This window comes from Bos mutus, chromosome 27 (assembly GCF_027580195.1).
Source record: "Bos mutus isolate GX-2022 chromosome 27, NWIPB_WYAK_1.1, whole genome shotgun sequence".
Taxonomy (NCBI): Eukaryota; Metazoa; Chordata; class Mammalia; order Artiodactyla; family Bovidae; genus Bos; species Bos mutus.
In genome coordinates, this window is record NC_091643.1 from 29,188,333 (window position 1) to 29,240,871 (window position 52,539).

General features: G+C 40.7%; 2 protein-coding genes across 4 annotated transcripts; both read right to left on the reverse strand.

Moving 5' to 3' along the window:
• Positions 1 to 6,977: 6,977 nt before the first annotated feature.
• F11 (coagulation factor XI) lies at positions 6,978 to 27,781 on the reverse strand. 3 transcript variants are annotated; one of them, XM_070364232.1, is made up of 16 exons: positions 27,524 to 27,781; positions 26,170 to 26,844; positions 25,257 to 25,312; positions 22,616 to 22,778; positions 21,230 to 21,336; positions 20,174 to 20,333; positions 18,440 to 18,549; positions 17,572 to 17,731; positions 15,202 to 15,311; positions 14,946 to 15,108; positions 14,750 to 14,856; positions 11,570 to 11,738; positions 10,311 to 10,486; positions 9,418 to 9,513; positions 8,732 to 8,866; positions 6,978 to 8,167 (listed from the first exon to the last, which is right to left on the reverse strand). In XM_070364232.1, exons 3-16 carry the CDS (start codon positions 25,309 to 25,311, stop codon positions 8,139 to 8,141), a joined length of 1,740 nt encoding a protein of 579 aa, XP_070220333.1. In that variant the 5' UTR covers position 25,312; positions 26,170 to 26,844; positions 27,524 to 27,781; the 3' UTR covers positions 6,978 to 8,138. The 3 variants fall into 3 exon arrangements, with proteins under 3 accessions (XP_070220333.1, XP_070220332.1, XP_005899069.1); XM_070364231.1 differs by having other exon boundaries at positions 6,982 to 8,167; positions 8,727 to 8,866; positions 22,670 to 22,778; XM_005899007.2 differs by having other exon boundaries at positions 6,984 to 8,167; positions 8,727 to 8,866.
• Positions 27,782 to 30,712: 2,931 nt separating this feature from the next.
• Positions 30,713 to 51,116, reverse strand: KLKB1 (kallikrein B1). Its single transcript, XM_070364136.1, has 15 exons — positions 51,044 to 51,116; positions 50,388 to 50,446; positions 48,257 to 48,419; positions 46,418 to 46,524; positions 45,621 to 45,780; positions 44,007 to 44,116; positions 38,369 to 38,528; positions 37,217 to 37,326; positions 36,912 to 37,080; positions 36,705 to 36,817; positions 36,384 to 36,549; positions 34,489 to 34,664; positions 33,497 to 33,592; positions 31,610 to 31,749; positions 30,713 to 31,112 (listed from the first exon to the last, which is right to left on the reverse strand). Exons 2-15 carry the CDS (start codon positions 50,443 to 50,445, stop codon positions 30,930 to 30,932), a joined length of 1,911 nt encoding a protein of 636 aa, XP_070220237.1. The 5' UTR covers position 50,446; positions 51,044 to 51,116; the 3' UTR covers positions 30,713 to 30,929.
• Positions 51,117 to 52,539: the final 1,423 nt, after the last annotated feature.

Sequence of the window (52,539 nt, forward strand, 5' to 3'; positions counted from 1 at the left end):
TCCCGACCCAGAGATAGAACCCTGGTCTCCTGCATTGCAGGCAGATTGTTTACTGACTAAGCTACAAGGGAAGTCAAATGCAAAGATGTAACCTCTGCACAGAAATTTCCTCCTGTGCTTCTCTGACAACCTCACCGGAGTTGGATAACCTTTTCTTTTTTCCCAATAGAAAAGAATCAAGTTTTATTCCATTATGAATAGTATTGAGAATCTTCTCTAGTGTTCTGTTTTTGATGAACCAAAAGTAAGGCTGTGGGGAGAGGAGTTTTGGCTCCAGAAGGTGAGCTCTCGGGGATCTGCAGGTGCTGGCAGTTTTCTGCGGTGGCAGGTGGAGGCTAGAACGCAGCGAGGATGAAGCAGCTGAATTCCTAGGCCAGGCTCTTGCCAGCAGAGAGGCAATGTCCCACACAGAGTCTGTGGCTCTAAATAAAGCCTTGAATTATTCAGCTCATATCATTTTTTCATTTTTCAGCAAAGTCTAGTCAAAGCTGGTTTCAAATTGGATTTTTTAATTTCCTTCATCGGGATGGGAATTCACGGCATCATCTCATTCTGATCAGGGCATCGGCACTGCCAAAAACCAGCCTCGCTCTCTGGAAATCGGCCTCTTCTGCTCACAGTGTGGATCATTATATCATCCTTAGCAGCCAAAGGAAAACAGCCTGTCTCTCGTGAGAAGCGGGGGCTTCCCTGATAGCTCAGTTGGTAAAGAATCCGCCTGCAATGCAGGAAGCCCCAGTTCGATTCCTGGTTCAGGAAGATCCACTGGAGAAGGGATAGGCTACCCACTCCAGTGTTCTTGAGCTTCCCTGGTGGCTCAGCTGGTAAAGAATCCGCCTGCAGTGTGGGAGACCTGGGTTCCATCTCTGGGATGGGAAGATCCCCTGGAGAAGGGAAAGGCTACCCACTCCAGTATTCTGGCCTGGAGAATTCCATGGCCTGTATAGTCCATGGGGTTGCAAAGAGTCGGACACGACTAAGCAACTTTCACTTCACTTCTCTTTCTATGAGAAGCATCTACTGCTTCTACGGACATTCCTTGTATGTTCTAATGATCAAAGAGGCAAGTGGTACCCAAATGAGGCCCCAAACGAGAGAACAGCAGAACAATGGTAGTGACTCATCCCTATGATCAAAAGTGGAATAAATCTAAAATACAACTAATGCATGAACTTTAGAATAATGTCAATTTCTTTAAAAAATTTTTTTGATGTATGTCTAAAAATGTGGTTATTTTACTATCCGTGGATCCAGTCATATAAAATGCCCATTAGATACTTCATTATGTGTTTCAGTGCTAAAAGCTTTCTGTTCTTAACTGGGGGAAGCTTTGGCTTCTGTTCATGTTCAAATGATCAAGAATAAAAATTTAACAGTCTTAAATATTTAGGAATTTTAATGGTATTTTCTGAATATAAATATAAGACATATTTCTTGAGGAAACTTGTAAAATACATCAAAATACAGAGATAGATGAATAAAAATCCCCTCCACAATCCCAATGCACTGCTCATATTCTGACTTAATTCTTTCCAGTCATCTTTATATTTCTAGAACCCAATTAACATAGCTTAAAAGGGAAACTTCAGAGCAATGTCAAATTTGAAAACAGATGGGAAAATTTGACATGAAACACAAGCACATGGAATCCAGATTTGGATTAAAAATTGCGATAAATCATACTGTTAGATGTAAATGTCAGGTTCTTTTGATAAACAGTCCAACCAAGTTCCGTGTAGTCGAAGCTGCGGTTTTTCCAGGAGTCATGTATGGATGTGAGAGACCGTAAAGAAGGCTGAGCACCAAAGAATCTACGGCTTCAAATTGTGGTGTTGGATAAGACTCTTGAGAGTCCCTTGGACAGCAAGGAGATCAAAGTCGTCAGTCCTAAAGGAAATAAGCCTGAATATTCATTGGAAGGACTGGTTCTGAAGCTGAAGCTTCAATACTTTGACCACCTGATGCAAAGAGCCAACTCACTGGAAAAGACCCGGATGCTAGGAAAGCTTGAGGGCGAAAGGAGAAGGGGGTGGCAGAGGCTGAGATGGTTAGGTAGCTGACTCAGCGGACATGAATTTAACAAACACTGAGAGATAGTGGAGGACAGACGAGCCTGGTGTGCTGCAGTCCATGGGGTTGCAAAGAGTCATACATGATGTAGCAACTGAACAACAATCCTCATAGCTTGCTTTATGCTCACTGTTCCCACTAGCTCCCAATAAGATGGCATGAAAAAGTGAATCTCAGGCCAAATTATGCCAAATAAACAATTTAATGGCTTATGTTGGAATAAATAATGACTTCTGGAGGCCTTATTTTCCCCCCAGAGTGTGGGCACTGAAATATCTGATGAACAGGCCCCTCTTATCAGGGGTCGGTCATCTGAACTCAATTTCTAAAAGGCCCTATTTTTTTTTTCCTTCCACAGAAGGCGATTCTAGTTTAGTGATATAGTGGCTGAACTGGGGAGGTGTTTTGGGTCCATTCCTGCGATGTTCAGACACATCTTGGGGGACAGAAGTTTCTAAAGAGCTTGGTGGCAGCCAGAGACAGATTTGTGGGAGCCAAAAAAAGCCCAGAAGGTACTACCTGTAACTGTTCAGGGGCTCTGCACAACGTGCCCTCCACAGCACCTAAGTATCTCTGATTAGTAGGAATTGCGATTTTGTTATGGGATGCCCACGCTAAGACTGGACTCCAGTAATTTTTTGAAAACTTGAGCCCTACAAATTGAAGACAGGCTAAGGTAGAGCTGAGAGGGGAGTGGCAGGAGGCTTCAAAAATGTCTCAGTTCTGGATTCTGAATTCTAGATTAGTCTTCTGTTCACAGAATAACTGCGCCCTCTGGTGGGCACACCTGGAAGCTCTGACGGTTTCACACTGCCCTTTGGGAGACTTGTGCCTACTTCCCTAGACTTTCTTCCCACCGGTTTTTAAAAATTTTTCAAGTCCCTAAGTCAGCTGGCAGGCTTGTTAAATACTGTCCATGACTCAGGGCAGGTTTGTACCCCAGGCCATCTCTCTGTCCCATGTAGTGGACAAACCCAGATGCTAAGACTCCCTAAGAGGTTTGTTTCGTCAAAGCTACAAAACAGTATGAGCTTCGGCCCCAAGGTCACTGGTCTCTGCAAGCTGGGGGTCTGGGAGACACACAGCCAGTAGGGAAACCTCAGTGGAACAATTGGACTCACGGAGTCTTGGAGTAACTGTATCCTTCAGTTCAGCTCAGTTTAGTCGCTCAGTCCTGTCCAACTCTTTGCGACCCATGGACTGCAGCATGCCAGGCCTCCTTCTCCATCACCAACTCCTGGAGTTTACTCAAACTCATGTCTATTGAGTCGGTGATGCCATCCAATCATCTCATCCTCTGTCATTCCCTTCTCCTTCTGCCTTCAATCTTTCCCAGCATCAGGGTCTTTTCAAATGAGTCAGTTCTTCGCCTCAGGTGGCCAAAGGATTGGAGTTTCAGTTTCAATATCAGTCCTTCCAGTGAACACCCAGGACTGATCTCCTTTAGGATGGACTGGTTGGATGTCCTTGCAGTTCAAGGGATTCTCAAGAGTCTTCTCCAACACCACGGTTCAAAAGCATCAATTCTTCAGCGCTCAGCTTTCTTTATAGTCCAACTCTCACATCCATACATGACCACTGGAAAAACCATAGCCTTGACTAGATGGACCTTTGTTGGCAAAGTAATGTCTCTGCTTTTTAATATGCTGACTAGGTTGGTCATAACTTTCCTTCCAAGGAGCAAGCGTCTTTTAATTTCATGGCTGCAGTCACCATCTTCAGTGATTTTGGAGCCCCCCAAAATAAAGTCTGTCACTGTTTCCACTGTTTACTTCCAAATGTGGGGTGTGCGTATGTGTGTGTGTGTATTTTGAGGGGAGGTATATTTTTGTTTTCTTTTTTAAATCTCACCAAGCCTTCAGAATTCAAAGGTTTCTGCTTGTTTGTTTGTTTCAATATTGCAGTGTGATCTTTTAAATACTCTGAATAATCAAGGGAGGGGGATTGTGTTCACATATGGACCAAGCCAGGCTGGGGGAAAGGGGGACGCATAGACAGCTGAGGGTTGGGAGAAAGGATTGCAACAGCTTAAAGGAAATCACAGAGAGACGGAAAGAAGAAGTCCCGAGGGACATACGTGGTGGTCCAGTGGCTAAGACTCCATACTCCCAATGCAGGGTGCCTGGGTTCGATCCCTGGTCAGGGATCTAGGTCCCAAATGCTGCAACTAAGAGTTCGCATGCCACAGCTAAAGATCCCGCCTACCACAGCTAAGACCCAGTGCAGCCAAATAAATACATAAATATTGTTTAAAAAAGAAGTCCCAAGCCATGGGATTCAACCAGATGGCAAGTGACAGGGGATGACTTTTTAGAAGACAAAGCACTCGGTCTGCAGCACTAGAAGTCTGTGGGAGCACACCTTGGTACCCAGGCCCAGGGTCGCCCACTGCTGGGGGCTCCTGTAGTTGGTCACTTAGGGGAAGTGAAGTCCCCAAAGCTGGGGGACTCTGGAGCTGTGGTTTAAAGGACAAGCTACTGTCTAGGAACTAGATATTTACAACCATTATATTTGAAAAGTCATGTGAATTTGAATTGAAGCAGTTGATTTGATTTAGTGTTTCCAGATATATATCAATACACAGAATTTGTTTACGTACATCATAAATTAAGTGCCTTCTGTCAGATCCTAGGGTTTAAAATGAGGCCAAAGGAGGTACCAAAGTGCCATCTAGAGGGGAAGTGGAGAATGAGAGGAAAATACTTGCAAGGTATTTTGTCTTTTTTTTTTCCCCTGTAAAAGCATCAACATGTTATTATGCTATAATGGGGATAATAATACCTTGTCTTGGACGATGGTGACGAGGAGTACAGAGTATAACAAGACGTAAAGCCCACAGCAGGCATTCCGCAAGATGGACAGATTGTAATATTCTTAGTTGCGTTCTTTTCTTCTCTTGTTGAGCTTCCCTGGTATCTCAGATGGTAGAGACTCTGCCTGCAAATGCAGGAGACCCGTGTTTGATCTCTGGGTTGGGACGATTCCCTGGAGAAGACAATGGAAACCCACTCCAGTATTCTTGCCTGGAGAATTCCATGGACAGAGAAGCCTGGCAGGCTTCCGTGGGGTCTCAAAGAGCCAGACACGACTGAGCGACTAACACTTTCCCTTACTCTTGTTAGCCAAAAATGATGCTCCTATTATTATTAACAACACTAATCGCTGACTGGTTGGCCGACTAAATTTTAAGCCTAGGATATCCACTTAACAACCTGTTAACTCTAGGATGTCCATTTTAACTCATTTGGATCGAATGAAATGATAGAAATGATATCCTTAAAGGATTGCTTAAATGGCTGCTCCAGAAGCTCCTAATTGAAGAATCCCGGGTGGGGCAGTGGTCAGGACCCTGCTTTCACATCTGAGTGCCCTGGGGAATCTAAGTGAAAGTGAAAGTCGCTCAGTCGTCTTCGACTGTTTGCGACCCCATGGATCATACATGGAATTCTCCAGGCCAGAATACTGGAGTGGGTAGCCTTTCCCTTTTCCAAGGAATCTTCCCAACGCAGGGATCGATCCTAGGTCTCCCACGTTGCAGGCGGATTCTTTACCATCTGAGCCACAAGGGAAGCCCAAGAACATCAGAGTGGGTAGCCTATCCCTTCTCCAGTGGATCTTCCCGACCCAGGAATTGGACTGGGGTCTCCTGCATTGCAGGTGAATTCTTTACCAACTGAGCTATCAGGGAAGCTCCCCAGAGATCTAAGAAGGCCATAATTTAAAATTTAGAGACCAGAAAAGACCTACCCCTGGGGGCCTTGGAGGAAGCATGACCCTGCTGAACCTTGATTTCAGGTTTCCAGCCTTTAGAATTGTGAGAGAAAGAGTTTCTGTTGTTTTAAAGCGTTCAGTTTGTGGCAATGTGTTACCCAAGCCCTAGGAGACTAAATCTGTATCTGAAGATGAGGGATCATCAAGACCCAGACAAGCAGTGAAGCTGAGTGAGTGTTAAGTGTTGTGGTTATCAGAAATATTCCTTTTCATTCATTCCCACCCCCCACCCCAGGCATGAGCGTGCGTGCACACACGCAGAGGCACACTCCTAGTTGAAAAATTGCTTAGAAGAGTTAGTTTCAGTCTGTAGATGGCCTTGGGAAGGACAGAAGGAAAGAGAAGCTTGCCTGCTCTGATGGATGAACACTGCATACACACTCCTGGAGGGAAATGGGATGGATGTCGGGAGAGGCCCCCAGAAGCGCGCCCCACCCCCTACCCCCCCAGGGTACCAGGCAGCTTCAGGCCATCTGGGGGAGGGGCGGGCTGAGAGGGGAAACCTCTGCCACAGCACGGCACCTCCCTTCATGGCTGCTGGAGCTTAGGGCAGTAGTGAAGTCTCTACATGTGAACTCTGAAGACCTTAACCAGAATGTGGGAAAGTCTCTTGCACAAGGACAGGGACAGGCCCGTTCTGCCCCAGTCTGATGTAGGCCGTGGGGAAAGCCCGTAAGAGCAGAAGATGAGAGGATGAGGAGGACCCAGGGGGTGAAGGGAGGATCAGCTGGGACAAGCCTCTTCGTCAAAATGGAGCAAAGTTTCTCTGAGTCTTTAATGAGGCAGGACAGTAGCCAAGGTTTTAAAGCCATTCTGGTCTTTTTTGATTTTTTTTTTTTTTTTTTTACTTTTGCTTTTACTGTGTCTTCCTCGGAAAATTCCTTTTTATCCCAATCTTTGAACCTGCTCCAAATTCTCTTTTCCCTTCCCTTCTCGTAGAACCCTATGCTGCCTCCTCATTTCCATTTAAAACTCTGTATTTTATACACGTGTAATTAGTTTCCTTTTGTGGCTCCTGCTAACCAGACTGGAAGCTTCATGAAGGTAGAGATATATTGAGTGGCTTACCACGCATTCCCCCCAGTTCAGTCTGCTCAATCAATACTGTGCATATTAGATAGAATCTTGACACAGGTTGTTGGCATGGATTGAAAACGGGTGGAGATAGTGCAAAATTTATATTATTAGACCATATCTAAAACAATACCCATGTAAATATTTGCATCACAGGGAACATCCCAGTACTGAGAATACAGGTGGTGCCTTGAAAATGCTGAAGACACTGCTGTGCCCCCCATCCATGTGTTCCCAAATCATTTTCACCTGTAGGATTGGTGTATGTTACGTTGATTTCTGTCCAATACATTTATTGTCTATAAATGTAGATTTGTGAACCCACACTCACAGAGGCAGGTTGTCTTAGTCTTTAGCTTACCCCCTTCATCTTCACCAGCCCTCCTGTACCCAAAACTATGCCAAATGCATATGAAACCCATGCACAAACAGAGGACCCACTTCCAGGTGGATAGCTGCTTTTAATCCTTTCCCTTACAGAAATTCTGGAGTCCACATTCACACTCACTTATTCATAGCTTGTCTCTACCCAAACCCATTTAAAAATTAACAACAAGAATTCTTGATTATTCTGAAACCTGCCATCAAATTCAGTTAAGTTCTTTCTTCCCAAAAGAGTTCCCTGTACGCAGAGCACAGAATCTTGCGATTGGATGCTGACTGTCCCGGTTCCTATCTTCTCCGCTTCCCATGTTTCATTCACCACACCTTTTACAGTGGTTTCTTTGAGCAGTTCTACCTGATCCTTTGGTGCCGCCACTTGATTCTTTTCTGGTTTATCTGGCTGTGCTTTCATCTTTAAATATCTTAATCTTGATTGTATATCCTTGGTTTAGGAGAGGTATAGCCAACAAAACAGAGCCTGGATACTCAAGTCAGACTCGGATCATCACGGAACCCTGGGAGCTTGGGGAGCATGACAGTTTGCTTTTTCTTACTAATACCCAACCCCTCCAGTCTGTTACAGGCTCAGAATTGTAGCCTGTGGAGGAAAATGAAGGTGCAGTGTCTTCTTCAGTGAAATCCAAGCCCTTTTCAGGGAGTGATCTGATTTACCCTTCAGGAAGTCGAGCGGTCTCTGAGGACCCTTTCAAGGGCCTTGCGTTTTCTCCAGAATCCAGTCCAAGTACTCGACCACGTTGCTGTAAACACCTGGCCGCTCCCTTTGGCCGCAGCCTTCACCCCAGCTCGTGATGCCTACCAGGTGCCACACCTCGTTGTGCTTACAGGACAGGGGCCCCCCCGAATCCCCCTGTGACAAACAGAGAAAAGAAAAGGGCACGCAGATCAGTTTAGACTTCACTTCTTAAATACCTTGCCCCGGGAATGATTTCACCTGAAATTCTGTCTTGGCCCTTTAATAAACTTCAAAGACGCAGATTACCTGTCCCGCACACCAATCTATCCACGTCAGATTCTAGGGTAAGGAAAAAACAAACCCACTGTGTTCCCTGCTCATTGGCAGAAGACTGTTTTTCAAAAAATACACCAAACAGAGGACTTCCCTGGTGGCCCAGTGATTTAAGAATCCACCTGCCGATGCAGAGGTGGGGGCGGGGGTGGGTTCGATCCCTGGTCTGGGAACTAAGATCCCACATACTGTGAAGCCACTGAGCCCATGTGTCACATTACTGAGCCTGAGCAACTCGGGAGTAGTCCCCGGGCCCTGCAACTAGAGAAACCCCTGTGCAGCAGCAAAGACCCAATGCAGCCAAATATAAATAAATTAGTGAAAAAATTTAAATTAAAAAAAGTTTAATGCACTAAACATTCTAATTGGAGTTTATTCAATTGGCTGAAGACAGGGTTACCTTACAGGCATCCTTCCCTCCTTCTCTGTAGCCTGCACAGACCATCTTGCTGGTTATTCTGTGCTCTCTGTAACCTGCCTGGCATTCTTCATTTGTCATCAAGGGTACCTTGGCTTTCTGGAGAGTATTCTGTATTTTGTCTAAAACAAAATTTTGGTTTATAAATGGAATAACCGCATACATATAATATAAATTTAAATATAAGTACATATATTTAAAATAAAAATTGCACCTATTTTAAAAATCTAGAAGGAAAAACAATCAGGTTTAGTTCACAGACTTTTTGTAATTACAGCATGTAGAGAAGATGTTATCTCATTATTGTACCATTTTTTTCATGTTAATTTAGCTCAAAATTAATTATGGCTTTAACTGGAATTACTTCCCAGAGAAAATAATTGGATAACAGGCTAAGACATTTACTGAAAAGTGCTAGGTTTTGAATTAAACTTCATTAAAAGTAATGAGTCTTTAAAGAGATTGTCGTATTTAAAATTCCCAAATAGGTGAGGTATCATCTTCCTTTGGGTGATTTTTGCCTTTCCATCTTTATGAATACACTTTCTGCAATTGAATAATGTTATTATTTTACTCTCATTTTAGCTGTGTGACTTGAGGTAGCAGAAAATGTTGTGATTAAACTGTGCTCTGTATCTTCCGCTGTAGCAGACAGAGAAATGTGGTTTCTTACCTCTTAATTTTCTGTATCCCCATCCGGTCACCCAGCATTCAGTATACATCACATTTCTATCTCCTTTGGAAGGTAGGCATATGGGCCATTGAGAGTCTAAATTTTAAAAATCACAGTTTAGTTATCAGAAACAGAATACATCACATTTCCCGGGAAAACTCTCTTCCTTCACTTTCTATGATTAGGGTGTGTTCTCAGTTTATTATATTCGGGTTTTTTTTTTTTCCCCCTCTTTGTCATACATTTTCATTCCTCATGTTCAGAGTTATCTATCACACATCAAGGAGGAGGGAACAAGAGACAGCCTCCTCCACTAACTGTCACTCTCACGAGGTCTGTGATGCTATAGAAACTGCTTCCTCATTCTGACTTGCCATCCTTTCTTCCTTAAAAAGGAGATATAAGCCATCTTTAACATTCCAATATATTATGAAGTCATGTCATTCTGTGAATCTGAAGAAAACTTGCCATTTTAACCCCTCCCCACAAAAAAATAGATTCAATCATCAGGACAGCATGTCAGTCTTTTATATGAATATATATATATATTTTAATATGAACCATTTTTAAAGCCTTTATTGAGTTTGTTACAATATTGCTTCTGTTGTTTATGCTCTAATTTATTTTGCCTGTGGGATGTGGCATGTGGGATCTTAACTCCCAGACCGAGGATCAAACCTGCACCCCCTGTATTGAAAGGCAAAATCTCAACCGCTGGACCACCAGGGAAGATCCCAGCACTCAGTCTTAATGGACTGAAAGGGGAGCTTTGCAGCCCTTCTCCCTTTTTAATGACAGTAATACATGGAGGGACTGCCAGGGTCAGGCCAGGAACCTGGGAGTGTGAAGCCCGGCATCACTGTAGACAACGTTCTGTTTAAAATTTTCCATACCTGTGTAATTCATTGTCGTTTCTAGTTTCAACAAGGCAATGTCATATCCACTTTCTGCCTTTTCATATTGATCATGAATTATTATTTCTTGAACCCCAAAGAAAGATGTATCCTCTTTTATTTCTGATTGATTCAAAATGCCACTATAGACACGCAACACATTAGGTGACTCGACCCTAAGGAGTAAGCAAGAGAGGAAAAGAGAATTCCCGTTAGCAAGTAATTCCCAACCTTTTGAGATACAGTGCTATTTAACTAACGATTCCTAGCCAGTGGGGGGCTTTTAGGTGGAAAGAAGTGATTTTCTGCTAAGATTTTTCAGTCACATAGTCCTCTTTTATGGAAGGTCCTGGGCTATCATTTACCTTATATTAAACACAAAAACATCAATGAATACTTTTTCCACCCTTCAACACACACACACACACACACACATACACATTTCTGGGTTTTACTTTCAGTGCTGCCGTTGATTGGCTGTGACCCTGAGAAATTCACTCATACTTTCTGGCACCCCACTGTCCCATATGTTAAAGCTAAAAGAGACTATTGACCTCAAATCTTTGAGTTATGAGTAAGCTGCATAATGATAAAAATAAACCGACAAAACCACAAATCTGAGTCTAAAAACAACCCAGAAGATACTGCATTGCAAAGAGGAAATCTGGTCAACTAAAATTCCCTGGGATACACACAGTCTGTATGCTCTTGATGGAGCTTTTATATCTGGCCGGTAATGAAAATGACTGAAGTAGGGAATCCAATATGATGATGTATAATAAACACTTCTTTCTGTGTCTGGAAATAAGAGTGAGGGGTGGGGAGAGAGGAAGGGAGAGAGAGAGAGAAGGAGGAGGAGGAGGAGGAGACAGAGTCAGAGGGGAGAGGGAGAATAAGTGGGAAATTACATTCAGGAAGCAGGAAATTCTCTTTGAGTTTAGTCCTAAACCCAAAGCCCAGGACAGTGCACAGAAGGTGATATACTCAACAGGAGGTAAGCAGAAGTCCCCTGGGGATGTGTATACATTTAACCAGAAAAGTGGAATATTATGGAGTCAAACAGCCATGTTCCCGCACCTCTTCTGATGCTGGTATAGAATATGAACAGCTCTTCCTTTTTGCTTTTTCCCCCACTAAAGACAGAAAATTAATTTAGCAAATAGGAAAACTGACATCTTTGAGATAAAATACTAGAGTAGATTTAATATTAATATATGCATGAGCATGGTGAACGAGTAAAACCAGCAATGGTACTGAACTCGTTGAAACAGTGAGCAGCTGTTAATATCCACTGGTTTCCGATGATGGCGCCTCCACACAGGTGTCTCTGGGTGGGTGATGTCACGTGCAGAGTTATCTGCCACGGCCACTCTCCGTGAACAGAGCGGGTTCCTCCTACAATTCTGGTCTTGATTTTGGTTGTACACACTACGACAGAAGGATTGCAGTGAGTAGCTTCCTAAATCTTCATTTTCCATCAGTAGTTACATTCCTTCAGGCACACAGGGAAGAACGCCCTGCCCTGGGTTCAATAATGTACCGTGACCTTCACTTGAAGATACTTTAGACTCAAGTTGGCAAAGCATAATATGAACATAAAACCTGAATGAGTGGGTCACCTTGTAATTGCACATTCCCAAATAATGCCCCAAATAATAGAGAAGGACAGGGCAGCCTGGCATGCTGTAGTCCATGGGGTCCCAAACAGTTGGACATGACCAAGCCATTGAACAACAACAATAAAATAATGTCTCATGTGGGACTTCGAGGCTTACCTTCCCTCAAATGACAACCGCAGCGGTTCTTTTAAAGCAATGGTTGTCAAGTGTGGCCCCCAGACGGACCTCCCAGGCATGACCTGGGAATTTGTGAGAGATGATCATTCATGGGCCCCACCTTAGACGTCGTGAATCAGAAACTCTAACAGTGGACCCTGACCGCCTGAGTTTTGATCAGCCTCACTGACGTTTGAGAACTCTGGTTAGAGGTGAACACCTTGAACTCCATTTGCAGCCTTTGTCCAGTTCCTCCCACTGCCCTCCCACCCCAGCTGCCCTTTGGCCCGCTCAGTCACTCCAGCTCCACCCACACCCCAACCCGGCCTCTCTTCTGTTTGTGAACTGCTTCTGCCCTTTGGTCTTGTTGACAGATTGGGGTTTTATGCTCAACCCTTGATATTTCCGAGGACTTTGATTCAAACTCACCCCTCAGTTCTTTCTTGACTTGGAAAATTAATATGTCAGCAGTAACTAAAATACATTAAGAACATGTAAATAAAGACCTTGTTAAGATGAGTTCTATCTAGATCTCGGTGTTCGTTTCTCAGTTCAAACAAAGTGCTGAAAATACCCATGCTTGGCCTTGCATTTTGAACTAATAGATGTTTCTTTGGATGGCAGTTGCTCTGTGTCTTCAGAAAGTTAAGTTATAGTATAAACCAATGACAGTGAAAGGTATAAACATCTCAGTCAGATGTTCCCTTGCATATTAGCACATTTTTAATCTAATGCAGCAAAGCCTAATCAACTCATTTCACTTCTATCAGAAGGTGCATTAAAGACATAAGATTTTAGTTTCCTTTATCTTATAGTTTCTGTTTAGCTGTCAGTCTACACCTGATATAATCTGCAACCTTTAGAGACCAGAGTCCATAGATTCATTAGAAAGGAACATAAGGAGGAACATTAGAAACATAAGAAGCATTAGAAAGGAAGGAGGGTGAGAATGGATTCTGCAATTTAAGGTGTAAGTGGTGGCTCCCCTTTTAAAATGATGTCACCATTGCTGGCGATAAAATCGGCTGCATCCTTTCTATTGCTTGGTAGCACCAGCACAATGGAAAGATCGTAAATACTCCTTTTTGTCTTAGGTAAATTTATTGCAAGAAAAACAGAGAAGGTATGAGATACAACTCAACTGACTGTCTTTGTAAAGAAGCTAGAACCATCCAGAGTCCCATCTGCTGCTGCTAAGTCACTTCAGTCGTGTCCGACTCTGTGCGACCCCATAGACGGCAGCCCACTAGGCTCCCCGCCCCTGGGATTCTCCAGGCAAGAACGCTGGAGTGGGTCGCCATTTCCTTCTCCAATGCAGGAAAGTGAAAAGTGAAAGTGAAGTCGCTCAGTCTTGTCCGACTCTAGCAACCCCATGGACTGCAGCCTACCAGGCTCCTCCATCCATGGGATTTTCTAGGCAAAAGTGGCAGAATTTCCCAGCTAGGAGGGTAATATTGGACACAATGTAACATTGTGTGTTCTACAAAACAAGTTTTCAGAACCTCAGGATTTATTTCTTCATCTCTCAGTAGAGCCAGTATTTCTGACAGATTTTCATATTTTGAAATCTACTACAAAGCATAATTATCACTTCCATTTCACTCATTAAATCTCAGCTGCAACTTAATTTATATTGCATTGTAATATTGGGCAGTAAGCAATAAAAGTCTAGAAACATGCAGTGTATGTAAATCAATGAACACTAATGTCGTCGTAGGTTATTACGATAATTTAGGGAGGAATGCGTGTAGGGAGAATGTTCCTATTCTTTCCCTTACTGTTGTTTGGCTACAAACCATCTTTTGTTACTAGGCTCAGAAATTGGCCACTGGAATGGAAGTACTGCTGATATGGTATTATCATTTTTATATTATTATAGGTTGTGCTTAATATAGATAATCTTTTTATTTCCACTCTCTCATACTCATTGTTACAAGTTAATAAGGTTTTACTGTAACTTTTGCTAATATTCATAAATACTCCAAACACTCGCAGGAAATCTGAAGGCCCTGGAGAAGGAGTTACTGAATATTTCTTGTATATATAACATAGTTTTCCCAACATAAGATGATTATTTATATTTCAATTAAAGATCAAGTAACAACCAGTAGAAAGAAGATGACTAATTAAGATGCTGGTTGATATTTCTATTATAAAGGATAATAAGAAAGATCATTTGACCGTGATATCAACAAACAGACATAAAAATGTTGACTAAACCTGAGCCTCAGCAGGCAATACTAGTTATATAAATGTATCAAATTATAAAATGTTTAAGCAAAAAATGTTAGCTGCTCAGTGGTGTCTGACTCTTAGCAAACCCATGGACTATAGCCCACCAGGCTCCTCTGTCTATGGGATTCTCTAGGTGAGAATACTGGGGTGGGTTGCCATTCCCTTCTCCAGGGGATCTTCTTGACTCAGGGATTATAACATATATTTAATTAATGCCAGGCAATGCAGAGTTTAGTTAAAGCCCAATATTTACCTTTAAAACAGGTCAGCCTGATTGACAGCAGTGAAAATAACAGAAAATTGCAACTGCATTCATTGTTGTACTAATTTTCTCCCCTCTGTGGCTATTACTGATTCTCTTAGTCACGACATACTCAGTATAAAAAACTCCTTCAGGCTATTACTTTTTTCAAGTGACGTTAAACTCACCATTATCCATTTTACATAACCTTAACGTGTATCCAGAGATGCTTCCTGTCCCATGAAGTATTTTAGTTGGAGATCCATTTGCAGAAAGTTTTAAGTAGCATTTACCCCTGCAGGTTGGAAGCAAAATGGTATAAACATAACTCATCTCTCAACAAGCTGGGACAGAAGCATCTATGGGACTTGACACATGTCTTACTTCCCTCCGTTGCACGATTCTTGAGATGGAGAATAGGTAAAGAACTGGCAGCGGATGCTGTTGGTACACGTTTTCTGGCAGGCTTCGTGGCTGTCCGCGTCTACGATGTCCAGTTCTTCTCCCAAGAAATCAGTGTTGCGATAGAATGAAGAATGGCAGAACACTGCACAGCAGAAGCACATATTGAGATGTGAAAGGCAAAACCCTCCCGCCCATTTGTTGACCTTGATCAGAAGAAAGGGCTTGCACTGATTACCTGGGACACTGTGTTGGCAGTGTTGTAGACTAAAACCAGAAAAAGCTCTGTTCTTTCTAAAGCGTGCGCTTGGCAATCCACTTGAAGATGTTTTAAGGAGACACAGATTTCTAAGAGTGAAAAAGAAACGTCAAGAGGCACCATGTAAACCATATCAAAGAAGAAGACATTTTCATAGCGCATATAGAAATCAGTTCCTGTTGGTATTTAATAGGGAAGGAGTTCCCATTTTGAAAGTACACTGAGTCAGACTCTAGGTTGCATAGGTTGCAGACAAATTTTCCAAACTGCCTCTAAATCTTCTGAGCTTGCTCTGTTCAACATCACTGTTCCTAGCACCTTCCTTTTTCATTTCCTTTCTCTCAACTTTCCTAGACTATCTCAACCATCCAGGAATGTTCATGCTGCCTAGAAATCTGCTGTAGGCTTAGACAGAGATAAATGCAGGCTCCACACCCAGGTGGCATTTCTCTGGGAGGAAGTAACCTTTCCTAACTAGTACAAAATCACAATCCAGGGCAGTGATGTCCAACAGTTTTTTGCAATGACGTAAACACTCTGCATCTATGCTAGTCACTACAACAGCCACTGCTGCTGCTGCTAAGTCGCTTCAGTCGTGTCCGACTCTGTGTGACCCCATAGATGGCAGCCCACCAGGCTCCCCCGTCCCTGGGATTCTCCAGGCAAGAACACTGGAGTGGGTTGCCATTTCCTTCTCCTAGCCAGCCATATATGATGAGTACTTGAAATGTGGCTAATACAGCTGAGGAAATGAAGATTTAATTTTATTTAATATTCATTAATTCAAATTTAAGAGGCCAAGCCTTGGCTTGTAGCACCCAGGTTCTTCTCTCACCCTGTAATGATGATCAAATACTTCCTCTTATAGGTATTGACTGGGAATTTTACAAATGGAATATGAAAGAAAGAGAACCGTGATTAAGACAAAATAACACCTTACAAAGACATCTAAGTTCTGAAATTTTTAGTGCCTTAAGGTTCAGTCTTTGCCCTCCTTCTCTCTGTTCAATTTTTGATGATCTCATCAGTTTCAGCAGCATTAATTACCAGCTGGGGATACCTAATCACTGCCTTAAATCTCTCTTTTTAACTGCCAATTCGATATTTCTTTCTCATTGACTACCAGACACCTCTTCCCTCTTGAAATCAACTCTATACGAAATCCTCCCTCATTTCTTCATTGGTGTTTCCAACCTTGCAACTTTCTTGAGCCAAAAAATTTTGCAGCCATCACTGACTTTTTCCTTCATGTTGGTATTCAATCCATCAGCAAATCTTACTGGCTCTACATTAACAATATATCCCAATCTGATCACTTCTGTTTTACTTCCACTCTGGCCCAAGTAGTACAGGGTTTTAATCTATCGAGTATACTTATCGCATCCCCATGTTTAGAACCATATTGAGAAAATGAAAGTAACATATTCTCATGTGACACAGCTAGTATTGATACTTCTGTAGTTATATCCTCCCCGATAAAAAACCAGTCTTGCTTGATGGACAGGAGTTCAAGGGCTTATTTTGGCTGAATTCCTCTGGGGGACACTCCCCGCAGGAATGAACAGCCGTGTCGAGCAAATGCCAAGGACTCTTAAGAATTCAGAATCTAGATTTTTAAGCAAATAGTCTTAAGATGACTTCTCCTTTTTTTTTAGTGAATTTTGTTAATGGGGACAACAAACATCCTTTTGATGATCATAGCAATTTCCTGTGCTTTTATTACAGTTTCCTGTGTTAATATGCATCAGTAGGGAAATGGCCTAAATTCTCAAAGCGTCCTCCACCATTATCCCCAATTCTTTTGATGAAGGCCACTGTTTCTCCCCCTCTCCACTTTGAATTTGACAGGTCACTGCTATTTCCAGCTCTTTGTACTCCTGGATCAATGATCTTAAACCAGGCATTGGGCTACGATAGTGAGTGACTATCATTATTTTCTTCCTTCTATTCAGAACTAGCAACTCTCTCGTTGTCATTGTTCAGTCACCAAGTTGTGTCCGACTCTTTGGGACCCCATGGACTGCAGCACACCAGGCTTCCCTGTCCTTCACTATCTCCCGGAATTTGTTCAAATTCATGCCCGTTGAGTCGCTGATAGTATCTAATCATCTCATCCTCTGTTGCTCTCCTTTTGCTGAAGGCAAAGACCTCCCTAACCTAAAGAAAAGCAAAAGTCCTGCGGTCAGTAAGTGGGAAATGGAAAGAGAGGAGCTAGGATTCTTCCTTGCAGTTTTTATCTATTCTAGAGAGACATTCAGATAAAATTTGTAGTTGCTCAGAATTTTCAAGGGTGGGTTTTGATCAACTGTTTTAAAAGATAACACATGACCCTTAATCTTAACTCTTTACCTTTCAGATGCTGTTGGCCATTCTTCAGACAAGAAGGTAAAAAACAGACAACTGGGATGGTGAGTACAGATGCTGCGACAGACAAAGGGATCTGGGGCCACGACAGTGTCAATGGTGATGTCCACAAACGCGGTTCTGGGGAAAATGTCCCTAATACAAGCTGCACAGCAGAAGACATCATATTCAGAGGGTCAGTTCATTGGTAGCGTCGGTAAAAGTAAAACCCCACTCACGGTACTTGTAAATTCCATATAAAAAATTGGTTGGGCGATGAGGGAGGGATGAACAGGCAGAGCACAGAGAAATTTTAAGGCAGTGAAAATATTCTGAATGGTACTCTGATGATGGAAACATGCCTCTATGTACTTGTTCAGACCCATACAAAGTATGACTCCAAGAGTGGCTCGTAATGTCAACTGTGAACTTCGGGTGATTATGATGTGATTATGATGTTGGCTCATCAGTTGTAACAAATGCACCATCTGGTGAGGGATGCTGGTAATAGGGGAGGCTGACTACATGTCTGGGCAGGAGGTAAAGGGAAATCTTTATCCTTTGCTCTCAATTTTGCTGCGAACCTAAAACAACTCTAAAGAAACAAGGTCTTACTAGTAACTTTAGAAGATTTGTTTATCCCAAGATCTTTTACACTTTTAAAATTAGGATAACTGAAGTGATTGCTGTAAGCTTTAAATTCCAATATAAACTTTAGTCATACAGACCATTATGGATTTTTTCTCATGAGGAAAATAAAAGGTCAATGGGTCCATTTCATTAGTGAGCACAAATTGGTATCCTAAGTGAGGCCCATTGTACATATCATTAGCACTGAATGGCTAAACTACCTCATTAAGAAAATAATAGTTACCCAGGTTAGAAAGGCCACAGGACTTCAAAGAAAATCCAGATACCACTTCGTGGAGCTTCGTTATGCTGGTTGGTGTCCCCGTTTGGGTGTTCTTCAACAGACAAGTGTTACTAAATGAAGACCAAAATGGAAAATTATTTTATCCCTCCAAACGCAAGTAAGGAAAAATATAAGATGATAAAAAATTCACATTTAGAGATGGCCTGGGCATGGAAGCTAAAGAATTGCTCTGAAAACTTTGATCTGAGAGACTAGACAGCTGCTCTTGAGTCCCATCTCTGCTGGGAGTTGGTGGTTCTGTGAACTTTGTCAGTTTTATTTTTTCATCAGTAAAATGACAGCTTTAGATGGGTAGTAACATGAAGAGTGGAGACGTAGGAATTAAAGACTTCTCAAGCTCGTCTCAATTTTACCATTTTAACTTTTCAAATAATACCTAGCAACTCCTGAGGTCCTGGCTTGCTGTTCACTTTGCATTGAATCTTACACATAAAATATGTAGAAAGGTGGATTTGAGCTGAGCTAAAGATAAACCACAAAACCTTAATTATTGATTTAAGAACTTCATCTTGTGTTATCATTCATTGCTTTTCTTCAAGTAAATCTTTGACACTTTATTTCCGCTCATCTCCTTTTTGTGAATGTGTAGACCAGAATGTTAAAATCCAAATACTAGTCATTTTGAGTTCTTCTTTTATCGTTGGATTTCAGATAAGTATAGCACGTGTGTGTGCTAAGTCGCTTTGGTCATGTCCGACTCTCTGTGAACCCATGGACTGTAGCCTGCCAGGCTCCTCTGTCCATGGAATCTCCCAGGAAAGAATACTGGAAAGGTTTGCCCCTTCCTTCTTCAGGGGCTCTTCCCAACCCAGGGACTGAACTCACACCTCCCATGGCTCCTGCATTGCAGGCAGATTCTTTACCCCTGAATCACCAGGGAAGCTCCAGATAATTGCAGCTCCCTATACAAATCCAAAATATCTCAAATATTTCTAAATTTAAAAGTTAACGATATTTTCCCTAAAAATATTTAAGAGAAAAGAAGTTAATAAATTGCAAATCAGATCCTTTTATATTTTTACAGAATATATTTACCCCTGGAATATTTCAAAATCTAGTAGCGGGACAAGTTTTAAAGTATTTCACACAGGTTTCCGTTACTTTGTCTCAGGTGGGGAACTGTTATTTGGGAGGATATCTGAGTAGGTTTTTCTTTTTGATTCTACAAGTTCAGGCTATAGCATCCTTTAGGCTGAGAAGGGGACTGACTGACCATTACAACTGTTTTAAAATCGCCAATTAAGAAATGTAGCACTCTATAAATTAGCAGCAGACACCGGTTCAGTCCCTGGGTCAGGAAGATCCCCTGGAGAAGGAAATGGCAACCCACTCCAGTATTCTTGCCTGGGAAATCCCGTGGACAGAGGAGCCTCGCAGACTATAGTCCATGGGGTCACAAAAGAGTTGGACATAACTTAAGAGCCTAAACAGCAACAACAATAAATTAGCTAGGAGGTGGATTTAACATTTTTGATAAGTGTCACTGAAAGACAGATTCTGTATTATAAAAGGAAGTGCATCCACGTTGGACTTTAAATACATTTTTCACCAAAAAATCTATAGTATTAGTATTTTTAGAATTGTCTTGCATGGGTTGAAAATAAAATTTGACATCAAGTTGATAGGGAAAAAAAGAATTCCGTTTTGTTTTCCATCAGCCCACAGCTCGCTCACCGATCCTTTATGCTTGGAAAGTGCCTTGTGGCGAATGTAAAAAAATGGCAGTGCGTGTCGTCTGTACACCTCTGTTGGCATTCCCGAGCGCTCTGGGCAAGGGAGCTGTTATAGTTCATCCCCTTCATGTTTAGGTCCACATACATGTCTTTGCTGCAAGCTGGAAGTGAAATCAGAATATATGGTTATTTTCCAGTCTCTGGGGTCAAGTCTGATAATTCAATCTCAGCCACTGTTCCTCCAGACTTACTCTTTCACTGACTTTTTCTCAGAAATCCTCTAGTTCTGTTTTAATCTGCTTAATTCCTACTCTTCCATGGAAACAGTAAGAGGATGCCAGTGTCCTTCTTACACTGCAGCAACATGAGACTTGTACATTTCTGCTTCAGCTTTATGAACTGGCCTCTCGTCTCCTTCACTCCACTAATGCACTGATTCACTCATTAACCTATACTAGTATCTATTTCACTATTAAGGCAAGTGTCATCTCAACCTTTAGAGCTGCTTTCCTTGATGTGAATTAATATATTTAATAAGGACTTTCATATAACACTTTAAGCTGGAAAGGAGAGGGGGGAAAAATGAATGATGACCCGATGTAGTTGGATGTGTCCGATGAGATAAATATTAATGGACTGTAATACGGTGGGGCTTCCCAGGTGGCATTAGTGGTAAAGAATCTACCTGCCAAGGCAGGAGACACAAGAGACAGGGGTTCTATCCCTGGGTGGGAAAAATCATGTGGAGGAGGAAATGGCACCCTCCTCCAATATTCTTGCCTGGAAAATTCCATGGACAGAGGAGCGTGGCGGGCTATGTCCATGGGGCCACAAAATGTCAGACGCAACTGAGTGGTTAAGCACAAGCACAACATATGGAGTGGTGGGGGGAGACACGCGTGTGTGCTAGTGTTTACTCTATGTGACGAGTACTTCACTGAGAGGGTTTGTTTCCATATCACAGGATTTTATTTTATATCCAGAAAACCATAGCTGGTGTAACTACATGTATACATCACAGTAACTAATGAATATCAATTCTAGCAAGACGTCTTACCACTTATGTGGTGCAAGCATTGCTTGGAAGAATATCCAGAAATTGCTCCTGTCATATTCACCATTGGCAGTGTTTCTGTAACACTGTCTTTCAGGATGCAAGTATACCTGTTTTTTTTAAAGAAATACCATTACTGGGTAAAAATGTATATTTTAAAATAACGGATCTTAAAAGTCAGCCCACAGAGAGTCAAAGAGAAGGAAACAAGTTCCTCTATCTCATGCCAAAACAAATATTTTCTTAAGAGACTGTGAATTTGGTTTTCATTCCAACATCCTGACATTGAAAAGAGGACATAAAATGTTCCTTCCAAACACAAAATAGGAGTGGGTGAACTGTGGACTTTTGGTTAAATGCAGCTCTCTGCCTGTTTTAGTATATAGTTCATGAGCTGAGAATGGTTTCTGCAGTTTTCAATGATTATATTTTGAATCATTATATAAGTAGTTATATAATATCTTTGATTTTGCTATTGGATCCACAAAGCCTAAGATATTTACTTTCTGCCTATTAAGAAAAACTTTGCCAACCTCAGAGGTAAATTCTAGAATACTAAATTTTTTAAGTTCAGGGAACTATGTAAATACTCTGAATGCAGCAATAGTGCATAAAGATGTTGATGATGTCATTCTGCAGTAAAGCTTTATTATTAAATGTTAAACTCAATATGAAAACAAAAATGGTAAGTGGAATGTCCCAAGATTTTTAAGAATATGACTATAGAGACAAAACCACCAAATGTAATTTGTGAACCTTGATAAGATTCTGGTTAATTGCTGTAAATTACATTGGAAGGACAACTGAGATGATATAAAGGGATTCTTGTTAATTTTTAATGTCTTTTGTGTGCGATAATGTATGCTGAAATATTTAAGGGTGAAATATTACGATGGCTTCAAATTATTTCACATGGTTCGACATCTACACATACATAATAGAGAAGACAAAAATGGCAAAAAGTCTTGGGATGATATGAAATCATTGTACTATTCTTTCAAATTAGCTTTACAAACAATGAAATTTTTTTCTAATAACATCATTGAGGGAAATGTTCTAATTTGAATAATATAAAATATAAATAATCAATTGAAAGGCAAAGAACAAAATGAGGAACTGGCTTTAAAGTAGGAAAAAATCAGACAGAGAGTATCACTAATATTGAGACCACCAGAGAAGTTGGAAAGTCCACACTGAGGGGCACATCTGTTCCTCCTGAACTGCCTAAATGCTGCTCTTTCTTCTGTAAATATTTAATATTTCAGTTGAAGGAAGATACATCTTCCAATGTTAACATTAAGTTTTATAAAATGGTAGATGACAGTTCATTGCTGGTAACTGTCTGTCATATACAATCTATTTCCTCTACATAGAAAAGCGAACATTTACCACTTGGTAGGATCTTCTGATGATGATTCAGTCATAAAAGTGAAGAGCAAGCACCTTGGGTGGTGGGTGCAGATGATTTGGCAGTGCTTGGCATTTGGCGCGAAAGCCACAGTGATGTCTCCTCCTTTAAAGCAGGCATCTTGGAACAGCGTGGTCACACACTCTAGGTTGTAATACATGACGCATGTGATTTTGGATTTCATGGGGCACATGTCCAATCAGGTAATAATCTCACAAAAGCAAGTGAAATAGGTCTACTTAACGGGAAATGTGCCAGAACTTAGAAACCAGGTCCATCAACACTTTTAGTTTATTGGATGAGCAGCCATAGATAGAAAAGAAAATTATAAAACGGCATGTGTGTCTCAATAGAACGGCGCTTCTGAGTGATTGGAGATGTGGGTGCTTTGCGAGTAATTGATTTGTTTCTCAGATCTTTGCTGGCAAAAATGCCTTCTAGGACCCCATCCAGGTCTAGAATGGCCTCTGCTTTTCCTTTCCCCATCGCTTCTCTATGTCTAAACACCATGCTTGTGTGAAACAAAGGCTCCGTGTAGCCTTTGGGTAGCCACCCAACTTTGGGTACCTACTGCTTTGGGTAGCGTTTGATGGCTGTTGATGGGCTAAGGTATCATATCACTTCAGTCTTTTAAATGGACCAGTTCAATTGACCTACAACACTATGGTAGTTCCTGTTGCACAACACAGTGATTGGATATTTCTGTACATTTCAGTTTATCATCATGACAAATCTAGTTACCATCGGTCACCATACAAAGATAGTACATAATTATTGACTATGTTCCCCACACTGTACAGTCTGTTACTATGAATCATTTATTTTGCAGCTGGAAGTCTGCACCTCTTAATCACCCTCACCTATTTCTCTCTTCACCTTACCACCTCCTCTCTGGCAAACACCTGTTGGTTCTGTGTTTCTATGACTCTATTTCTGTTTCATTATGTTCGTTCATTTGTTTTGTTTTTAGGAATTAACATAGCATCGTGCATCAATTATATTTTTAAAATAAACATTTTTTTAAAAGAGATCAGATTTGTGTATACCAGAGACAGTCATTGGAGGAAAAGGGTATTGGATATGGATAGTCAAAAGGGGGATTTCCTGGCAGTCCAGTGGTTAAGACTTTGTGCTCCAAATGCAGAGGGCATGGGTTCGATTCCTGACTGGGGAGCTAAGACCCTGCATGCCGCATGGCATGGCCAAAAAAAAAAAAAAAGTCAAAAGGTACAAACTTCAAGTTATAAGATAAATAAGTACCAGAAATGTAATGTACAACATGATAAATGTAATTAACACTGCTGTACGTTATATATATATATCAGAGAAGGCAATGGCACCCCACTCCAGTGTTCTTGCCTGGAGAATCCCAGGGACGGGGGAGTCTGGTGGGCTGCCGTCTATGGGGTCGCACAGAGTCGGACACGACTGAAGTGACTTAGCAGTAGCAGTACATTATATGTGAAAGTTAGGAGAGTAAATCCTACAAGATAGCATCATAAGGAACACATTTTTTTCTATTTCTTTAATGTATCTATATGAGATGATGGCCATATTGTGGCCGTCATTTCATGATGTATGTAAGTAAAATCATTGTGGTGTAGACCTTAAACATATACAGTGTGGTACATCAATTATATTTTAATAAAACAAAGCCGAACAAATAGGTCATTTTAGTAACAAAAACTTTAGACTCTTAGAAAAATTATGGAAGCCCCTTCCACTGAAACCATAAATAAGTTAAAAATACAAACATGTATACCTGTGGCGGATTCATTTTGATATTTGGCAAAACTAATACAATTATGTAAAGTTTAAAAAAAAAAAAAAAACTCAACATTCAGAAAATGAAAAAAAAAACCAAACAAACAAAACTAAATTACATAAAATTGAAATTTTCTTCTATTTCTAGAAAGAAACATCTAATATTCCAGATTGTGGATTTTTAGGTCATTACTATTTTAATCACTGAATAAATGTATTGGAGTTTTTAATCTTGGCATATTTTCCTTGACAAATACTAAGATATAACCCTTGGTCTTATTAAATATATAAATATATATAACAAAAATTAAAATATTTGGGCAGAACAAAATATAACTCAAACTTATTGTAGCAACAAAAAAATAAGTAAAACTAAAAATTAGTAATTTTATCTCAGTAATAATCAACATGCCAGTAAGTATGTGGAAAAGTATATAGGTAAAAAAACAGTAGAAATTATCACTAGAGGCTTAGAGGATTATGTAGTCCATGGACTTAAATGGGGAGAAATTTCAACTTTATTTTCACTAACTTCTAACTAAAATATGGCTTATCTTTCTATGACTAATGTAAGAGCAAAATGCATTAGTGTCCACAGGACATGTGCCTTTGTCATAATAAAAATAGCAGATTTGAAAACACTACAGTTTCAGATATCTCAAAATATCATTATCACTCATTACTAGTTTGATGGTAATTACCATGCAGGTTTAGACCCACGACTAGACCTTCTTAAATAAAATATTAAGAAGACAATGTGTGATTTTCCCTTTTGGGTTTATGCCCTCCTGTTTTCTAATCCATAAGTCAGGGAACCAAGCTATTTCCAGTCCACACTAAAGATAAAATTCTACTTACCACCAGCAACGGAGGCAAATAAAGCGAAATGTACCATTTGATATAATAAAGTCATCCTACAAAAAATGAAAAATGTGCATATGTTTAGAACATAAGACATGAATTTATAATTAATTTACTGATGTCAGAGTTTACAAGAAATTTGGAGGGAGAGGAGTAAATAACTCGATAGTAGTCGCAGAGCTCTTTATCATAATGGTGAATTTTATCTTCCCCCCAATCCTAGAATGTTCCTCAACATGGTTGGTTGTGCTGTGGTCAGCACGTTCACGGTTGAGAGGAACCAAGGACTTAGAGAGAAGGGTCGTCCCCTTTCCTTCCTTCCCTCCCTCTCTTTTGCCTCCAGCTCACTATTAATCAGACATTTCTCATGATCATCTGACCCTCTCTCCATCTCCATTTTTCCATATTTATCTTCTCTTCCAATTCATTTCCTTTCTTTCCATTGTTGAAGTTTCTTTTCTAAATCTATCAAAGAAGCTATAACTGATTTTCTACTTCTAAAATATTCTATTTTTAAAATGAGGTTGCAAATATATTCCTAGATTGTCTTGGTCTTCTACACACATACTTATCTTCACAGAGCCCTGAATTGACATCTCTCTGGAAAACTTTAGACAGTTTTCCTGTCTCAAGGGAAATCTATGAGACAGATTGTCTTCTGATGTGTTCATATTACTCTTGAATATCTTTTCAATTTCTAAAATACTTGCTACTGAGTAAAAACTATTACTCTTCTTCCATTCTGCAATCTCCTCCCACATTGCTTATGGATATTAACTAAGAACTTCCAAAATATTAAATCAGACACATTTTATTCTCTATTGTAAAAAATTTTTAACTCCACAGAAAAAGGCACATCAAGGAATAATTGTTTGAGAGACATCTTAAATAATAATTTTTGAAATCATACCTGAAAAACCTTGTTTGTTGCAATTCTTAATAAGAATGTTTTTTGTCTTCCAAAATGGCCATCCTCTTCTAAAGGAGTTTTTGCAGGTACTGTTCACTTAACTTTAATATTTACTTTTACTGATTCCCAGTGTGATGTAACATCGTTTCCTTGTGCAGAATGCCTGTGAAAGTACTTAAAATCTTTGCATATCAAACATGTACTCTGGTAGAGGTGCTTGCTTTTTCAATACACTGATTTTTTTTTCTCTCTCGTTTTACTGTGTATTCAAACAAGTGACCAGAGAGAAGCTTGCTTGCCTGGAAAATCCCATGGACAGAGGAGCCTGGTAGACTACAGTCCATGTGGTTGCAAACACTCAGACATGACTGAGCAACTTCACTTTCACTTCTTCACTTCTTAACCATTGGGCAAACTCAAAATGAGGATGCCCTCTGGCCAAAGCTGCCCTTAACCACATTTTCAAATAGCAACTGTTAATCATTAATTCCAGGCTAACTGGAGTCTCACCATCTGAAAAGAAAACAAGGGAGGTCTGATGGACTAACTGATGTTTGGAACAGTAGAGAGTTGAAACTCAGCTGTTCCAGGGTTGTGGAGCAGGTGGGGCCAATTGTAGATCCCTGCTCTTCTGCAAGCCCATTTCCCATTAGACAGTGTTACCTCCTCGGAGACCTGGAAAGAGAGGATTAGTTGTAATGAGCACTAGCAGCTCAGTGGTAAAGCATCCAGCTGCAATGCAGGAGACCCAGGAGGTGTGGGTTCAGTCCCTGGGTTGGGAAGATCCCCTGGAGGAACAAATGCAACCCACTCCACTGTTCTTGCCTGGGGAATCCCATGGTCAGAGGAGCCTGGGGGGCTACAGTCCATGGGGTCTACAAAGAGTAGGACTCAACTGACTGACTAACACTTTCACTTTAGGGAACTAGATCCCATGCGGCCAAAAATAAATAAATAAAAATAAAAGTACATTTCAGCTACACAAAAAGCATATGTCTATAATGCACTGTTCTTTATGCAGTTCAAACATAGAATAACGAATTTATGCCAGGAAAGCTTTTTGTGGAAAACTGATACATGAAATTATGTAAGGTCCTTATTTCCCTGTACTGTTAACTTCATGAAACCCCATCTCTTTCCTAAAGCCTTAGTACAAAGATTATAATGATAAGCCTCCAACTCTATTGAGAGAAACAAAAAGACTCTGACAAGCGATATACATCATTGGGAAACCAAATAATATTTTCCTAAATTTGATCTCGCTAAATTAGTGAAATTTCTAAAGCCTTCGAAATAATATAAAGATTCCGAAATATTCTTGTCTATTCAAATGAAAATAGAGTAAGAGTCTTACCTGTGTAGGAACTCTTCCATATTAAACAGAGCTTCTTTTCAAATTGACACCAAGTATTCTAAGAATTCTCTTCGACTAATGTTTTGCAGATTAGAATTCTAATGTTAAATACTTTTCTCTTAAAGCTTTCTCCCCCCACCCCCACCCCCCGCAGTGAAGTAGAATGCTTTTGAAGCTTAATGAAAATAGGGAATTACTGGACAAAATCTCAGGAAAAATCCAGAACTTGGTCTATAGAGACCCAAGAATAAGTTAGAAGCTGGGATCCTTGGTGGCCTAAAATTCTCTGTCTGGGACAGGAAAAAGCGCACAGCTGCACTTTCTCAGTCACAGCCAACATCAGCTTTCTCTTGGAGTTCCTTTCTTATCAAGACTTGCTTTGAAGAAAAGCACAGACTCCCACGTCCTGAAACCTCTTCCTTGCTGTCCCTGAAATATCCCCTTTTCATTCTCTTTTAATACTGACCTTTCAACCCTGGCATTACTAATATTTGTAATATTAGTAATTTACTAATTACTAATAATTAGATAATTATTTGTTCTGAGGGGCTGTTCTGTTCATAGTAGGATGTTTACCAACATCTCTGGCTTCTACCCACTAGTACCCGCGTCATCCAGGTGTGGCAATCCAATGTCTCTAGATATTGCCAAAAGTCCCCTGGCCAGGAATGTGTCCAGTTGAGAACCACTGCTTTAGATGATAATGAAAATTGCGAATGACTGCTATACATGCTCCTGTCATTTTTTATCTTCCTCATAAGACAACATGACATGGACCTAGGATACATCAGTTCAGTCGCTCAGTCATGTCTGACCCTTTGCAACCCCATGGACTGCAGCACGCCAGGCCTCCCTGTCCATCACCAACTCCTGGAGACCTCCCAAACCTATGTCCATTGTGTCGGTGATGCCATCCAACCATCTCATCCTGTATCGTCCCCTTCTCCTCCTGCCCTCAATCTTTCCCAGCATCAGGGTCTTTTCAATTGGTCAGCTGTCTGTATCAGGTGGCCAAAGTATTGGAGTTTCAGCTTCAACATCAGTCTTTCCAATGAACACCCAGGACTGATCTCCTTTAGGATGGACTGGTTGGATCTGCTTGCTGTCCAAGGGACTCTCAAGAGTCTTCTCCAACACCACAGTTCAAAAGCATCATGACTACTGGAATGACTACTGGAAAAACCATAGCCTGGACCTTTGTTGGCAAAGTAATGTCTCTACTTTTTAATATGCTGTCTACGTTGCTCATAACTTTCACCTGGGATATGAATATCAAGTCGTATTCCTGACTCTGTCCTTGCGGGTGACCTTGAACTAATCTCTTTACCTCTTTGAGCCACCATTGCTTCATCTTGAGCCTAAAGACATACTCATTCATTAGACGTGAATGCCCATTCATAATCTATGAGATGTGAATGAAAGTGGCTCCCACTTTAATAAATTTTAAGTATACCTTAGATGTTTCCCACACCTCGGTGAGGAATGAGACAGATGCGGGAGCCCTTGGCTAACCTCGTATCACATGTATACATGTGCTCGGCTTTCTGCAGCTTGCTATGCTGGTGGCACAGTGCTGACTTTCAGGCTCGGTGCTGCCCCACGCCTCTCTGTCCATTCGCCCTCATGAAAGTGAAGTCATGCCAGCCTCTGGCCCTCTTAGCCTCTTACACACATCTGTTTGTTGACGCTCTTACTGGGTGAAGTGCTCTTTCTGTTTCCCCTTGTATTGAACACATGATGGGTAATAAAGAGACCAGTCCAGCACCACTGGTTCTAGTTGGCAACTTTAAAATGATTAGCATATCCCAGAGGAGCTTCACATTTAAAGCTGTCCTCTTTTGCCCAAAGGAGGTCATTCCCTGACCAGCAAGAGCCCAAGCATAAAAAATAAAAATAAAAAAAGCCCAAGGATTACACTGCAAGCCCTTCAAGTCCTATTCAAACATTCTTTAGGACACTAGTAGCGAAGATAAAAGATTTTCACTGCAAACCAGTTTTTTTCTTTTTAAATATAAGACAACACCCACACTATCTGTGTTGCACACTAAAGTAAAAGTTGAAGTTGTGGGTTTTTTTTTTTTAATCATTTCAGGGAATCCAGCCGGATATTACAAAATCTGGGGAATTTATTTGTGGAGTAAGCCCTTAACTCTTCAGTTTCTTACTGTGTGGTTTATGAATGACTCAGACCTTGTGGTTTTCTTTCAGTCAGTTCCCTCCATCTTTAGTTCTTTCTACCTACCCAGTATTTTGTGAATGGTCAAATTCTGTGTCAATGTCAAGTCAGTTCAGTGGCATGGAATATAACTACCTGATATCAGTTGTGGTGGTTGGTCACTGACAAGTTTGGAATTTGTGTTACATAAGAATTAATATCATTCATTCCAGGACTGTTTCCTACCACCAGGAATTTACTTATTACTGCCTCTGGGTTACTACTGCAGAACCCAGGATCCACTGTGTGTGCCAAGTCAATCGTGTCCAACTCTTTGCAACCCTATGGACTGCTCCTCTGTCCATGGGATTCTCCAGGCAAGAATACTGCAGTGGGTTTCCAAGCCCTCCTCCAGGGGATCTTCCCAACCCATGGATCAAACCTGTGTCTCCTATGTCTCCTGCATTGGCAGGCACATTCTTCACTACTAGCGCCACCTGGGAAGCCCACTGAACCCCCAGCAAATCAGACCCCTGCCTTCCACGAAGGCTACGTGAGGATCTTACGGCAGAAGTTGCACCCAGACAGTTGCAGCCCCGCAGGTCTCCCCTGCACGGCCAGCCTGGAGCCCTGTGGCAACGCCCAGGGAACCAAGGTAAGAGGCCGACATGGAAAGCTGCGCTGCTAATCTTCCAGGTTCAGATAACCCATCTCTTTCTTGCAAAAGTGCACATTTCACAGGTTTCTTCCATTCCACTTGGCAGAACAAAATCCAAGATCAATGGCTCTTCACCCCAAGTGAGGCAGGCAGTAGTAGGTATGAATGACTGTGCAGGTGAGGCTGAGAGAAGAATTTATCATCCCTGGGATAGACTGAGTTCCGGAGGCAGTGGTAAGGTTAGAATGATCTCAGGCAATGTGCTACAACCTGGAGTCACTTATCTTCCGTTCTGTTTCACTGTCAGAATAAAACACGTGAATCACACTCTTTTGCCATTTTTATTTTATAACAAACAATTGTAGAGATACTCAGTTGTTTTTCTCTCCCATTACGGTGTTATTACTGAATGCTGAAAGCGTTATGCATTGTTCCTTTTATGACAGGGACGAGAGGTAGACACCAATCCTCTTGTCCTCTGGGGTTTTTGCAGATGAGAAACCCCAAGGTTCAGCACGTGAATTGGACACAGGGTGTTAATCGAATACTCCAAGGGGGGCTCTTCCCCGTGTCTATGAAGCTTCTCAAGCTGGCTACTTCCTCAAAGGCTGACCATGGCTGTCCTGGGTTTTCTCTAAAATCCAGTCCACGTACTCAGCAACTTTGGTGTAGACTCCTGGTTGTTCCCTGCGGGCACAGCCTTCACCCCAACTAGTGATGCCCACCAAATGCCATGTTTCTTCATGTTGACAAACCAAGGGACCGCCTGAATCACCCTGTGTCACAGTAAGAGGAAAAAGCAAAATGAGAGAAGGTTATGATGGATGTGCCTTTAAAATTCTGTAGTCATACCACACACACCACGCAAACAATTTCTCGTAGCTCTTCAGATATTTCATGTGTCCCATGAGCTGTTGGACATAGTAAAAGTGACCTAATTCAACAGTATATAGTTGGTGTTTTCTGTTCATTCCAACACAGAAAATTTGGCATCATCACATCCCAAGGTGAGATAAACTTAAAGTGCTTGTGTTTTAGCACAATGATCTGTCTGCACAATTGTCTTCCCTTAAAGATGGCATACTCCTGCTGTGAGATAGATATAAAAATTATAGGTGTATATTCAATTTTTAAAAGATTTTATATGAAATTATCAGGTTATTTGGTTCCAAGTCATTTAGAAAGCTATAGAGAACTGCTCTTGGAAAAACATATTTTGAAATGATTTTTCTCAAGTGGCCTATTGTGTGTTTTTCATACTGTAATGCATTACCTTGCAAGCATCTTTTCCTCCTTCTTTATAGCCAGCACAGATCATCTGTTTGGTTATTTTATAATCTCTGTAACTTTTTTGGCATTCTTCATTTGATATCAAAGGAATATTTGCCTTTTGTAGGGTATTTTGGATTTTACCTGTGAGGCAACATCAGAAGAAGGCAATAAAATAAATATAGAAGTAAGACTACAGTCTTAAATGAGAATGCTGAAGTTTCCATGAAGGTCATTTCTTCATATAAAAATTTTTGTATGTCTGTGTCTGTGATAGGGGCTTCATAGGTAGTACTAGTGGTGAAGAACCTGCCTGCCAGTGTAGCAGACAAAAGAGATGCAGGTTCGATCCCTGGGTCGGGAAGATCCCCTGGAGGAGGACATTGCAACCTACTCCAGTATTCTTGCCTGGAGAATCCCATGGACGAGGAGCCTGGTGGGCTACGGTCCATGGGGTCACAAAGAGTCAGAGATGACTGAAGTGACTTAGCACACGTGCATCTGTAGTAGGTGATGAGTGCTAACCAAATTTATAATAGTGATCATTTCACAACATACATAAGTCAAACATTATTCTGTATAGCATAGACTTATGCACTCATGTATGTCAATTATATCTCAGTAAAACCGGAAAGAGTATATATATGTGTGCTCAGTCGCTCAGTTGAGTCCTACTCTTTGTGATCCCATGGACTGTAGCCCGCCAGGCTCCTCTGTCCGTGGGATTCTCCAGGCAAGAATTCTGGAGTGGGTTGCCACGTCCTCCTCCAGGGGATCTTGCCGACCCAGGGATCCAACTCTAGTCTCTTAAGTCTCCTGCCTGGGCAGACAGGTTCTTTGCCCCTAACGCCACCTGGGAAGCCCTTCAACATATATAGTAGGTCCTTATTGGTTATCTACATATACACACTACTATACATAAAATAGATAACCAATAAGGACCTACTATATGGTATGAGCAATGCTACTCAATACTCTGCAATGACCTTTATGAGCAAAGAATCTAAGAAAGAGTGGATATATGTACAACTGATTCACTTTGCTATATAACAGCAAGTCACACGACATTGTAAATCAACTATACTGCAATTTTAAACAGTTTTTAAAATCTATACTTTTCAATTTGGCAGGAATGAACTATACAATTTATAATAAAGTTGATTTACATTAATTGTTAAGAAATAAGGGCTTCCCTGGTGGCTCAGATGGTAAAAAGTACACCTGCAGTGCAGGAGACCCAGGTGTGATCCCTGGGTCAGGAAGATCCCCTGGAGGAGAACATGGCAATCAAGCCTAGTATTCTTGCCTGGAGAATCCCATGGACAGAGAGGAGCCTGGCAGGCTACAGTCCAAGGGGTCTCAAACAGTCTGACACGACTGGGCTATTAACACTGTCATTTTCAAAGTATTCTGATAAGTTGCAGTTTCATTGGTTTTCATTGTAATCCTGTGTGTTTTATTTATGGGTGTAAAAGCATCATTAGAGAAGAGGTTCGCAGGCTTTACCAAGTTGCAGGAAGGATGTGTTTTAAAAAAAGATTTAAAAACCTTCCAGAAAGAGAGATGACATGTCTGCCTGTACTCCTGGTTATTAATCCAAGGGATAACAGTGGCCTTGGGAGATGGGAACTCTATTAATTCTGAGGACAGGATGAGCTTGGGGAAGTTGTTAGTCCTGTATGGGACCAATCCTTTAGGAGAAGTCAAAGATGCTTAAGAGATTACCCTATGAATTTTTCCAGGACCAAGCAAAACTGTCTTCTCAAGAATTACTGAATACATATCTGGAAATGAATAGTTAGGAAAAAAATCACAAATCTGGATATAACTTTAGAGGCCAATTAAACAAATCTACTCCATGTGTTTTAACATATAAAATGCCATGTGGTACCTTTTTCCTCTGTGAAGCCCCATCCAGTTATCCAACAGTCAGTGTAAACTGGTTTTGTATCATCTTTGGAAGGTAGGCATATTGCTTTTTGCAAATCTGAAAGGTAATTTTTACATTAGAGTTTGGCTAGATTTAGTTACGGACATTGACTTTAAAAAGACATACTCTCCCTGCCCCTATATTCTCTTTCTCTAGAGTAGCACCAAGTAGAATACACCTTTTACTTTCCACTCAGTTTCTAAGGTCAGTGACTCAAGAAAATGTCTCACCAATCACAGTCATTTTGGGTGTTAAATTTTAAAGCTCCGAACCCAAATTTACTGTCAAGAGCCTTTACAAGTTCTTGTGTATGATTCCCTCAATAGTAATAGCAGAGGGGTCTACACTGTTTTAAGCATGATTTTTAGGCACTTTAACTTATTAACTGATTTTAATAACAATCCCATGGTGGGGTAACTGGAGGCAAGGACATCCTGCCGGAGGACACAGAATCTTTAGCAGACCCAGCAGGCATTTAGCAACTGTGGAGCTTTTTGTACCTCCAAATGCACCCCGTCCAACCACAAAGCTACTGTCTCCCAGAACTGCCTTGTCCAGCAGTCTCTTCCCTACTCAGGTTTCACCTGGAAATTAATATTTGAATATGCTTGCCCTCAGATACTCCTAATATGCCTATGCTCAAGGCAATGCAAATTCTGCTGCTCTTGTCAAAGGAAGTCATGCTCCCTTCCATGTCTGTTATTATTTCAATAGTATAATATGCAGCTGTATTCCTTCCTGAAAGAACTAGGTAACACATCTTGGCCCTTAAGTAGAAGACATTTTATGTCAAGTCTCAAATTATTTTTCCTGGCAATACTCATCTTTCCTGCAACTTCATTAACCAGAAAATAAAGACAGTCTCCTTAGATTCTGACCCCTCCTTGAAACTGATGTGAAAATTTAAACCAACACAATTCAGCTGTACATGTCTCCTTAAATATGCTACGTACCAGTAAAATTCAAAGGAGCCTCAAGTTTTATTAAGGCAATGTCATGACTGCCTTCTGAGATTTTATAATTTGGGTGGACAATAATCTCTTTGATTTGTGAGAAAGACGTCTCTGTCGTTATCTCTGACAGATTTAAAATGCCACCATAAATGCGCCAAATATTTGACAAGAGAAGCCTAGGAGGGAAAAATAAGAACTGATTTGAAACCAGAAAGACTGGCCTTTGATATTGCTCTTTTCTCCTTTCACTTTACCTTTCAAAAAAGAACTGGGAAGAAAATACTACATATAATGTATGTTTACATACCTAATTTCTCCTCCTTGCAATTTAGCACCAACAGCAGCAGTGCTGAACTCTGAAGATTTAGTTAAAAATATTGGAAAGTGTATAATTATGTCAGGTTTTCTGTAAGTGAATGTACAAGAATGTTGCTGTCCCTTTCTGAGAGAAACTGTGTTCGGGAGATGTCTCGCAGTTTATCATGGAAAATCATTCACCAAGTTGAAAGCAATCACTTCCATGAAATTCAGAACTGGCAAGAAAGAATGACTGTACACAAGTCTCCCTGTAATCAGATAGGGTAGGGGGTCCCCAGAGAAAGAGATCCAGTCATGGTTTTCTTGATATAAGAGAAACCATTTTTAGCTTAAGCCGTTTTGTGACTTAAGTGGGACCACAACACTAGTCCTTGAATGTGCTCAGTCGCTTCGATAATGTTGGACTTTTTGCAACCCCATGGACTATAGCCCACTAGTCCATAGGGTTTTCCTGGCAAGAATACTGGAGTGGGTTGCCATGACCTCCTCCAGGGGATTCTCCCCATCCAGGGATCAAACCTATGTCTTTTGCATTGCAGATAGATTCTTTATGACTAAACCACAGGAAGCCCTGTCCTTGAATAGGTCTCAGTAATTAATGATCTTAAAGGGAATAAAAGAATGCAGAGATGAAGGACTATTACAGGTAAGAGAAGTAACAATAGCAAAGATTATGGGTCAGCTGTAAAGACTCCTAGTTGTCTTCCAATGGCAAAGATTAGCCAGAAGCTCTCAACCACCAGATCAACTGGAACCTAAGGCATGATGATGGTGACCTTTTCTGACCCTCATGACTTCAATCAACTAAGGCCTGGACTCAGGCTAAGGCCCTTCAAGAATATGCATGTACCCTTAGCTTAAAACTTCTCCAGTTCTGCTGTTTAGGGACACAACTGCTTTGGGAAAGATTCCCAGTGTTCTCCTTACTCACTGCAATAATAAATCCTTCCTTCTCCCAATTTTTGGCTTGGTTGTGTCTTTTGACTTGACATCCAACCAAGAGGAAAACCCAGTTTTTATGTAACACCTCTAATAGGGCAAATGAGAGGAACCTCAACACTATTTAAATTATATCTATATTTTGGGAAGTGTGAACATTTAAATTAACTCTTTAAATATGGATATATGCAAAATAAGTCTAAAATTACTATCTAGAGCAAAGTTATAGGATAAATAAGTTCTGGGGATATAACAGATAGCATGGTGACTACAGTTAACAATGGCATGCATGGGTGCTCAGTCATGTCCAACTCTGACCCTATGGAGCCCACCAGGCTCCTCTGTCCATGGAATTTTCCAGCCACAAATACTGGAACAGGTTACCATTTACTCCTCCAGGGAGTCTTTCCAACCCAGGGATTGAAACTTCCCTGGAGGCAGGCGGATTCTTTATCCCTGAGTTACCTGGGAAAGTTGCTGAGAGAGAAAATCTTCAAAGTTATTACCACCAAAAGCTATTGTAACTTTGTGGAGGGATGGATATTAATAAACTGACATGATGATGGAGACATTGATTATAGAGTCTTCAAAATGAAGAGGCAAGATACAACTCCAGATAAGATGCAGCCAAAGCTTACCCATCGAAGCAATGGGCAGCAGTTAAGACCCACTGGCGTCCAATAATTGACCCTCCGCACAGGTGACTCTGAGCTCTCTGCTTCACTTGCAGGCTGACCTGCCAGGGCCACTCTCCCCAAGAAGCATTTGTTCCTCCAACAATGCGTGTCCTTTTTGTTGTACAGACTAAAAAGAGAGCATTGAAGTTAATGGTTGGGATCAGAGGGTGAATCACAGTCCCCTTCAATTAAGGAAAACAAGACACATAGTTCCATTATAAAAGATTTAAAAAAGCTATCTAAACAACTCAGACATCCCTCTACAAAGTGAGATTTACTCACCACGGCTGTCCCCACGTTTACACAACCTCAAGGAATAACCAGAGCTTGCTTGCGTCCCATAAGTTATGTTAGTTGGGGAGCCATCCAAAGACAAGCGTAAGGAACATTTACACCTAGACAAGATGATCAGCATGAGATTAAGCCTCAGAGGATGAAAGCCCAGGAAGTTATCTGCCAACTGTTTTTGAAAAATAAGCATTCACTAACTTCTCTCCTCTACAGTCTTCTGGGAATAAAGAATAAGTAAAAAACTGACAGCGAATCATCTTTGTACAGGTCTCTTGGCAACCATCCACTCCTTTCACGAAGGTCACATGCAGCTCTTCTCCTTCGAAAGCAACTTGCGGGTAAATTTTGGAGTGGCAGGGCTCTGTGCCTATGACAAATGTAAAAACGATAGAAAATGCAAATGATAAGCCACACATACACAAGTTTCTGGAACACTGAGGCTTGTTAGAAGATCATAGAATGTATCACATTTTGTGTAATATTTTTTTATCAAATCGCATTACCAGGCAGAGTTTGTTTGCAGGTTAGAAGGCTGTATCCAGAGATGGCATTTTCCTGAGGAGTAGGGGAACTCGGGCTCCCACTTTGGGAAGTCTTAAGGAAACAAACATTTCTATTGTCAAAAAAAAGCAAGAGAAAGAAAGAAAACCCCATTAAAGGCAAATACAAGAACACCTAATATCAAAAAAACACCCCCTGCAAGTTTTATTCTTCTGAGAAATTCCCTCCAAAGAACATCAGACTACAGGACTCTAGTGAATTACAGAGATTAAATGTAAATCAAGCCACATCTCCCTCTGAAGAAAACTTATAGGCACAGATAGCCCGAAAAGAGGAGAATGGTAAAGTTCTACCTTCTAATTTAAAAAAAAGAAGAAAGAACAGATTCTGGGGATTTATGTTGCTGATGCTATTATAACTTGATACCCTTCTCTTAGCTCCATCTTGTGTGTAAAGAAAAGGACAGGTTATCTATGGGTCAAGAGATGGAACCGGAACCTTGATCAGGATAAACAGGGCTCTAGTTTCTGAAACACTGGGGTCAGAACAAAGGAGCTTAAAGATATGCTCCCAGTGAGTGGTTTACTTCAAGCTAATACAAAACATTAAGATTAGTAGAAAAGGTATCCATGGCTATTATTTCATTGATTGGATGGTCTGTTTAAGTAAGAGAAGATGGGTAGGAAAGTCTGCTAATCTCTTAACTAATCAGCACCTGGCAGAAGAGCACCTATTTAAACTATGAGTTCAAGTGTGTTTATTTTTTCAATTAAAAAATTTTATTTTATATCAGAGTATAGCCAATTAACAATGTTGTGATAGATTCAGGTGGATAGCAAAGGGACTCCGCCATACATACACATATATGCTTCTTCCCCGAACTCCCCTGCCAACCAGGCTGCCATATAGCGTTGAGCAGAGTTCCCTGTGCTATACAGTCCTTGTTGGTTATCCACTTTAAATATAGCAGTATGTACATGTCCACCCCAAAGTCCCAAACTATCCCTCTCCCCCGCCACTTTCCCCTCTGGTCACCATAAGTTCATTCTATGAGTTCAAGTGTTTTGAGGGAAATGAAAACACTTGGGAAAAACTCAAAGTATAAAATGAAAATGATGCCAGGACAGTAGCAAGCGTGACACACGCCTACTGACCTCTGTGAGTCTGTCTTCCATGCATTTGTATAGAATGTGAAGAAAAGACAGCTGGGGTGATAGGTGCAGATGGTTCGACACACAAAAGCATCTGGTGCGATAATTCTGGCAACATCCACATCTGAAAACGCACTGTGTTGGAAAATGTCCACGCGGCAGCCTGTGAACCCACGGGGGAGACGCACATGTCATGATGCTGCATATGCTTGTACTTCGTCATCATAACTAAGGAAACTATGACTGCTGTTTGTTCATAGAATCACACATCCTTAGTGAAAAAAATGTCTGTTGAAATGTCCCCAAGCCTGTTGTTTGCCATTTGGGAGAAGAAAAATCTGGTCTCAATCTGATAAAAGACAGATACCTATGTCAGAGAAATAAAATGTCTTAACCTGTGCTCTATCCTGCTTGGTCTGAAATACCTAAGCTACTCAGCTTTTGTGTATATTTTCTTTATATTACCCTCACCCTGAAATTCAGGCCTTAGGCACATGGGCTTTTGTATTATGTTTTCCTGAATATTTTGAAAAATGTTTTAATAAAGACATCAACAAAAACCTAAATTTCTAACAAAAATGCCGTGTACCCATTAGAACAAGAGGAAATCCACTTTCATTTTCCATAATATAATTATATCTCAATTATACTTTTACTTATGTTCTTATTATTTACTCAGTTTGATAACGCATAAAGTGTTTCATTTCCTGGGTCAGGAAAAGCCACTGGAGAAGGGATAGGCTACCCACTCCAGTATTCTTGGGCTTCCCTTGTGGCCCAGCTGGTAAAGAATCTGCCTGCAATGTGGGAGACCTGGGTTTGAACCTTGGGTTGGGAAGATCCCCTGGAGAAGGGAAAGGCTACTCACTCTGGTATTCTGGCCTAGAGAATTCCATGGACTGTATAGTCCATGGGGTCGCAAAGAGTCAGACACAACTGAGCAACTATCACTTTAAAAGTCTATTAGGGCCTCTCAGGTGGGTTAAGCGGTAAAGAATCTGCCTGCAATGCAGGAGACACAGCAAGAGCCACAGGTTTGATCCCTGAGTCAGGAAGATCCCCTGGAGGAAGAAATGGCAACCCACTCCAGTAGTCTTGCCTGGGAAATCACATGGACAGAGGAGCCTGGCAGGCTACAGTCCATGGGGTCACAGAGTTGGACATTTGGAAAGAAAGTTACGACAAACCTAGACAGCCTATTAAAAAGCAAAGACATCAGTTTGCCAGCAAAGGTCTGTATAGTCAAAGCTATGGTTTTTTCATTAGTCATGTACGTATGTGAGAGGTGGGCCAAAAAGAAGGCTGAGTGCTGAAAAATTGATGCTTTTGAACTGTGGTGCTGGAGCAGACTCTTGGGAGTCCCTTTGATTGCAAGGAGATTAAAGGAAATCAACCCTGAATATTCATTGGAAGGACTGATGCTGAAACTCCAATACTTTGGCCACTTGATACAAAGAGCTGACTTGTTGGAAAAGGCCCTGATGCTAGGGAAGTTTGAAGGCAAAAGGAGAGGAGGGTGGTAGAGGATGAGATGATTGTATAGCATCATCGACTCAATGGACATGAATTTGAGCAAACTCCAGGAGATAGTGAAAGACAAGGAAGCCTGATGTGCTGTAGTCATGGGATTGCAAAGAATTGGACATGATTTATCCACTGAACAACAAAAACAAATTATATTAAAATTAGGTAAGCTTAAAGAATAATGGTAGCAATTATGAGAAAGACAACAAGAATTCAAATTTAAATGAACATAGTTGGATCAAGAGAGTGTGCCTGCCACACATAATATCTTCAGATGGGAAGTTGAGGAAATTAGATCTCAACTACTTAAATCTTTTTTTAAAAAAATCAGACTTTAAGCTGGAAGAGAATTTATGGGATTCCATGTCTACCTTCAACTACATCCTCTCAAGTAGTTCAACCTTTATTTCAGACATTTATAATGACAAGGAGCTGACTACCTCATGACAAGGTTCACTTCTGGACCACTCTAGGAGTCAGAATTTCTTCTTATTTTCGTCATAGCAGTATCTATTTTATGAAACCAGACAGATTAGTCCAATCCTTTTCCCAATGACCATTCTTCAAAAACAAAAATTTAAAACAGTCATCCTGACTTTTTAGGGTTAAATGTCTAATCTGTTTCTTTAATGGTATCTTATTTTCCTGTTTCTAGATATCTCAGGATCTTGGTTACTCTCTTTTGACGTGTCTGTTGCTCCAAACAAAATACGGAACACATTTGCTGAATATAAAGTGCAGTCACAGTCTGACCCGTCCAGATGACAAAAGGACAGGGGCTAACTATGTTCCAAAGACCATGTTGTTTTTTAAAGCTAGTTTCGTTTTCATTTGTTTTGTTTCTCAAAAGTGCTACAAGATGTCGACAGAGTAAAGACCTTCCAAAACCCTTTCCTCCATTAAAAAAAAAAAAAAAAAAAAAGAAAGAAACAAGAGCACTGGCCAGAATGTCAAAATTAATGTCGTTTCATAAGTCCAAAAGCGAACCAAAGGCTTATAACAGCCCAGGGAGTTTTTATCTAAGAACAGCCAAGTCTCAGCAAGAGCCCTGAGTTCTGTGAGGTTTTTAACTTGCCCTCTCATCCCCTCTCCACAGCTCCATGGAAGCCTTGAAAATACCCACAATCGTGGGGAAAACCAGCAGCCTAATGGGCCTCAGGAAGGGGCAGAACAGAGTTGGAGCTACTCCCAAGCCCTGTCCCCAGATAACTGTCATCATTTGACTGGAGGTTCTCAGGAAAACCCCATTCCCAAGGACTGAGTTTCTTCGACCTGATTCAGAACTTCCTCAGTGTCAACAGCCTTTTCCTTGAAAGTGTTTGTCAAAAAAAAAAAATATTGTGACTATTACACAACATTGTAGCTGCCTAAGTCAGTAGTAATAACAGGGGCATACCACAAGCCAATGAGAATCTTAGAAGGAAAACCGAGAGTTTGAAAATCTCTGAGATATTCCTGGGAATCTGGAAAGCCATATTCTTGTATAGAGCTGACTGTGTGCCTGACAGAGGCTCTGCACATTTCCCGTGCTGGGAAAGCCCCGAGCCCTCACCGAGGACTGACTTTGACCTCTGTGAACTCCGTGTCAGCAGAAAGTGGAGGCCAGGGCAAAGTTGTAAAGGGCAGGGCAGTGAAACGCATGCCCTAAGTCTCACAAAAAGCCCCTTGTCCAAGGCTGGCAAACTCACTACTTCTAGGCACCCAAACAAACTTCTGTCCTGTCATTAGAAAACTGTGGGGGAAGCTGAGCACAGACATCCGTGGTCATGTCACCACAGAGGCTAAACACTGTGCACAATTGGCTCAGAAAAGTCCTCAAACAGCAACAGCAACACAAAATAGTAACAACAGCAACAACAAACTCTGAGGAAGGAGGGCATTTGATGTCCCGAGCTTGTCACATGCTTGTATTAAAAAGTCTGATTTTTTTTTTTTTTTACAAAAAAATCATGAGACTTGCCAAGAAACAAGGAAATATGGCCCATACACAGAAGTAAAGGTCAATATAAACCATCACTAAGGAAGCAAGAACATTGGATTTACTATACCAAGACTTTACATCAGCTATTTTAAATATGCGTAAAAGAACTAAAGGAAACCATGTCCAAAGAACTGGAGAGGGAACTTCCCTGTTGGCCCAGTGGTTAAGACTTCCCTGCCTTTGAGTGCAGGGGATATGGGTTTGATCCCTGGTAGGGGAGCTAAGATCCCACATGCCTCATGGGCAAAAAAAAAAAAAGCCCCAAAACATAAAACAGAAGCAATATTGTGACAAATTCAATAAAGACTCTAAAAATGGTCCACACACCAAAAAAAATCTTAAAGAAAGGACTGAAGTATGAAAACAATGTCTCACCAGATAATACCAATAGCCAGAAATTAAATTACAGAAAAGAACCCAATCTGAATAGTAAAAAATTAAATAATACTTAACTTGAAGCAATAAATCTGGAGCACAGCATGGAGGAGGTGTGCTGGGGGAGGCTGGGAACCAATGGGAAAAGAGAGGCATTGCTGCCAACTTCCCAGTCTTCTAAGGCAGGAGCCTAGCCCAGCTCCCCATTCAGGGCTTGGCGCAGAGTCAGCACTTGATACTGTATAGAAGTGGCTATTGATAATTTGGTTTCAGTAACATGTTATCATTGACATGCTGATATGCTAAATAAGATGGACTATCTTAGCAAATTTTCTGGCTCTTTCAATTAAAATTACCCCTATGTCTGAAACATAGGGTTTCATTGATTTATTATGCCAGAGTCCTTTCACTAGATAATAGACACCACTAAGAAATGACCATATAGTTTTCTCTACAATGTCACTGTACTAGTTTCCTAGGGCTGCTTAAAAAATTATCCCAAACTTAGTGGCTTAAAACAACACAGATTTATTATCTCACAGTTCTGAAGATCAGAAGTCGAGAAGTCTGAAATGGATCTTTGTCCTTAGTTCTTTCATAATGGGAATAACGTGTAGTGCTTAGTCATCAGTCGTGTCTAACTATTTGTAACCCCATGGACTGTAGCTCGCCTGGCTCCTCTGTCCATGGGACTTTTCCAGGCAAAGATACTGGAGTGGGTTGCCATTTCCTTCTCCAGAAATGGGTCCTCCTGGGCTTTAAATCAAGATGCCGGCATGGCTTTTTTCCTTTGGGAATTTCTGTAGAACTTTTTTCCTTACCTTTTTCAGATTCTAGAGGCCTGAATTCCTTGACTTAGGGACCCTTCCTCCATTTCAAAGCCAGAAGTGTACCCTCTTCTGATCTCTCTGTCTGACTCTCTGATCATTCTGCTTTCTCTTTCTTTTATCAGAACCCTTGTGACTATATTGGGTCTATCCACATAATCCAGAATAATCTCAAAGTTTTTTTTTAACATAATCACATATTTAATCAAGCCTTTTTTGCCCTGTAAGGTAACATATTTACAGATTCCAGAGATTAGGATGTGGATGTTTTGGGGAGGCTCTTTTTCTGCCTAGTACAATCACACAGTGAGTGTGTGTGTGTGTGTGTGTGCACGCTCAGTCATGTCTGACTCTTTGCAACCCCACGGGCTGTAGCCTGCATGGGATTTTCCAGGCAAGAATACTGAAGTGAGTTGCCATTTCCTTCTCCAGGGGATCTTCCCAACCCAGGGGTTGAGCCTGTGTCTCCTGCATCTCCTGCATTGCAAGCAGATTCCTTACCGTCTGAACTACAAGGGAAACCCCTAATTCTCTATGGTGCAAATCAAATGAAGGACTGTATAAATATCTGCCCTCACTGACCTTCCTTGTGGTACAGTGTTTCACTGACTGATGTGAAGACTGCTCAAATGTCCATTATTCTACAAAGCCAAGGCTCTTAGCATAATGACTAGTATTCCCCTGTTTGTTGTTCAGTCACTAAGTTGTCTCTGACTCTTTTGCAACCCCATGGACTGTAGTCCACCAGGCTCCTCAGTCCGTGGAATTCTCCAGGCAAAAATACTGGCGTGAGTTGCATTCCCTTCTCCAGGGGATCTTCACGACCCAGGGATCGAGCCTGTGTCTCATGCATCTCCTGTATTGCAGGCAGATTCTTTACCACTGAGCCACTGGGGAAGAAGCCCACACAGTGAAGTAGGAGCCATACAATTACCAATTTTCGAGTTTCCACAGGCCTTCAGTGAGAATCCAGACTCCACATCACTCAGCACCTTTATACGCGTGGGTGTCCCCTGTGGGCTCCGTTTTAATAGGCAGGTGTTCCTGAATGTGAAAAACAGAGGTTACTTTGCTTCCTAAATTCAAGGTGCCTGCAGAAGTCCATTCCCTGTTGAAAATGATCCATGGTCAGTGGAAAATAAACAAAGCAATCAGAACAGTGACCTCCGTGATGAGCGAGTTAGAAATTGTGTTATTCATCAAACAGACATGTCCCCCTCTATAGAGGGAGGGTTAGGGTGAGGGTGCAGTAGGAACTATTCTTCTATAGGACATTATTCTACTGAAATCTCACTCCACAAGCACAGGGTATTTGCGGACCAAATGGAAATTTTTCTCTTCAGGAAAAATGATGCCAAAATTGAATAAAATAATAAGACTGTTGTTCAGTGTCTAAGTCATGTCCAACTCTGCGACCCCATGAACTGCAGCATGCCAGGCTTCTCTGTCCATCACTATCTCTCTGAGTTTGCTCAGACTCATGTCCATTGAGTCAGTGGTACCATCCAACCATCTTATCCTCTGTTGCCCCCTTCTCCTCTTGCCTGCACTTTCTCCCAGCATCAGGGGCTTTTCCAGTGAGTCAGCTCTTTAAATCAGATGGCCAAAATATTGGAGCTTTGGCTTCAGCATCAGTCCTTCCAATGAATATTCAGGGTTGATTTCCTCTAGGATTGAATGGTTTGATCTCCTTGCAGTCCACGTGACTCTCAAGAGTCTTCTCCAGCACCTCAGTTCAAAAGTGTCAATTCTTTGGTGCTCAGCCTTCTTTATGGTCCGACTCCCACATCCATACATGACTACTGCAAAAACCATAGGTTTGACTATATGGACCTTTGTCCTCAAAGTGATGCCTGCTTTTTAAAACACTGTCTATGTTTGACATAGCTATTCTTCCAAGGATCAAGTGTCTTTTAATTTCATGGCTGTAGTCACTGTCCACATTGATTTTGGAGCCCAAGAAAGTGAAATCTGACACTGTTTCCACATTTTCCCCATCTATTTGCCATGAAGTGATAGGACCAGATACCATGATCTGTTTTTTGAATGTTGAGTTTTAACCCAGCTTTTTCACTCTTCTCTTTCACCTTCATCAAGAGGCTGTTTAGTTCCGCTTCACTTTCTGCCATTAAAGCGGTACCATCTGCATATCTGAAGTTGTTGCTATTTCTGCTGGCAATCTTAATTCCAGCTTGTGATTCATCCAGCCTGGCATTTTGCCTAATGTACTCTGCATATAAGTTAAATAAGCAGGGTGACAGTATACAGCCTTGATGTACTCCTTTTCCTATTTGGAACCAGTCTGTTGTTCCATGTCCAGTTCTAACTGTTGCTTCTTGACCTGCATGCAGGTTTCTCAGGAGGTAGGTCAGGTGGTCTGGTATTTCCATCTCTTTAAAAATATTCTTATTCTCTCTAAGACTAAGAAAACTGATTAAACCTAAAAACTCTCTCTGATTTTCAGTTGGGAGAAGAAATGGTTATGAAGGAAAAAAGGTTATGCTTCTGAAAACACCATCAGAAAGAACAGACACTGAATGTTACCCACCGGTACTCTGCACTGAAGAAGGTTTTCGTGGCATATGTGAAGAACTGGCAGTGAATGTTGTTGGTGCACCTTTCTTGGCATTCTTTGGCACTTCTCACCTTAGATGCATTGAAATTGACTCCTCTCATATCGATTCCTTTATAAATGCTTCGGTGGCAAGCTGTCCAAATAAAACACACGGAACAAATTCAATCAGTTTCCCTTCTGGAAGTGAATCATCAATTTGGGCTGGGTAGCTTTTTTTTTTAATTTTCTAGTGGACTATAGTTGATTTCAAATGTGTTGGTTTCAGGAACAGCAAATTGATTCAGTTATACATATACGTATATCCATTCTCTTTCAGATTCTTTTCCCATATAGCTTATTATAGAGTACTGAGCAGAGTTCCCTGTGGTATACAGTAGGTCCTTGTTGGTTATCTATTTAAATATAGCAGTATGTACATGTCCATCCCAAATTCCCAATCTATCCCTCCCCCCACCCTTCTCTGTTAGTAACCATTAAGTTTGTTCTCTGTCGGTCTGTTTCTGTTTGGGAGTCAAGGGGAGACTATTATTTGGTTGTGTATTTACTTTCTGTACATCTGACACCAAAGTGCCAGCCTCATAAATGATAGAGGCTCCTCAAGTGTGAGAGGACTGCTGAAGATAAGAGCGTGCATCCAGAATACAACCCCATCTCTGTTATCTTTCTAAGTGCTCCGTTCCAAAAGTGCATGGTGCTACAGAGTTTGAGCAGAAGCTGTTCTAAGGTAGACCCACTGTCCATTCAAACTGAGCTCAGAAATCACACCTTACCACTAATTTGATGACCACATCGCTTTAAAGAATGTCCCGAAATTGCACCTGTCCGTGACACTCTCGGCAGGGTTCCTGTAACACTGTCCTTCAAGAAGCAACCAAACCTGTTTTTTAAAAGTAGTTTAATAAGAAATAGAATGATAAACACACATTGAGGAAATGTCTAGCATTTCTATGCACTTATAAATACAGCCGGAAATAAGGAAAATACTACAGCATGCCTGAGACCTGCTGGGAAAAAAAACATCCTTAGAGGCAATTCCTTAATACCTAACAATCTTTGTAATACCTACCTTTAGCATTGTTTTCCTTTATATTCACATTTCAAGTAGAGAAAGTCAATCATATAAAAGAGGGAATGATTCTTCCTGTGTTCCCAAACTTTGTGGGAATTATGTTCCCACCTGGTGATTGTTGTTATAAATATTTTCATTTAAGAAATTAAATCAATCATGAGAGTTGCATCTATATTTGGTATTCATCCTGACTACTAACTCCTTACAGTCCACACCTACTAAAAAACTTCATTCTGTCTTTAATGTCAACTTTTATGTACTTTCCTTATTTAAAAGGATTCTAGAACCCAATTCAACTTTTTAAATGAAAAGTTGCTGCCTCTAACATACAGTCTAGGTTTGCTATACAAGTTTTCCCTTGTAGAGGGCTTCCCTGGTGGCTCAGATGGTAAAGAATCTGCTTGCAATGCAGGAGACCTGGGTTTGGTCTCTAGGTTGGGAAAAATTACCTGGAGAAAGGAATGGCTACCCACTCCAGTATTCTTGTCTGGGATAATTCCATGGACAGAGGAGCCTGGTAGGCTACAGTCCATGGGGTCACAAAGAGTCGGACATGATTACACGGCTAACCTTTTCATTTTCATTTTCCTTGTAGAATCATGGAATAACAGTCTAACTCCTAGTTTTTAATTCAAATAGAATAAAGATAAAGGAAAATAATTATGGATATGGAAATGGGAACAAGGAAGAAACATTCATTCTGGATATTGATCAAAAGTAAAGAAAATTATAATAAAACTGTGGTTGTACTTGAGCAACTTTATGACTGAGTAAGACTTTTCATTACCAACTACTTTTCAAATGCTCTTACTTTTTCAAATTACCAGTTAACAATATATGTTCATGTCCACATGTGTGCACACACACACACACATGCACACACACACATGCATGCACATGTAGGCATACACATGCCATGAATACTGTAGGTGGCCAAACTGGCTCATTATAGGCATCATTCAGACCTCCCTTCTCCCAAGGTTACAAGATGGATTTTAATTATTTTCTCAACAAAATGCTTGCCTTCTATAGTATCTTAAGAACTATGCTATCCATAAGTGTGATCATGCATCAGACAGCAAGTACCTTTCTTGTTCAGGTGAAATATTCACCTATTATTAGACCCTTTCAGGAGAAGGCAATGGCACTCCAGTGCTCTTGCTTGGAAAATCCCGTGGACAGAGGAGCCTGGTGGGCTGCAGCCCACGGGGTCGCTAAGAGTCAGACACGAGTGAGTGACTTAGCAGCAGCAGCGTTAGACCCTTTCTCGAGATAATCTCTTAACTCAATGACTTTCAAATGTTTTCCTTGAGGTCTTGGATAGGAAAAGACTACTTTCTATGGCTCTAAGTCATTGTTTAAAATGCAGATTTCCAGGCCCAAGAGACTTCGGTTTGATAGGTCTGAGCTTGAGCCTAAGAATCTGCTTAGGTGATTCCAATGAAGCTGGCCATTTAGAAACATAATCTTGCTATATGGTGCACACAACTGATTCCATTTTGAAAAATGGCTTCCCCAATAAAGAAATATCAGCGTTTACCTTTTGTCTGCATCACTGGTTGAATTTTCAGGAAGAAAACTAAAGAGCAAGCACCTAGGGTGGAAGGTGCACATCAGCTGACAGTATTGGGCATCTGGGGTGTACATGGCTGATACATCCCCACCTCTGAAGAAGGTGTTGTGATATAGTTGAGTCAAGCATCCTATGACAGAATCATTGAAAAAAGACACATTAATGTGGAAGAAATAATAATTTTAAAAGAAATGTATCTGCGTTCTAAACCTTCCTAATTGGTCCATGGAATACCCAGAGATCTTATGACATGACTAAATGCAGAAGCAGGATGAAATATACCTGCTGTACAATATGTGGGATCTTAGTTCCCTGACCAGGGCTCGAACCCATGTCTGTAGTGGAAGCACAGAGTCCTAACCACTGGACAGCCAAGGAATTCCTGAAATAGTGTTATATTAGGGCTTGATGCATGATGTTAAAATTAGTTTTTGGGTACCTATGCATAAAAATACTTGGTTGATTTTCATTTATAATGCTCAACCATAATAATTTGTACATAAATTATTTTCCCTCAAATGCCATCTTAGCTTGGTTTCTCCCTATCTTCTAACATGGGAACAACTTTTCTGGAAGATAATTTGATGATATATATCATAAAACCTTCAAAAATATGCACACTTTACTATATCTGGTGTTTTAATTTCCAAAGTTTTTTCTACAGAAATAAACATGTATATAAGAATGTGCATACAAAAATATCATGAATAGAGAAGAATGCTGCTGCTGCTAAGTCACTTCAGTCGTGTCCGACTCTATGCGACCCCATAGACGGCAGCCCACCAGGCTCCCCCGTCCCTGGGATTCTCCAGGCAAGAACACTGGAGTGGGTTGCCATTTCCTTCTCCAATGCATGAAAGTGAAAAGTGAAAGTGAAGTCACTCAGTCGTGTCTGACGCTTCACAACCCCATGGACTGCAGCCTACCAGGCTCCTCCATCCATGGGATTTTCCAGGCAAGAGTACTGGAGTGGGTTGCCATTGCCTTCTCTGATAGAGAAGAATATTAAGCTCCAAAAACATGATATATATTTATCTGTTTGAAAGATCACTATAAATGGGAAACATAAGTTACAAAAAAGTATCTAATAACAGAGTGTATAAAGACACATGCAGAAAAATATCTGAAAAAGATATTTTTAACAAAGCCCATCTCTGTATTATAAGACTACAGATGACAAGTATTTTCTCATTTTCTGCTAATTTGCACCTCTAATTTCCCTAGCATGATCATAATTATTTTCAAAAATAATAAAATTGAAGTGACCATGGTTCACAGCATCTCTGGCTTCTACTCTTCAGCATTCAGTGTATTTGTATGTGGTAATGATTATGGCTCAGAAGAGCAATTTGGAATGAGGGGACAGATGGAGGGGAGTTTGGTTTAGGGGATAAAAGCTTCTTCCTTAAAAATTTATTTTTTGCCAAATGTAACCCTCACCCTAGACACTTAGAAGTGTTTGTCTTAGCCATAAACATCATTGTGATGTGGTCTTCTTAAGTCAACAAAGACTCAGAAACCACCCATAATGGTGGCATCGTAAAAACTCCATTCTACAATAATTAATGAAAAACAGTGTCTAAAATCATTCCTATTCTGTGAAATTTTAATGAATAGAAAGAGAAATAAGATAAAAACCTGATGGTGAAACTCAAACTATTCAAATAGATGACTTCCTAAATTAAATATAAATTAGGTACTTCCTTTTCTGAAATGATTCTCCAGAAGTCTAAAAGAGTAAAAATATGTACTGAGTACATATTATGGTACTCGGGTTGGACCCAGATGCTATAAAATACCTAGCACTCTTCTGAATATTCAGATAAAGTTGATTTTTTAATGTTGATAATAAGAATAGAGGGCTGCCTGTTTTAAGATCTGCTTTGTGGAGAGTCTTTTCCAAACAGAAGTTTCTGTCGACACCTGCCAAGACATTCTCATTTATGGGCCCCTCCTTCTGGTGTGTCTAGGATGATATATCTGCCAAGTGGTAGTTGGTGCTGAACCTTAAAAGGATATGTGTCCTGAGGGTCGGATGTCTTGCTTGATTACTCTCCCCCTCACCCTTAACTTTGCATCTTAGAGATAATCCACTCACCACAGGAAACTGTAGCAAACAGGCAAATAAAGTAAGCTGCTTGCCTGAGTGCAATCATCCTAAAAGACAAAGCAACAGGCACATAACTCTACTGTTTATAGATCATATTTAACACGAATCTTAATTTAAGGTAATACAGATTTTCTTGTAAATGTCTGGATAGCAAATCTAAGCACACAATTATCAGTATAGAAGGCAATGGTTTTCTGAACATTTTACGCTCAAGGACTTGGCATGAGATACAAATTGAAACCTCTAGATTACTCTTGTGTTTATTGTCCATTTGGTACCTATGTTCTTAGCAATTATGCGAAGGGAATTGGTAGAGGGAAATTAAACATTTGTGAAACCTCTTGATTTGAGCAAAAGGAAAATTACTGTAAACCATGGTAATGGTATCTGTCCAAAATCCCTAAGGATAGATATTCCAAATATTCAAGCCCGTTTTAAACTTTTTAATCAATGTTCTCTTTGATTGAAAAATATCTTACTCTTATGTTTCCACATATAAGAGCATCAGTTCCTTCTACATTCTCTAAATACACAGGAAATTAGAATGTCAACTAATAGTTGCTTTATAAAGTAAAAACAATGCTTAATGGAAAAAAAAAAAAAACACCTATTTGGAAGCAATCAGAATAATAGAAATCCTCTACCTGAAAGCACAATTGCTTCCGTGGTTCTGGAGCTGAGGGTGTCTCTTGCCATTGAAAAATGGCCGGTCTTCAAGCTTTCCTGATAGGGCTCTGCACGCAGTATTTGCTTGGCTCCGATATTGACTTTGGTGTTCTGCCAAGAGTTTCAACTTTTTGTCCTGTCAACATATTCTATGAACATCCCATTTCTGTGTTCAACTATTTAATATGTTAACTATTTCATAATAGGACCACATAATTCATGTACACGTTTCCATTTTTAAAAATGTCCCCAAAATTCCTAGTTATTTGGGGCTCATAATGTATCTAACTAGACATTTCCAGTATAATGACCTGGATACATATGAATAAGGGGGTGGAAAGGGATCCATCCTCCTGGAAGTCATGATGAGCCTTTTAGCAAATGGTATCCATGCCTTCCTTTGTGAAGGAATCCTGTAACAGTGAGGTTTGTAGGATGGAATGGAATTGACCAATATTTAGGACTTCCTCCCATCCAGTTCAGGAATTAGAACGTAGCAGGGTTTGACAATTTGTTCACAGACCAAATCTGGTCCAGTGCCTGTTTTTATAAATGAAGTTTTATTGGAACACTCATGCTCATTCACTCCTGTATTATCCATAGTTGCTTTTACCCTATACAGTTAAGTAGTTGTGATAGAGACAGTATGGCCTGCAAAGCTGAAAAGATTTACCATCTGCCCCTTTTCAGATAGAGTTAGCACTCCTAGCCTAGAATGTAGACTTCTCTTTCAGGACACCTAGACCAAATGGCAACCCACTCCAGTGTTCTTGCCTGGAGAATCCCAGGGATGGGGGAGCCTGGTGGGCTGCCGTCTATGGGGTCGCACAGAGTCGGACACGACTGAAGCGACTTAGCAGCAGCAGCAGCAGCAGCAGACTGGAAAGAAACATGCTGGTTTTCCTAGGAGCCTATTCTTGTTCAGGGAATTTTATTTTAAAGAAAAAAATCTCCCTATATACTGAAATATATCTCCTTGCCACTTCTATCCATCATTCTAGATTGACCTATTAAATCTATACGAAATGATTTACTCTCTTTCCTCTACTTTTAAAAATATGTAAAGACTACAATCCCTTGCCCACTAAATCTCCTTTGTTTTCTAACTGTTCTTCAAAGATGCAGTACATCTTTCTGGCAAATAAATTAGATTTTTAGGGAGTTCTTAAATAAATATTTAATGCATGTTACTGCAGTGCAGAACTATGTTTATTAAGAATGTAGGAAAATGTTGCCAGTAAAACGTTTTTTTCTGGCTGTAATGAAGTAGCATATTTCAAATATTCAGACTGCATATTTAAATATCCATTTAAATTCAGGGTATCAACTGACATACCAGCAAACAACAAAAGGGAATCCTCTGACTTGTGCAATATTAAAGAATCTAAATTGGTGATTTCCTTTGCTACTGGCCTCATCAGGAAAAAAAAGGTGATGGGAAAAAAACTGCCCTGTCTCCAGATCACAGCAGAAA

Excerpts from the sequence above, each read along its gene's own strand:
- F11 (XM_005899007.2), bottom strand. The coding sequence starts at position 25,311 with ATGACTTTATTATATCAAATGGTACATTTCGCTTTATTTGCCTCCGTT. Across the intron at positions 17,732-18,439 it reads CTGTGGCCTTTCTAACCTGG|CTTGTATTAGGGACATTTTC; the intron begins GTAACTATTATT and ends TCTGCTGTGCAG. Across the intron at positions 9,514-10,310 it reads AACGACAATGAATTACACAG|ACTCTCAATGGCCCATATGC; the intron begins GTATGGAAAATT and ends TTTAAAATTTAG.
- KLKB1 (XM_070364136.1), bottom strand. The coding sequence starts at position 50,445 with ATGATTGCACTCAGGCAAGCAGCTTACTTTATTTGCCTGTTTGCTACA. Across the intron at positions 44,117-45,620 it reads TTCTTCAGTGCAGAGTACCG|GAACACCTGCCTATTAAAAC; the intron begins GTGGGTAACATT and ends TTTCACATTCAG. Across the intron at positions 37,327-38,368 it reads TGGAAGACAGACTCACAGAG|AAATGTTTGTTTCCTTAAGA; the intron begins GTCAGTAGGCGT and ends TTTTGACAATAG.